This window comes from Pristiophorus japonicus, chromosome 27, assembly GCF_044704955.1.
Source record: "Pristiophorus japonicus isolate sPriJap1 chromosome 27, sPriJap1.hap1, whole genome shotgun sequence".
Taxonomy (NCBI): Eukaryota; Metazoa; Chordata; class Chondrichthyes; family Pristiophoridae; genus Pristiophorus; species Pristiophorus japonicus.
The window spans coordinates 7,821,378-7,892,200 of NC_092003.1; the positions used below are offsets into that span (position 1 = coordinate 7,821,378).

The 70,823-nt window shown below is 55.0% G+C and overlaps 2 protein-coding genes across 2 annotated transcripts; one reads left to right on the plus strand and one right to left on the minus strand.

The window, feature by feature from the left end:
• Positions 1 to 8,206: 8,206 nt before the first annotated feature.
• On the minus strand, positions 8,207 to 31,532 carry fibpa (fibroblast growth factor (acidic) intracellular binding protein a). Its single transcript, XM_070867964.1, has 10 exons — positions 31,227 to 31,532; positions 29,521 to 29,719; positions 27,628 to 27,754; positions 22,275 to 22,375; positions 20,489 to 20,622; positions 14,795 to 14,903; positions 13,591 to 13,654; positions 13,349 to 13,435; positions 10,163 to 10,260; positions 8,207 to 8,585 (listed from the first exon to the last, which is right to left on the minus strand). Exons 1-10 carry the CDS (start codon positions 31,309 to 31,311, stop codon positions 8,516 to 8,518), a joined length of 1,074 nt encoding a protein of 357 aa, XP_070724065.1. The 5' UTR covers positions 31,312 to 31,532; the 3' UTR covers positions 8,207 to 8,515.
• Positions 31,533 to 40,208: 8,676 nt separating this feature from the next.
• Positions 40,209 to 40,895, plus strand: ccdc85b (coiled-coil domain containing 85B). Its single transcript, XM_070867965.1, has one exon. The coding sequence runs from the start codon at positions 40,245 to 40,247 to the stop codon at positions 40,893 to 40,895; it is 651 nt and encodes a 216-aa protein (XP_070724066.1). The 5' UTR covers positions 40,209 to 40,244.
• The last annotated feature ends 29,928 nt before the right edge of the window (positions 40,896 to 70,823 follow it).

Consider the following 70,823-nt stretch of genomic DNA (forward strand, 5'->3'; position numbering starts at 1 on the left):
CGGAATCAACCGAGTGAACCTTCTCTGAACTGCCTCCAAAGCAAGTGTATCCTTTCGTAAATATTTAGGACTGAGATGAGGAGGAATTTCTTCACTCAGAGGGGGGTGAATCTTTGGAATTCTCTGCCCCAGAGGGCCGTGGAGGCCCAGTCTCTGAGTATATTCACGGCTGACATCGATAAGATTATTGGAGTCTCGGGTCATCGAGGGATACGGGCGGGAAGGTGGGGTTGAGGTCGAAGGTCGGCCATGATCTTAGTGAATGGCGGAGCAGGCTCGAGGGGCCGAATGGCCTACTCCTGCTCCTGTATCTTATCTTCTTGTCTTGGCACTCTTGGATTAAGGCTGCAACTGCGCGCGTGGCATCTTCCCCGCCCCTCCCGTTCGGACGGCTTGCACCAACGAGTGGGCTGGGGGTGTCCGGGCTATACTTAGGTGATGCCAAGGAAGAAACACAAAGCTGTAACCGGCGGGGGTATTGCAGGCTCGGTCTGCCCTCAACCGTAACCCTTCCAACAGCCGACAGTCACAGAACTTAACTGAGAAAGGACTCTCAGTCACTGCAGCTCGGGTCGGGGCAGTGCCCAGATTGAATGCAAGGCTTGAAAGGCTTGCATTTATATAGCGCCTTTCACGACCACCGCACGCCCCAAAGCGCTTTGCAGCCAACGAAGTACTTTTTTTGGAGCGCGCTCGCTGTTGTAACGTGGGAAACGCCAATTGGCGCACAGCAAGCTCCCACACACAGCAATGTGATAATGACCCGGATCGTCTGTTTCAGTGATGTTGGTTGAGGGATAAATATTGGCCCCAGGACACCGGGGAGAACTCCCCCTGCTCTTCTTCCAATACTGGCCGTGGGACCTTTTACATCCGCTTGAGGGGGCAGATGGGGCCTCGGTTTAACGTCTCATCTGAAAGACGGCACCTCCGACAGTGCGGCGCTCCCTCAGTACTGCCCCTCCGACAGTGCGGCGCTCCCTCAGTACTGCCCCTCCGACAGTGCGGCGCTCCCTCAGTACCGCCCTTCCGACAGTGCGGCGCTCCCTCAGTACTGCCCCTCCGACAGTGCGGTGCTCCCTCAGTACCGCCCTTCCGACAGTGCGCCGCTCCCTCAGTACTGCCCCTCCGACAGTGCGGTGCTCCCTCAGTACCGCCCCTCCGACAGTGCGGCACTCCCTCAGCACCGCCCCTCCGACAGTGCGGCGCTCCCTCAGTACTGCCCCTCCGACAGTGCGGCGCTCCCTCAGTACTGCACTTGGAGTGTCAGCCTGGAATTTTGTGTTGAGGGGTCGGGATTGTGCAGTGATGTTTGATGGTGCAGTGCCACACGGTCCATAGAAACATAGACAATAGGTGCAGGAGTGGGCCATTCGGCCCTTCTAGCCTGCTCCACCATTCGATATGATCATGGCTGATCATTCAACTTCAGTACCCCATTCCTGCTTTCTCTCCATACCCACTGATCCCTTTAGCCGTAAGGGCCACATCTAACTCCCTTTTGAATATATCTAACGAACTGGCCTCAACAACTTTCTGTGGTAGACAATTCTCTGGGTGAAGAAGTTTCTCCTCATCTCGGTCCTAAATGGCTTACCCCTTATCCTTAGACTGTGTCCCCTGGTTATGGACTTCCCCAACATTGGGAACATTCTTCCTGCATCTAACCTGTCCAATCCCGTCAGAATTTTATATGTTTCTATGAGATCCCCTCTCATTCTTCTGAATTCCAGTGAATATAAGCCTAGTCGGTCCAGTCTTTCCTCATATGTCAGTCCTGCCATCCCGGGAATCAGTCTGGTGAACCTTCGCTGCACTCCCTCAATAGCAAGAACATCCTTCCTCAGATTAGGAGACCAAAACTGAACACAAAGGGCCCAAGTTTCCACATGATTTGCGCCTGATTTTTAGGAGCAACTGGTGGAGAACGGACTATCTTAGAAATCGCAATTCTCCACATTTTTTTTTCTGCAGTTCTAGTCAGGTAGATCAGTTCTAGTTTAGAACAGAATTTTTTCTTCAAAAGGGGGCGTGTCCGGCCACTGACGCCTGATTTGAAAGTTTCCACAGTGAAAACGTACTCCAAACTAAAGTAGAATGGAGCCAGTGAAGATTTTTGTAGAACTGAAAAAACCTGTTCTACACATTAAAAAATCAGGCGCAGGTTACAAATTAGGCGTCCAGAACGAGGTGGGGGGGAGGGGGAGGGAACTCATTAAATTCGACAATAAATCCTTATTTATACTTCTACAAATATTATACAAATAAATCCAACCTGAATAAACATTTATAAGCAAAGAAAAGATTAAATAAACCATCTTCCTACCTGTGTGAAAGTTCTTCAGCCAGGGAGAATTGTGCAGCCGTTCGTGTCGCTGAGCGCGAGGGGGAGAGAGAGAGAGGGAGGGAGGGGGAGGGAGGGAGAGAGGGGGAAGGGAGGGAGAAAGGGGAGGGAGGGAGAGAGAGGGGGGGAGGGAGGGGGAGAGAGAGAGAGAGAAAGAGAGGGAGGGAGAGAAAGGGGGGGAGGGAGGGAGAGAGAGGGGGGCGAGGGAGGGAGAGGGGGGGGAGGGAGGGAGAGAGAGAGAGGGAGGGAGGGAGAGAGAGAGAGGGAGGGAGAGAGAGAGAGGGGGGGAGGGAGGGAGAGAGGGGGGGAGGGAGGGAGAGAGGGGAGGGAGGGAGAGAGAGGGGGGGAGGGAGGGGGAGAGAGAGAGAAAGAGAGGGAGGGAGAGAGAGAGAAGGGGGGAGGGAGGGAGAGAGGGGGGGAGGGAGAGAGAGGGGGGGAGAGAGAGAGAGAGAGAGAGAGAGAGAGGGAGGGAGGGAGAGAGTGAGAGGGGGAGGGAGGGAGAGAGAGAGAGAGAGAGAGAGAGAGAGAGGAAGGGAGGGAGAGAGTGAGAGGGGGAGGGAGGGAGAGAGAGAGAGCGGGGGTGGGAGCGGGTGTCAGGTCTTGTCGGGGGCGGGGAGCAGGAGCTGGCCGTGGGAGGAGCCTCATTCACGCAGCCCCAGTGAGGCCATTGGGCCAGGGCTAGGGGCTGCGTGCTTCGGGCCCCTCCCACACAGTTCGGTGCCTGGAGCTACTGCACTTGCGTGCCGACTGTAGCGCGCATGTGCAGAGGTCCCGGCACTGTTTTCAGCGCAGGGACCTGGCTCCGCCCCCCCACAGCTCGTGCCGGCTGCGCCGAGTGCCACAGGACCTGTAAGTCGGTGGAGAATACCGAGGATTTTTTTAGGCGCCGTTTTAGGCGCGAAAAACGGGCGCCCAGCTCGGAGGGGCGCCTGTTTTTTTTCTTGTGGAAACTTGGGTCCATAATTCCAGGTGAGGCCTCACCAAGGCCCTGTACAACTGCAGTAAGACCTCCCTGCTCCTATACTCAAATCCCTTCGCTCTGAAGGCCAACATGCCATTTGCCTTCTTCACCGCCTGCTGTACCTGCATGCCAACTTTCAATGACTGATGTACCATGACACCCAGCTCTCGTTGCACCTCCCCTTTTCCTAATCTGCCGCCATTCAGATAATATTCTGCCTTCCTGTTTTTGCCACCAAAGTGGATAACCTCACATTTATCCACATTATACTGCATCTGCCATGCATTTGCGCACTCACCTAACCTGTCCAAGTCACCCTGCAGCCTCTTAGCGTCCTCCAGTAGTCGGTCCCAGACCAAATTCACAAGCAGGTCCGAAATGGGTGTTGGCCCTGATTTGCATCTTGCCAATTCAGAGTGCCCTTTGACCTATCTGACGGGCATCGTAACTCCGGCGTGGAGTGAGTGTGCACGCCTCGCCAGTGCTATTGAACCCTGCCACGATCATTTCATCACACAGGTAGTCAAAAAGCTAGACCCCGCTCTCATAGAATCAGAGAAACTTACAGCAGGGAAGGAAGCCATTTCGGCCCATCGTGTCCGCGGCGGCCGACATAAGAGCTATCCAGCCTCACTCCACTTTCCAGCTCTTGGTCCGTAGCCCTGTCGGTTACGGCCCTTCATGTGTGTAGTGTATGCACCGGTGAGAAAGCTCACAGGTTTGCAGAGCTGTTGAAAGGGAGCCATCAGCCGGTCCAGGCAGCGGGCGGTCGAGGGGGTCGTTCAGCCCGACTGCCTGCCTCTCTTCCGCGGTTACATCCGAGCCCAGGTGTCCCTGGAGATGGAGCACGCGGTGTCCACCGGTACGCTCGCGGCCTTCCGCGAGAGATGGGCGCCGGAAGGACTGGAGTGCATCATCACCCCCGGTAAACAAATTTTAATTTGATTTGTTTACTGTCAAAAGTTTAATTTCTCAGTTTTAGTGCCCCTTTAATAAGGGGGCACTTGAATTATAGTTTTACCAAAATAGTTGTAGAGCTGTTGAGTTGGGAGGGGCTTAGCCAGTCACGTGATGTTCACAAGCCTCAATAAAACCCCGGCCAGTTGGGTTCGGGGGAATCCACGATGGGGCAGGTGGTTGTGAGCCTGGTGGATGAACCGGTAATGTGTAGTGTGATTGTTAAAACCTTTGTTAATAAACCAATTAGTTCTTAATAGCAACATGTTGCTATGAATTCTTAAGCAAAGAACCCATGAAGGAAATACATTGCAAGTGCACATCCAGGTACTTTTTAAATGTGGTGAGGGTTTCTGCCTCTACCACCCTTTCAGGCCGTGAGTTCTACCCCAGACCCCCACCACCCTCTGGGTGAAGACATTTCCCCTCAAATCCCCTCTAAACCTCCCCCCAATTACTTTAAATCTGTGCCCCCTGGTTGTTGACCCCTCTGCCAAGGGAAACAGGTCCGTCCTATCCACTCTATCCAGGCCTCTCATCATTTTATACACCTCAATCAGGTCTCCCCTCAGCCTCCTCTGTTGCAATTAAAACCACCCCAGTCTATCCAATCTTTCCTCATCGCTAAAGTTCTCCAGTCCTGGCAACATCCTCGTAAATCTCCTCTGTACCCTCCTCCAGTGCAATCACATCCTTCCTGTAATGCGGTGACCAGAACTGCACGCAGTACTCCAGCTGTGGCCTAACCACTGTTTTGTACAGTTCAAGGATAACCTCCCCTGCTCTTGTATTCCATGCCTCGACTAATAAAGGCAAGCATCCTGTAGGCCTTCTTAACCCCCTTATCGAGCTCGCCCACTACCTTCTGGGATCTGTGGACCTGCACTCCAAGGTCCCTCTGTTCCTCTACACTTCTCAGTGTCCTACTGTTTATCGTGTGTTCCCTTGGCTTATCAGCCCTCCCCAAATGCACTCTCAGTTGCAATTGCTTCGATTTTTGAACGATAGGGGAGTCGAGGGTTATGAGGAGCGGGCGGGGAAGTGGAGCTGGGGCCAAGATCAGATCAGCCGCGATCTTATTGAATGGCGGAGCAGGCTTGAGGGGCCGAATGGCCGAGTCCTGCTCCTGTTTCTTATGATCTTGGAACGTGGGACAGTCCAGCTCCCTCCCCCTCCGCCGGTGGCTCGTTTCGGACACAGGGCTTCCGGCCTGCACATCTGCAGAGGCCTGACTCAAGAGCCGGGTCCCCAAATAGGTTGCGGCAGCGCCCGTAATCATAGCCTGGACTAATCGCCGCCTTCCCTTCGCCTTGCTGTGCTCCTAAACACTGGGCGGAGACCACAAGGAGGGCGGGCGGCTGGAATTAAACAGAGCATCACCTCGCTCGGACATTGGCGTACGTGCATTCTGCCACACACCACTTGTATCTATATAGCGCCTGGGATTAGAGGGCTGTCCTATGAGGAGAGATTGTGTAGAATGGGCCCATACTCTGGTGTTTAGAAGAATGGGAGGTGCTCTCATTGAAGCATACAAGATACTGAGGGGGTATTGAAAGGGTAGATGAGAGGCTATTTCCCAAACACCACAGTAGCCAGGTATGATATTTTTTTTTAAACTAAAAGCATGTTTTTTTTTGACGATCAGGAGACCACAAGAAGAACAAAGGAGCAGGAGTCGGCCATTCGGCCCCTCGAGCCTGCTCCGCCATTCAATACGATCATGGCTGATCCGATCATGGGCTCAGCTCCACTTCCCCGCCCGCTCCCCATAACCCTTCACTCCCTTATCGCTCAAAAATCTATCTCCGCCTTAAATATATTCCATGTCCCAGCCTCCACAGCTCTCTGGGGCAGAGAATTCCACAGATTTACAACCCTCTGAGAGAAGAAATTCCTCCTCATCTCAGTTTTAAATGGGCGGCCCCTAATTCTGAAACTATGCCCCCTCGTTCTAGATTCCCCCATGAGGGGAAACACCCTCTCTGTATCTACCCTGTTGAGCCCCCTCATAATCTTATACGTTTCAATAAGATCACCCATCATTCTTCTAAACTCCAATGTGTTTCAGCCCAAACTGCTTAATCTTTCTTCATAAGTCAACCCCTTCATCTCTGGAATCAACCTCGTCATTATAGGCGGTCCCACGAGCGAGGATGACTTGTTTCCACGAGTTCACAGATGTTTCAATGAAGGACCCGATGTTCCAGGTCCTGAACTCGTGTTGAGGGAGTGGGAGATGCCTGTGGGTGGATCTTTTTAACGTGGGGTGACCGTTGCACACCAGCCACCACACGGGGCTTGACAGAGCGAGGTCTTGGTCCAGGGGCAAGGGTTAACCAGGACGACTGGAGACCAGCTCTGCTGCACGGACCCAGTGCGCGCACATATCGCACACAGTGTGGGGCTGGGCCCGTGCTGCCCCCTGGGCCCTCGCCTCTCCTGGGCCCCTGAACTCACGCCTCTCTGGGTCCCGTACCCTCATCTGTCGCACCTCCGCCACGATCCCTCGCCGCTCCTCCGCCCCGACCTTCCCACTCCTCTGCAGCTGGGCCCTGCCGATGTTCCTGCCCGCGCTCCAAAACTGCCACCAGGGTTTTGATGACGCCACCCAGTCTCCCATCTCAAAATCGTCACACACTTGGAGCAGCTCGCGATCCAGCTCTTTTATAGCCCGACCTGCGGAGTTGTTCTCTCCCAGGTGGGGGGGGGGGGGGGGAACACCTAGTGAACCTTCTCTGAACAGCCTCCAATGCAAGTATAAGTCGAAACCTTTCACCAGTTGCTGTTCTATGACTGTAGCAGTGACACCCCCATTTTTCTGCACTGGTTTTGTCCCCTTGTGTGGTGACCATTTGCGTGTGGTTGACATTAGCCTTTCACTCATTGGCTCTCCCTTAAGTCTCCTCCATAACGAGCAGGGTGGATAAAGAGGGAACCAATGGATGTGGTGTATTTGGATTTCCAGAAGGCATTCGATACGGTGCCACATAAGCCATTCGGAGGGAGCAGCATGCGACGGTATACCAGTGCAGGGAGCAGCGTGTACTGCTGCAGGAGGGCAATGGCTACGAAGCCAGGTCGCTGATTGCAGTGCGGGCAGGAGGGGCGGAGGAGCGGCAAGGGATCGTAGAGGGACGTGACCGGGTCCCAGGGGAGGTGTGGGTTCGGGGCCTGGGGCCCGGGCCCTGGGGCAGCACGGGCCCAGCCCACACTGTGCGATATGTGCGCGCACTGAGTCCGTGCAGCAGAGCTGGTCTCCGGTCGTCCTGGTTAACCCTTGCCCCTGGACCAAGACCTCGCTCTGTCAAGCCCCGTGTGGTGGCTGGTGTGCAACGGTCACCCCACGTTAAAAAAAAACACCCACAGGCATCTTCCACCCTTCAGGATGTAGTTCGGGATCCGGAATATTAGGTCCTTCATTGGAACACCTGTGAACTCGTCCCTTTTTGGCCTGGAAGCAAGTCATCCTCGCTTCGAGGGACTGCCTATGATGATCCTTCCTTAAATACGGGGACCAAAACTGCACGCAGTACTCCAGGTGTGGCCTCACCAATACCCTGTACAGTTGTGGCAGGACTTCCCTGCTTTTATTCTCCATCCCCCTTGCAATAAAGGCCAACATTCCAATTGCCTTCCTGATTATTTGCCGGAGCTGCACACTAACTTTTTTGTGTTTCATGTACACGGCCCCCAGATCCCTCTGTGCCGCAGCCTTCTATAGTCTCCATTTAAACAATAATTTGCTTTTTTACGCTTCAGGCCAAAGTCATATCTTCCCACGTTATACTCCAGCTGCCAGGGGAGAGGAGAGAAAAACACTTTGCATTTCTAGGACACTGTTCAAAACCTCAGGATGTTTCAAAGCGTTTCACAGCCAATGAACTACTTTTGAAGTGTGAGACACAAAATGATTCAACTCTCGTCGTCCAGAAGCGACAATATTCAGGTGGATTGAAAAGAAAAACATTGAAATATTTACTGAATATTTTGGCCGGCAACAACGTGGCCCCTTGAACAATGCCGGAGAAGATGATGCCTGGGGAGGAGTTACTGTCCGCAGTGCCCTGGAAACAACGGCGTGTTGTTGGAGGGGGGGGGGGGGGGCGAGGGTAAGGAGCTGGGGGAGCATCGTAGTCTGCCGTCGGGAGGGCCGATGAGAGGTCTCTCTGTATCCGAAACACGTGACGCTGGGCCGGGCCGGGGCGGGGCGGGAACGGGTGACTGCTCTCAACGGGAGGCGTCCCAAGTCTTCAGTCGTGATACATCTTCAGGATGCAACTTTTCACGGTGCCCATGTACCGCTCCCACAGGCACTGGTGTCTAGACAAACGGAATGCGACAGTAATCGATACTTGGTTAAAAAATGGACCCGGCCCCCCCGGAGGTTTGAACGCCAATTCTGTCCACAACCCCCTCTCCCGGTTAGGCTTCCGATTGCCAGTAACGCCCCCGGTTGGTGTACTGATAGCAACCGCCCCCCCCACACCCCCCCCTTAACAATGTTCCCACGGCCACGCAGACATCTGCATGGTCCGCGGGACACCCAGACCCCGCGTTAAAATGTGAATGGGCCGCGTGTTGGGGCGGGGCGCGCAGGAGGCAGTGTAGCTTCCTGGGGGGGGGGGGGGGGGGGGCGGTGTGGGGAGTCGCCCCTCATGTTTTTAAGTCGCAAATGGCCGTAACTCGATTAAAAACATTTGGCTGCAGTTCCACACTCTGGCCACCGGCTGGCACTGTCAAGCACATTCATTGAAACCCTTTGTCAGCCATTGTTTTTTTTTTCAGTAACTGAAATTTCTAATGTCTAAAGTATTTTTTTTAAATTACGTATTTACAGCAAACATTTTTTTTTAAATGATCAATTGAATTGCTGCCTACAGTCTGTGTCTGTTTGATATGTAAAAAAAAAATGAAAATGATGCATTGTTTTAGATAAAAACAATTTTTCTTCATTTAAAAAAAAAAACTTTTTTCAAATTTAAAAAATAAATATGACTTTTTAAAAAGTACTTGGATGTGCTCTTGAAGTGCTGTGACCTACAAGGCTACAGTCCAAAAGCTGGAAAGTGGGATTAGGCTGGGTAACTCTTTTTGGGTCGGCACAGACACGATGGGCCGAATAGCCTCCTTCTGTGCCGTAAATTTTTATGATTTTTTATTTATGATTCTACATAACAGTGACTACACTTCGAAAATTACTTAATTGGCTGTAAAGGCCTTTTGTGCGTCCCGAGGTTGTGAAGGGCGCTAGACAAACGCAAATTCCTCTTTCTTTTAATGCCTTCGCTAAAGTTTCTATTTGAAGGCCCCTGCCCGTCTCAAAAGCCAGGGACCGTGCCAGATCGGGCAATGGGGGCGATCGCCAGGACGGATGAGTCTGGGGTACATCCCCTGCTCTTCCAAGCCCCGCAGGAAGGTGTTTTTTTTTAATAAGTTGCTGGTCACGGGGGCCGCGGAAGAATCCCGACGCCCCCCCCCACCCCGGCCTCGCTCGTCGGGGACATGTTCTGCAGAGGGCTTCGTCACCTGACGTTAGGGCTCCCCCTCGCTCACATAGTTCGATCCGGAGGGCAGTGCGCCGATTGACACCGGTGGAGGGGGTGGGATGGGCTTCCGATACTCAGCGAAGCGCTCGCCTACAAGTAGCCCCGTGTGATTCCCCGTGGGATAAGGCAGGCCGCAACTCCCCACCCATTCACCGGACAGGAGTCACTCCTTGAAGAGGGAGAGAGGGGGAACGTTGCCCCCACGTCTTTAACTTGATTAAAACGTTTGGCTGCAGTTCCAAGCTCTGGCCACCGGCTGGCAGTGTCGAGCACATCCATTGCCAATCTTTTCGCCCGCCATTGCTTTTCTTCAGTAACTGAAATTTCTAATGTCCAAAATATCGTACTTACTTAAAGGCGTCGAGAGCCCGGGCAGTGTTGGTGTACTGCGTAAGGAAAAGGCAGACGTCGTTGATGTTCCACCGGTCAGATTTACACGGCTCGATAAACTGCCCGAGACACAAGAGAGGGAGGAGAGTTAGTGGCGGCGAGCCTACAAGTCTGGAATCGGGTATGGCAGCAAGAGGGTAGAGTGTGCGGGGGGGGGGGGGTCACGTAGGGTACGTGGGAGGGCGGGGGTCCGCGTAGCGGCTTCCTGCAGTAGGGAACCCCTTGCGACTAGCCCCTCAGGCTGCCCTGTTTAGAAATGTTTCCGAAGCAACAAGAGAACGTAAGAACGAGGGGCAGGAGGCCATTCGGCCCCTCGGGCCTGCTCCGCCATTCAATAAGATCATGGCTGACCTTCGACCTCAACTCCACTTTCCCGCCCGATCTCCATATCCCTGGAGACCCTTAATATCCAAAAATCTATTGATCCCAGCCTTGAATATACTCAGAGACTCAGCCTCCACAGCCCTCTGGGGCAGAGAATTCCAAAGATTCACCACCCTCTGAGTGAAGAAATTCCTCCTCATCTCAGTCCTAAATGGCCGACCCCTTATCCTGAGACTGTGTGACCCCTGGTTCTAGACTCCCCAGCCCGGGGGGAAACACCCTCCCTGCATCTACCCTGTCAAGCCCTGTAAGAATTGTGTAGGTTTCAATGAGATCACCTCTCATTCTTCTAAACTCTACAGAATATCGGCCCAGTCTGCTCAATCTCTCCTCATAGGACAATACCCACATCCCGGGAATCAGTCTGGTGAACCTTCGCTGCACTCCCTCTATGGCAAGTATATCCTTCCTTAGGGAAGGAGACCCGAACTGTACACAATACTCCAGGTGTGGTCTCACCAGGGCCCTGTATAATTGTAGTAAGACGTCTTTACTCTTATTCTCAAATCCTCCTGTAATAAAGGCCAACATACCATTTGCTTTCCTAACTGCTTGCTGTACCTGCAGGTTAACTTTCAGTGATTGGTGTACAAGGACCCCCAGGTCCCTCTGAACACCGACACTTCCCAATCTCGCACCGTTTATACAATACTCTGCTTTTCTATTTTTTCTCCCAAAGTGGATCACTTCACAATTCTCTACATCATATTCCATTTGCCACGTTCTTGTCCACTCACTTAGCCAGTGTCTAGATCCCCCTTTACATCCTCCTCACAACTTACATTCCCACCGAGCTTTGTATCATCAGCAAACTTGGGATATATTACACTCGGTCCCCTCATCCAAATCACTGATGAAACACAAAAAGGGTTTCGGGGTTTGCATCGAATTCGCTGCTTTTTAAAAAAATCTTTAGGAAAATTTAAATGGTTTGCACTGAAAAAAAAAATTGGCTGTCGCTTTTCCAACATTACAACAGGGACTACACTTCAAAAGGACTTAATTGGCTGTAAAGCGCTTTGGGACGTCCTGAGAGAGTTCTTGTTCTCAGATCAGACATTCTGGAGATTAAATACAGGTGTTCCTGGGTACTCATTAAATAAAACACTGAGCTTGCATTTATATAGCTCCTTGCATGACCTTAGGACGTGACTCACGACCAATGAAGTACTCTTGAAGTGTCGTCACAGTTCTAACATAGGATGCTTGGGGTTTGCAATGTGTTGAGGCTGATCTCTTCACTCTCCCCTCCCTCAGAAAGTACCCCCCCCCCCCCTTCTTACATAGAAACATAGAAATAGGTGCAGGAGTAGGCCATTCGGCCCCTCGAGCCTGCTCCACCATTCAATACGATCATGGCTAATCAGGCAACTTCAGTACCCCATTCCTGCTTTCTCTCCATACCCCTTGATCCCTTTAGCCGTAAGGGCCACATCTAACTCCCTTTAGAATATATCTAACGAACTGGCCTCAACAACTTTCTGTGGTAGAGAATTCCACAGGTTCACAATTCTCTGAGTGAAGAAGTTTCTCCTCATCTCGGTCCTGAATGGCTTACCCCTTATCCTTAGACTGTGTGACCCCTGGTTCTGGACTTCCCCAACATCGGGAACATTCTTCCTGCATCTAATCTGTCCAGTCCCGTCAGAATGTTATATGTTTCTATGAGATCCCCTCTCATCCTTCTAAATTCCAGTGAATATAAGCCTAGTCGATCCAGTCTCTCCTCATATGTCAGTCCTGCCATCCCGGGAATCAGTCTGGTGAACCTTCGCTGCACTCCCTCAATAGCAAGAATGTCCTTCCTCAGATTAGGAGACCAAAACTGAACACAATATTCCAGGTGTGGCCTCACCAAGGCCCTGTACAGCTGCAGCAAGACCTCCCTGCTCCTATACTCAAATCCCCTCGCTCTAAAGGCCAACATGCCATTTGCTTTCTTAACTGCCTCCCCCCATGATTGCAAGTCACTCTCGGTCAACATAACAGTGAGTGGGCAGAAATTTGGCACCTGGTGTATATAATGTGGGAAAATGTGAAGTTATCCACTTTGGTCAGAAAAATAAAAAAGCAAATTATAACTTAAATGGAGGGAAATTGCAAAGTGCCGCAGTACAGGCCACACCTGGAGTACTGCGTGCAGTTTTGGTCTCCTTATTTAAGGAGGGATATACTTGCATTGGAGGCAGTTCAGAGAAGGTTCACCAGGTTGATTCCTGAGATGAAGGGATTGTCTTATGAAGAAAGGTTGAGCAGGTTGGGGCCTGTACTCATTGGAGTTTAGAAGAATGAGAGGTGATCTTATTGAAACATGTAAGATACTGAGGGGGCTGGACAGGGTAGATGCAGAGAGGATGTTTCCCCTCGTGGGGGAGACTAGAACTAGGGGGCATAATCTTAGAATAAGGGGCCGCCCATTTAAAACTGAGATGAGGAGAAATTTCTTCTCTCAGAGGGTTGTAAATCTGTGGAATTCGCTGCCTCAGAGAGCTGTGGAAGCTGGGACATTGAATATATTTAAGACAGAAATAGACAGTTTCTTAAATGATAAGGGAATAAGGGAGCGGGCAGGGAAGTGGAGCTGAGTCCTTGATCGAGTCAGTCACGGTCTTATTGAATGGCGGAGCAGGCTCGAGGGGCCGTATGGCCGACTCCTGCTCCTATTTCTTATGTTCTTAAACTGCGTGGACGCACTCGCGAGAGAATTCCTCAATCCCGGCGGAAGGATTCCCCCCCCCTCCCCAGATTGAACAGCGGACACACCTTCTCCACCAGGTCAACGAAGAGATCACGAACGTCCTTCGTGTGGATGAGCTTGGTGGCAATGTTGATCAGACCCCGAGACAGATTCTGGAAAGGACAGTTACAATCAGAGCAGGGGAAGAGAGTTTCAAGAAGGCATTTTGCCCCCATCTCAACTCACATACAATAACTTTGTTGCAATTGTCTTTGGAGGATTGAATGTGTGAAACTTAACACACTCGGAAATAAACCTTTGGCTTTACCTTAAAGCTTGATTCCATTTCGGTGAAGATGGTGACCTTGCCCCTCAGTGCTGTGCACACCAGGCTATGTGAAGACACACACATGGGAGCACAATCAGAACCTTCTTTTGCTCACTTAAATGTAGTTAAAGGTCTAAACGACAATAACAACCGAGTGTAATGTAACCAAATTTACTGATGATACAAAGATGGGTGGGAAAGCAAATTGTGAGGAGGACACAAAAAATCTGCAAAGGGATATAGACAGGCTAAGTGAGTGGGTAAAAATTTGTGAGGTGGAGTATAATGTGGGAAAATGTGAGGTTATCCACTTAGGCAGAAAAAAATAGAAAAGCAAATTATAATTCAAATGGAGAAAAATTGCAAAGTGCCGCAGTACAGCGGGACCTGGGGGTACTTGTGCATGAAACACAAAAGGATAGTATGCAGGTACAGCAAGTGATCAGGAAGGCCAATGGTATCTTGGCCTTTATTGCAAAGGGGATGGAGTATAAAAGCAGGGAAGTCTTGCTACAGCATGCTGTACCTGCCCTGGGAGTGTTTGATGGGACAGTGTAGAGGGAGCTTTACTCTGTATCTAACCCCGTGCTGTACCTGCCCTGGGAGTGTTTGATGGGACAGTGTAGAGGGAGCTTTACTCTGTATCTAACCCCGTGCTGTACCTGCCCTGGGAGTGTTTGATGGGACAGTGTAGAGGGAGCTTTACTCTGTATCTAACACCCTGTACCTACCCTGGGAGTGTTTGATGGGACACTGTAGAGAGAGCTCTAACCCCGTGCTGTACCTGCCCTGGGAGTGTTTGATGGGACAGTGTAGAGGGAGCTTTACTCTGTATCTAACCCTGTGCTGTACCTGCCCTGGGAGTGTTTGATGGGGACAGTGTAGAGGGAGCTTTACTCTGTATCTAACCCCGTGCTGTACCTGCCCTGGGAGTGTTTGATGGGACAGTGTAGAGGGAGCTTTACTCTGTATCTAACCCCGTGCTGTACCTGCCCTGGGAGTGTTTGATGGGACAGTGTAGAGGGAGCTTTACTCTGTATCTAACCCCGTGCTGTACCTGCCCTGGGAGTGTTTGATGGGACAGTGTAGAGGGAGCTTTACTCTGTATCTAACCCCGTGCTGTACCTGCCCAGGGAGTGTGTGATGGGACAGTGTGGAGGGAGTGTTGTCCTGTTGTGTGTGTGTAGACCGACAGCTCCTCTACCTTTTGTGCTGATCTAGTAGATCCTTGTCAGTGATCAGCACTTTGAGATCTTTCAGATCCTGCAAGAATTCTCGGTCCAGGTCTACATCCATGTCGTCCGCCATGGAATCTGTAAGAGACGACATTGGCATCGGTGAGTGTCTGCTCCATCAGGGGACCACTCCACTCTGAGTCGGGGTGGGGGGGGGGGATTGGAACCGACCATCCACAAGGGGGGGGGGGGGAGGGGGTAGATCTGGGAATATTAACTTGAAAATCTGGACTGGACACGGACTTTGGTTTCCGAGGTTCATTTTCTTGGTGATCGATATAACTCAAAGTGAACATTTAAGCCCACTGCAGCTGTGTCATCGGGATGTGTTGGCTAATTTATTCCAAGGCACTGCGCTGACGGACGTGGAACACCGCTACAAAGCCCTGCTATTGTGTTATTTCAACGTACATCCCTGTCTGGCGTAAAAATATTACAGGAAAGGTGGCTCAACCGTGGCTAACAAGGGAAATTAGGGATAGTGTTAAATCCAAGGAAGAGGCATATAAATTGGCCAGAAAAAAGCAGCAAACCTGAGGACTGGGAGAAATTTAGAATTCAGCAGAGGAGGACAAAGGGTTTAATTAGGAGGGGGAAATAGAGTATGAGAGGAAGCTTGCCGGGAACATAAAAACTGACTGCAAAAGCTTCTATAGATATGTGAAGAGAAAAAGATAATGAAGACAAACGTAGGTCCCTTGCAGTCAGAATCAGGCGAATTTATAATGGGGAACAAAGAAACGGCGGACCAGTTAAACAAATACTTTGGTTCTGTCTTCACTAAGTAAGACACAAATAACCTTCCGGAAATACTAGGGAACCGAGGGTCTAGTGAGAAGGAGGAACTGAAGGAAATCCTTATTAATCAGCAAACTGTGTTCGGGAAATTGATGGGATTGAAGGCTGATAAATCCCCAGGGCCTGATAGTCTGCATCCCAGAGTACTTAAGGAAGTGGCCCTAGAAATAGTGGATGCATTGGTGGTCATTTTCCAACATACTATAGACTCTGGATCAGTTCCTATGGACTGGAGGGTAGCTAATGTAACTCCACTTTAAAAAAAAATGAGGGAGAGAGAAAACAGGGAATTATAGACCGGTTAGCCTGACATCGGTGGTGGGGAAAATGTTGGAATCAATTATTAAAGATGTAATAGCAGCGCATTTGGAAAGCAGTGACAGGATCGGTCCAAGTCAGCATGGAGTTATGAAAGGGAAATCATGCTTGACAAATCTTATTGAATTTTTGAGGATGTAACAAGTAGAGTGGACAAGGGAGAACCAGTGGATGTGGTGTATTTAGATTTTCAAAAGGCTTTTGACAAGGTCCCACACAAGAGATTAGTGTGCAAAATTAAAGCACATGGTATTGGGGGTAATGTACTGATGTGGATAGAGAACTGGTTGGCAGACAGGAAGCAAAAAGTAGGAATAAACGGGTCCTTTTCAGAATGGCAGGCAGTGACTAGTGGGGTGCCACAGGGTTCAGTGCTGGGACCCCAGCTATTTACAATATACATTAATGATTTGGATGAAGGAATTGATTGTAATGTCTCCAAGTTTGCAGATGACACTAAGCTGGGTGGCGGTGTGAGCTGTGAGGGGGATGCTAAGAGGCTGCAGGGTGACTTGGACAGGTTAGGTGAGTGGGCAAATACATGGCAGATGAAGGATAAATGTGAGGTTATCCACTTTGGTGGTAAAAACAGGAAGGCAGATTATCTGAATGGTGACAGATTAGTAAAAGGGGAGGTGCAACGAGACCTGGGTGTCATGGTACATCAGTCACTGAAAGTTGGCATGCAGGTACAGCAGGCGGTGAAGAAGGCAAATGGCATGTTGGCCTTCATAGCTAGGAGATTTGAGTATAGGAGGAGGGAGGTCTTACTACAGCTGTACTACAGTGAGGTCACACCTTGAATATTGTGTACAGTTTTGTTCTCCTAATCTGAAGAAGGATGCTCTTGCTATTGAGGGGGTGCAGCGAAGGTTCACCAGACTGATTCCCGGGATGGCAGGACTGACATATGAAGAACGACTGGATCGACTGGGCTTATATTCTCTGGAATTTATAAGAATGAGAGGGGATCTCATAGAAACATATAAAATTCTGATGGGATTGGACAGGTTAGATGCAGGAAGAATGTTCCCGATGTTGGGGAAGTCCAGAACCAGGGGTCACAGTCTAAGGATAAGAGGTAAGCCATTTAGGACCGAGATGAGGAGATACTTCTTCACCCAGAGAGTGGTGAACCTGTGGAATTCTCTACCACAGAAAGTTGTTGAGGCCAGTTCGTTAGATATATTCAAAGGGGAGTTAGATGTGGCCCTTACGGCTAAAGGGATCAATGGGTACGGAGAGAAAGCAGGAATGGGGTACTGAAGTTGCATGATCAGCCATGATCATATTGAATGGTGGTGCAGGCTCGAAGGGCCTGTTTCTATGTATGTGTTGACTTTACTCTGTATCTAACCCCCTGTACCTGCCCTGGGAGTGTTTGATGGGACAGTGTAGAGGGAGCTTTACTCTGTATCTAACCCCGTGCTGTACTTGTGCTGTAGATTACCACCGTCACCTGGGCAAGCAGCACAACCTGACCCAGCAGATGAGGAATCGAATACAAGACCTGCGGCTGATGATTGATCGGAAGGGCATCCTCGACGAGGAGGCCAAAGGTCGCTGTCACCGCATCGTCGAGTTCTTCCGCCAATTCCTGGGAGCCACTTAGACCCCGTCCCCTCCCCTCCCCCCCCCACCCCCAGACCCCCCCCACTCCCAGACCCCCCCCACCCCCAGACCCCTCCTCCACTCCCAGACCCCCCCTCCACTCCCAGACCCCCCCCCACCCCTCCCCCTCCCCCAGGCCCCCCCTCCACTCCCAGACCCTCCCCACCCCCAGACCCCCCCCACCCCCAGACCCCTCCTCCACTCCCAGACCCCCCCCACCCCCAGACCCCTCCTCCACTCCCAGACCCCCCCTCCACTCCCAGACCCCCCCTCCACTCCCAGACCCCCCCTCCACTCCCAGACCCCCCCTCCACTCCCAGACCCCCCCCCACCCCCAGACCTCCCCCTTCCCCAGACCCCCCCTCCACTCCCAGACCTCCCCCTCCCCCAGACCCCCCCTCCACTCCCAGACCCCCCCCACCCCCAGACCCCCCCCTCCCCCAGACCTCCCCCCCCCCCAAAACTCCCCCTCCCCCAGACCTCCCCCTCCCCCAGACTGAGTCCCGCTCACCCATCGCCCCCTGTGCTCGCCTCTCTCTCATTTAAGACGCTCCTTAAAACCTACCGAGATTCTCTAGAAATTAGGTGATCTCATTGAAACAGACACAATTCTTACAGGGCTTGACAGGGTAGATGCAGGGAGGGTGTTTTCCCCCCCCCGGGCTGGGGAGTCTAGAACCAGGGGTCACACAGTCTCAGGATAAGGGGTCGGCCATTTAGGACTGAGATGAGGAGGAATTTCTTCACTCAGAGGGGGGGTGAATCTTTCGCATTCTCTGCCCCAGAGGGCCGTGGAGGGTTATTAGGCATACAACCCAACTGTTAAAATCCTGTGGAGTTTAAAAAATATATATATTTGTTCCTGGGATGTGGGCGTCGCTGGCAGGGCCCAGCATTTATCGCCCGTCCCTAATCGCCCCTCGAGGAGGTGGTGGTGAGCCGCCTTCTTGAACCGCTGCAGTCCGTGTGGTGAAGGTGCTCCCACACAGTGCTGTTAGGGAGGGAGTTCCAGGATTGTGACCCAGCGACGATGGAGGAACGGCCGATATATTCCCAAGTCGGGATGGTGTGTGTGTGTGACTGGGAGGGGAACGTGGAGGTGGTGGTGTTCCCATGCGCCTGCTGCCCTTGTCCTTCTAGGCGGGTAGAGGTCGCGGGTTTGGGAAGTGCCTTCGAATCAGTGGCCTGTGATAGCTTAAAAGGTTTCAGGTGTGTTACGCGAAACCTGCATGGAACCTGGGTCAGACCGCACTTGGAGCACTGCGCACAGTTCTGGTCGCCGTATTATAGAAAGGGTATCGAGGCACTGGAGAGGGCGCAGAGAAGATTTACAAGGACGATACCAGAAATGCGAGGGGATACCTATCGGGGAAAGGATGAACAGGCTCTTGAAAGAAGGCAGCTGAGGGGGTGGCCTAATAGAGGTCTTTAAAATGATGAAAGGTTTTGATAGAGTGGATACAAAAAGAGTGCTTCCACTTGTGGGGAAGGGCATAACTAGGGGCCATCGCTATAAGATAGTCACCCAGAAATCCAATGGGGAATTCAGAAGAAACTTCTTTACCCAGAGAGGGGTGAGAATGTGGGATTTGAGGTGGACGATCGGCCATGATCTCATTGAATAGCGGAACCGCATTGTCCGCATGCCCCCGACACGAGACTCCCAAAGCAAGCGCTCTACTCGGAACTCCTTCACGGCAAACAAGCCAGAGGCGGGCAGAGGAAACGTTACAAGGGACCACCCTCAAAGCCTCCCTGATAAAGTGCAACATTCCCCACCGACACCTGGGAGTCCCTGGCCAAAGACCAGTCCGCCCTGAGTGGAGGAAGTGCATCCGGGAGGGCGCTGGGCACCTCGAGTCTCGTCGCCGAGAGCGTGCAGAGACCAAGCGCAGGCAGCGGAAGGAGCGTGCGGCAAACCAGTCCCCACCCTCCCCTTCCCTCAACCACTGTCTGTCCCCCCTGTGACAGGGACTGTGGCTCCCGTATTGGACTGTTCAGCTACCTAAGGACTCACTTTTAGAGTGGAAGCAAGTCTTCCTCGATTCCGAGGGACTGCCTGTGATGATGATGGTGATGATGAATGGCAGAGCAGGCTCGAGGGGCCAAATGGCCTACTCCTGCTCTTAATTCTTATGTTAACACACTACCGCATGAGTGGATACTGAGAAAATGTTTCTGTTACACTCATAATAAACGGCCAGACTGAGTACAGTGTGCAATGAGCAAGTGTGACCTTAGCTGCTTTATTAAGATTCCAGCGTGCAGGTACCTCGTGGATGGCCTGCTTATATACTGTGCTCCCAAGGGATGCTGGGATCCCTTGGGAGGCCCTCTGGTGGTCAGGTGTGATGCCGGTTACACGGGGTTAAATACCCAACAGTGGCCCCTTGTGGGGAAGGGCATAACTGGAGGCCATCAATCTGAGACAGTCACCCAGAAACCCAAGGGGGGAATTCAGGAGAAACTTCTTCACCCAGGGAGGGGTGAGAATGTGGAGCTCGCTGCCACAGGGAGGGCTCGAGGCTCTCCACTGTTGGTGGGTGGCGAGCTTTGCTGGGAAACGGCCGCCTTGCCTTTACGTGCCGCAACGCTGCCTCCTGGTGGCGGAGTGCAGTCGCACGGCACATTTAAGGGGAGGCTGGACAAACACATGAGGGAGAAGGGGACGGAGGGCAACGCTGACAGATTTAGGCGAGGAAAGACGAGAGGAGGCTCGAGTGGAGCATAAACGCCGGCACGGGCTGGTTGGGGCCCAATGGCCTGTTTCTGTGCCGTGTGTAATCCGACATACGCCCCAAGGGTTTGCCCATCTCCACGCTGCATTCGCGGACAGATCCCAACAGGCTGCACCCAGAATCTGACAGCGGGCAGCTCCCCGCTGACCATACCCCCACTCCCCCGGGCCGCAGACACCCCGCCCCCCCCTCGCTTACCCACAGCTCCCAGCGTCCAGTTCTGAATCAGCTGTTCCGCACAGCAGGCAAAGTCCTCGAAGGTCAGGTATTGCAGCTTCTTCTTGCCGGTCTCGAACCGACTGTTGGCGAAGAACACCACGGCTGCGTAATCACTGCAGGGGGGGGGGGGGCGGGCACCGGCAGAGAGAGGGCACAAGAGAGAATTATACTGCCCGCCGGCACCTTACCAACCCCTCCCACCCCCCGCTGCTCCTCGTCCAATAGTGGCCGTGGGATTTCGCTCCCTCAGTACTGCCCCTCCGACAGTGCGGCGCTCCCTCAGTACTGCCCCTCCGACAGCGCGGTGCTCCCTCAGTACTGCCCCTCCGACAGCGTGGCACTCCCTCAGTACTGCCCCTCCGACAGTGCGGCGCTCCCTCAGTACTACCCCTCCGACAGTGCGGTGCTCCCTCAGTACTGCCCCTCCGACAGTGCGGCGCTCCCTCAGTACCGCCCCTCCGACAGTGCGGTGCTCCCTCAGTACTGCCCCTCCGACAGTGCGGTGCTCCCTCAGTACTGCCCCTCCGACAGTGCGGGGCTCCCTCAGTACTGCCCCTCCGACAGCGCAGTGCGGCGCTCCCTCAGTACCGCCCCTCCGACAGTGCGGTGCTCCCTCAGTACTGCCCCTCCGACAGTGCGGTGCTCCCTCAGTACTGCCCCTCCGACAGTGCGGTGCTCCCTCAGTACTACCCCTCCGACAGTGCGGCGCTCCCTCAGTACCGCCCCATGTGGTGCTCCCTCAGTACCGCCCCTCCGACAGTGCGGTGCTCCCTCAGTACTGCCCCGACAGTGCGGCGCTCCCACGGGGGAGGGGATTTTTGGGCAGTTTCGGCGGAGCGACATTGCCACATCTGGCAAGGGACGGCTGGAGCAGCTGCACGCCAGAGCTGCCCTCCGACTCGAGGGAGCAAAGGTGGGACGAGGGTGACTAATCGCGCTGACAAGTAATGACCATGCTTTTATAGGCACCACATTGCCAATGGTGCGGAAACACAGTCCTGCTCTCCACTGTTGGTGGGTGGCGAGCTTTGCTGGGAAACGGCCGTCTGGCTTTACGTGATGTAACGCTGCCTCCTGGTGGCGGAGTGCAGTCGCACAACACACACTGCAACAAAGCACTGTGCCACTGGAGGTGGGCCACTCGGGCACCGTCATAACTGGACCGCGCTCAGTCCCCCGGCACGAACCGGTCTCCTTACACACGGCCTAGAAAATGATTTCAATTATGAGGGTCGGGATGGAAGGGAGGGTGAGAGAGAGGGGGTGAGGGTGAGAGAGAGGGGGTGAGGGTGAGAGAGAGGGGGTGAGGGTGAGAGAGCGAGGGAGGTAGAGAGGTGAGGGAGCGAGGGAGGTAGAGAGGTGAGGGAGCGAGGGAGAGCGGGGAGGGAAGGAAGGAGAGAGCAGGAGGGGTGGGATTGAGGGGAGGGACGGGGAGGGGGATTGAGGTGAGGGGACGGGGAGGGGGATTGAGGGGAGCAGATGGGGGGGATTGAGGGGAGGAGACGGGGGGGGGATTGAGGGGAGGAGACGGGGAGGGGGATTGAGGGGAGCAGACGGGGGGGGATTGAGGGGAGCAGACGGGGGGTGATTGAGGGGAGCAGACGGGGGGGGATTGAGGGGAGCAGACGGGGGGGGATTGAGGTGAGGGGACGGGGAGGGGGATTGAGGGGAGGAGACGGGGGGGGGGATTGAGGGGAGGGGAGGGAGGATTGAGGGGAGGGTATAGGGGGGGTTGAGGGGAGGATTGAGGGGGAAGGGTATTTACCCAGCCAGCCGGTCAGAAAGCAGGAAGTTCTGTTGAATGTTCTCCACCAGAGGTCCCTTCATCTCCTCGACCACCTTAAACACTCGCTTGAAGTTGTCAAACTGGAGAGAGATTCACAGATGGGCAGCGTTAGACGGCCGGGGTCCTAAAGCAGGCTTCAACAGGCTGCGGATCTGCCCTGCCCCACCCACAGCTCCTCCCTACCCACGGAGAGTGGGGGGAGACATCGGTCGGTGTGATGAGCGCTGACCGTAGCAATGGCCCACGCCCGTCAGTTAGAGGGGAGCGGGGGGGCGTGGGAGGGGCGTAGGGGCCGCTGCGAACTCTGTAGCCATATTAGTGGCAGCCACTGGGAGAGTTTCGGCCAGGCCAGTGGCCCGGTACCCAAGAGGGGGTGCCAGGCTGCCCCACCAAACCCGGGGAGGCGGGGGGCACGTAACTGTCGGGCTCACCTTGGAGTCGGGCCGACAATTAAAATACAATGGCGACCACGGCAGGGCGCACTCCCCTTTGCGGACGAACACGAACCACACACACACAGCGTCCCGCCCAGACACACACACACACACACACACACACACACACAGCGCCCCGCCCAGACACACACACACACACACACACAGCGCCCCGCCCAGACACACACAGCGCCCCGCCCAGACACACACAGCGCCCCGCCCAGACACACACACACACACACACACACACACACACAGCGCCCCGCCCAGACACACACAGCGCCCCGCCCAGACACACACACACACACACACACACACACACAGCGCCCCGCCCAGACACACACACACACACACACACACACACAGCGCCCCGCCCAGACACACACACACACACACACACACAGCGCCCCGCCCAGACACACACACACACACAGCGCCCCGCCCAGACACACACACACACACACACACAGCGCCCCGCCCAGACACACACACACACACAGCGCCCCGCCCAGACACACACACACACACAGCGCCCCGCCCAGACACACACACACACACACACACAGCGCCCCGCCCAGACACACACACACACACACACACAGTGCCCCGCCCAGACACACACACACACACACACACACACACAGCGTCCCGCCCAGACACACACACACACACAGCGTCCTGCCCAGACACACACACACAGCGTCCTGCCCAGACACACACACACACACAGCGTCCTGCCCAGACACACACACACACACAGCGTCCTGCCCAGACACACACACACACACAGCGTCCTGCCCAGACACACACACACACACAGCGTCCTGCCCAGACACACACACACAGCGTCCCGCCCAGACACACACACACACACACACACACAGCGTCCCGCCCAGACACACACACACACACACAGCGCCCCGCCCAGACACACACACACACACACAGCGTCCCACCCAGACAGACACACACACACACACACACACAGCGCCCCGCCCAGACACACACACACAGCGCCCCGCCCAGACACACACACACACACACACACACACAGCGTCCCACCCAGACACACACACACAGCGTCCCACCCAGACACACACACACACACACACACACAGCGTCCCGCCCAGACACACACACACACACAGCGCCCCGCCCAGACACACACACACACACACACACACAGCGTCCCGCCCAGACACACACACACACACACACACACACACACACACAGCGCCCCGCCCAGACACACACACACACACACACAGCGTCCCACCCAGACAGACACACACACACACACAGCGCCCCGCCCAGACACACACACACACACACAGCGCCCCGCCCAGACACACACACACACACACACAGCGTCCCACCCAGACACACACACACACAGCGTCCCACCCAGACAGACACACACACACACACACAGCGCCCCGCCCAGACACACACACACACACACACACACAGCGCCCCGCCCAGACACACACACACACACACACACACACAGCGTCCCACCCAGACAGACACACACACACACACACAGCGTCCTGCCCAGACACACACACACACACACACAGCGCCCCGCCCAGACACACACACACACACACAGCGTCCCACCCAGACAGACACAAACACACACACAGCGTCCTGCCCAGACACACACACACACACACACACACAGCGCCCCGCCCAGACAGACACACACACACAGCGTCCCACCCAGACACACACACACACACAGCGTCCCACCCAGACACACACACACACACACACAGCGTCCCGCCCAGACACACACACACACACACAGCGTCCTGCCCAGACACACACACACACACACACACAGCGCCCCGCCCAGACACACACACACACACAGCGCCCCACCCAGACAGACACACACACAAAGGGGGGTCGACAAATGAGGGCAATGCCGCGATGGTCAGCGATCCTGCGCCCCACCGAGCGGCAAGTGCTTCCCCCACCATCGCCGCCTCGGTTAACGGCTCACCGCACAGGGGGAAATTTCGGCCCCCCTTCAGAACTCTGCACAATTTGTGCCAAGTACAAAATGACGCCAATTTAAAAAAAAAAAGGGTTATAAACAGCCTTGTCTTTCTCTTCGGGGGATCGCTGTCGGTGTTTCTCAGCACTGGGGCAGGAGTGACGTGCACATTCCGTTGCCGAGGTTACGACTGCACCATAGCTGACCCATATTCCCAGTAACTTTGTCTCCCGTCTCCCGCTGATCACGTCGAGGTGAGTGCGTCCGACTGGAACTGGCTGGCTGAAGGTGAAGTCATTCACCTTGTTGCTCGCACGTGGATCCCGGAGACGATTGGTCGGTGACAACTGGGTCAGGTTACCGGACTTGCCAATTGGTGTCAGCCGTGGCTTAGGGGGGGCAGCCAGCTCACACACACTGTGTGCGATATGTGCGCGCACTGGGCCCGTGCGGCAGAGCTGGTCTCCAGTCGTCCTGGTTAACCCTTGCCCCTGGACCAAGACCTCGCTCTGTCAAGCCCCGTGTGGTGGCTGGTGTGCAACGGTCACCCCACGTTAAAACAATCCACCCACAGGCATCTTCCACCCTTCAGGTAGTTCGGGTCTTTCATTGAAACACCTGGGAACTCGTCCTTTATTGATGTGGAAGCAAGTCATCCTCGATACGAGGGGCCGCCTAAGAGAGAGTGGGCAGCACTCTCACCTCGGAGTCAGAAGGTTGTGGGTTCAAGTCCCACTCCAGAGACTTGAGCACAAAAAATCCAGGCCGACACTCGCAGTGCAGTACTGAGGGAGCGCCGCACTGTCGGAGGGGCAGTACTGAGGGAGTGCCGCACAGTTGGAGGGGCGGTGCTGAGGGAGCGCCGCACTGTCGGAGGGGCGGTACTGAGGGAGCGCCGCACTGTCGGAGGGGCGGTGCTGAGGGAGCGCCGCACTGTCGGAGGGGCGGTGCTGAGGGAGCGCCGCACTGTCGGAGGGGCGGTGCTGAGGGAGCGCCGCACTGTCGGAGGGGCGGTGCTGAGGGAGCGCCGCACTGTCGGAGGGGCGGTGCTGAGGGAGCGCCGCACTGTCGGAGGGGCGGTGCTGAGGGAGCGCCGCACTGTCGGAGGGGCGGTTCTGAGGGAGCGCCGCACTGTCGGAGGGGCGGTACTGAGGGAGCCCCGCACTGTCGGAGGGGCGGTGCTGAGGGAGCGCCGCACTGTCGGAGGGACGGTACTGAGGGAGCCCCGCACTGTCGGAGGGGCGGTACTGAGGGAGCCCCGCACTGTCGGAGGGGCGGTACTGAGGGAGTGCCGCAATGTGTTTATCCAACCTCCCCTTAAATGCATTGATACTATTCGCCTCAACCCCTCCTTGTGGCAGCGAGTTCCACATTCTCACCACCCTCTGGGTAAAGAAGTTTCTCCTGAATTCCCCATTGGATTTATTGGTGACTATCTTATATTGATGGCCACGAGTTCTGGTCTGCCCTACAAGTAGAAACACTTTCTCTACATCTACCCTATTGAACACCTTCATAATCTTGAAGAACTCTTAGTGGGGCTCACTGGGCCACCAGGGAGGGTTTCGGCCGGGCCAGAGGCCTGATAGGCAAGAGGGACACAAGGACCCGGGGACATAACTGTTGGGCTGACTTCGCAGTCGGCCAACTATTAAAATAAAATGGCGGCCGCAGCAGTGCACCCTCCCCTTTAAGGGAGAAGGCGTCGCCCAGCCAGGGGAAGGTTGTCAGTAGCACCGACCGTCGGCCAATCCACTCCCACGGGGCAATTTCCCTCGCGGGGCGGAAAGGGGTCTTTGAGGCAGTAACAGGCTCTGAAAAAAAAAGGGTCAATTTCGGCCCCCAGAATGGTGCACAGTGCTCCAAGTGTGGTCTAGCCAAGGATTATGGAGACCAGAACTGTGCACGGTGCTCCAAGTGTGGTCTAACCCAGGTATACAGAGACCAGAACTGTGCACGGTGCTCCAAGTGTGGTCTAACCAAGGTATACAGAGACCAGAACTGTGCACGGTGCTCCAAGTGTGGTCTAACCAAGGTATACAGAGACCAGAACTGTGCACGGTGCTCCAAGTGTGGTCTAACCAAGGTATACAGAGACCAGAACTGTGCACGGTGCTCCAAGTGTGGTCTAGCCAAGGATTATGGAGACCAGAACTGTGCACAGTGCTCCAAGTGTGGTCTAGCCAAGGATTATGGAGACCAGAACTGTGCACGGTGCTCCAAGTGTGGTCTAACCAAGGTATACAGAGACCAGAACTGTGCACGGTGCTCCAAGTGTGGTCTAACCAAGGTATACAGAGACCAGAACTGTGCACGGTGCTCCAAGTGTGGTCTAACCAAGGTATACAGAGACCAGAACTGTGCACGGTGCTCCAAGTGTGGTCTAACCAAGGATTATGGAGACCAGAACTGTGCACGGTGCTCCAAGTGTGGTCTAACCAAGGTATATGGAGACCAGAACTGTGCACGGTGCTCCAAGTGTGGTCTAACCAAGGTATATGGAGACCAGAACTGTGCACGGTGCTCCAAGTGTGGTCTAACCCAGGTATATGGAGACCAGAACTGTGCACGGTGCTCCAAGTGTGGTCTAACCAAGGTATATGGAGACCAGAACTGTGCACGGTGCTCCAAGTGTGGTCTAACCAAGGCTCAACATAGAAAAATCCTTACTCTTCTTCAAATAGTGGCTCGGGATCTTTAGCATCACCTAAACATTCAGGCAAGAGAGAAACCAACGGCACCCAGAGGAGAATTTAATTTTGCGTTTGCAGGACGGAATTAAATCTTCCAACGTTAAAAATAGGCCTTTCTTTCGAGTGTTCCTCACAAATCATTGCAAATTGTCAATGATTTAGACGCAGCCCTGGTCCGGTTCGTGAGCGAGCCTGGTCCCTACCTGCCTGCGGCAGCTCTTCAGCGTGATGGCTGTCTTAGTGCTGACATCATCGAGGTCTTTCTTGGTGCCTTTCGACAGCTTCTTCCCCAGAACCTCCCGCACAAACGGCTCTTCAAAGGTGTAATATCTGCCGGAGGGAAAGCCCTTATCATCATCTCTCCGCCCTGATAATTTTATACTGGTACAGCACGGGGTTAGATACAGAGTAAAGCTCCCTCTACACTGTCCCATCAAACACTCCCAGGGCAGGTACAGCACGGGGTTAGATACAGAGTAAAGCTCCCTCTACACTGTCCCCATCAAACACTCCCAGGGCAGGTACAGGGGGTTAGATACAGAGTAAAGCTCCCTCTACACTGTCCCATCAAACACTCCCAGGGCAGGTACAGGGGGTTAGATACAGAGTAAAGCTCCCTCTACACTGTCCCATCAAACACTCCCAGGGCAGGTACAGCACGGGGTTAGATACAGAGTAACGCTCCCTCTACACTGTCCCATCACACACTCCCAGGGCAGGTACAGCACGGGGTTAGATACAGAGTAACGCTCCCTCTACACTGTCCCATCAAACACTCCCAGGGCAGGTAAAGCACGGGGTTAGATACAGAGTAAAGCTCCCTCTACACTGTCCCATCAAACACTCCCAGGGCAGGTACAGCATGGGGTTAGATACAGAGTAAAGCTCCCTCTACACTGTCCCATCAAACACTCCCAGGGTAGGTACAGCATGGGGTTAGATACAGAGTAAAGCTCCCTCTACACTGTCCCATCACACAGTCCCAGGGCAGGTACAGGGGGTTAGATACAGAGTAAAGCTCCCTCTACACTGTCCCATCAAACACTCCCAGGGCAGGTACAGCACGGGGTTAGATACAGAGTAACGCTCCCTCTACACTGTCCCATCAAACACTCCCAGGGCAGGTACAGGGGGTTAGATACAGAGTAACGCTCCCTCTACACTGTCCCATCACACACTCCCAGGGCAGGTACAGCACGGGTTAGATACAGAGTAAAGCTCCCTCTACACTGTCCCGTCAAACACTCCCAGGGCAGGTACAGCACGGGGTTAGATACAGAGTAACGCTCCCTCTACACTGTCCCATCAAACACTCGCAGGGCAGGTACAGCACGGGGTTAGATACAGAGTAACGCTCCCTCTACACTGTCCCATCACACACTCCCGGGGCAGGTACAGCACGGGGTTAGATACAGAGTAAAGCTCCCTCTGCACTGTCCCATCAAACACTCCCAGGGCAGGTACAGCATGGGGTTAGATACAGAGTAAAGCTCCCTCTACACTGTCCCATCAAACACTCCCAGGGCAGGTATAGCACGGGGTTAGATACAGAGTAAAGCTCCCTCTACTCTGTCCCGTCAAGACCAGACCGGGTAAGGGCAGCAGATTTCCTTCCTGCAAGGGCACAAGTGAACCAGTTGTTGGTAGTCATTTCCATTGCAAGGAGAGAACGGTAGCACAGTGGTAATGTCACTGGACCAGTAATCCTGACCCTGGACCAGATGATCTGGAGACACCAGTTCAAATCCCACCACGGCAGCTGGGGAACTTAAATTTAGCAAATTAAATAAATCTGGAATTAAAGGCGCGTGTTGGTAACGGTGAATGTGGAACTATAGGATTGTAAAAACACATCAGGTTCACTAATGTCGTTGTGGGAAGGAAATCGACCGCCCTTAACCCGGCCTGGCCGACATGTGACTCTAGACCCTTAACTAACCCTGTGGAATGGCCTAGCGAGACAATTAAGGATGGGCACTAAATGCTAGCCTTGCCAATGAATAAAAATCTTGCCTGAACGAATGGAAAAGATTCCAGGGCTCCTAAGAAGCCCCCACAATTTTTTTTCCAATGCAATTTGGACTAGTTTTGCTTACTTCTCGATCAGCATGGCCTGCATGGGTGGGGGGATCTGGAAGAGGAGCTGGTTGATGAGCTTGGGAGGACTGTGCAGCAGCCTCTCCAACATCTGGAAGGCGCGGTAATGGTCCATCGTGTCGCTCTCCAGGACGTCCGGGGTGGTGCCGGCCTGCTCCAATATCCCGCTCTGCACCCGGATTGCCACGGCATCGTTGACTGTGGAAGGAAGACACGGCAAACGGTGAGAGGCAGCCGAGAGAATTCCACCGCCTGATAATCGGCCGCGAGACTATCTCCTCCCCAAACAAGCCGTCGGCTGGTCAGGGATTACAACTGCTGAGTGTCTCCCAATCAAATCTAGCAGTGGGGAATGTTACCTCGGGGCAGGATGTGCGAGCGACAAGATTCTGTCCAGGTTACGTTTCCATTGTGTGTTATCATGATCCTCGGAAACATCTAAAAGCTCTACCCAGTGCGTTATGTAGGGCCTCCAGTTACATAGATGCTACTACCGTAACATCGCCCGTCTCCGCCCCTGCCTCAGCTCATCCATTGCGGAAGACCTCATCTATTCCTTTCTTACCTCTGTACTTGACTATTCCAGCGCACTCCTGGCCGGCCTCCCACACCTGTACCCCACGTAAACTAGAGGTGATCCAAAACTCGGCTGCCCCCGTGTCCTAACTCGCACCAAGTCCCGCTCACCCATCACCCCCTGTGCTCGCTGACCCCGTGTCCTAACTCGCACCGAGTCCCGCTCACCCATCGCCCCCTGAGCTCGCTGCCCCCGTGTCCTAACTCGCACCGAGTCCCGCTCACCCATCACCCACTGCACCATGTCCTAACTCGCACCGAGTCCCGCTCACCCATCACCCCATGTGCTCACTGACCTACATTGGCTCCCGGTCCGGCAACGCATCAATTTCAAAATTCCCATCCTTGTTTACAAATCCCTCCATGGCCCCTCCCTATCTCTGTAATCTCCTCAAGTTCCACACAACACCACCCCCCCCCCCCCCCCCCCCCCCCGAGATCTCTGCGCTCCTCTAATTCTGCCCTCCTGACCATCCCTGATTATAATCGCTCCACCATCGGTGGCCGTGCCTTCAGCTGCCTGGGCCCCAAGCTCTGGAACTCCCTCCCTAAACCTCTCTATCTCTCTCCCTCTCTTTCTTCAAGACACTCCTTAAAACCTCCTTCTTTGACCAAGCTTTCTGTGCTGTACACTCGATGTTAAGTGAGCGGGAGACAGATAGAGGTTAAGTTATGACCTTTCTCAGGCAGGTTAAAGGTTAACACTCCGGGTACAGGTTAAAGGTTAACACTCCGGGTACAGGTTAAAGATTAGCACTCCTGCCGCAGGTTAAAGGTTAGCACTCCTGCCGCAGGTTAAAGGTGAACACTCCTGCCGCAGGTTAAAGGTGAACACTCCGGGTACAGGTTAAAGGTTAACACTCCGGGTACAGGTTAAAGGTTAACACTCCTGCCGCAGGTTAAAGGTTAACACTCCGGGTACAGGTTAAAGGTTAACACTCCTGCCGCAGGTTAAAGGTTAACACTCCTGCCGCAGGTTAAAGGTGAGCACTCCGGGTACAGGTTATAGGTGAACACTCCTGCCGCAGGTTAAAAAAGATGAACATCGAAGACACGTTTCACCGTGCGGGCCCACGCGGACCGGATCACGGCTCGGTCAGCAAACGGCGGCCGTGCCTCAGCCCTTTACCTGAATAGCCATCGAGCCAGAGCTGATACACGTCCTTGTCGATCAGCGTCGTGTTCCCCACAAACACGTCCAGCTCCACCGCCATGGCCCAGCCTCTCTGGTCGTCCGTCACCGGGTCACCGCCCGCTGCGGCTGGGAATAAACTCCCTGCCTCACCCCTCACCCCCCGGGTCACCGCCCGCTGCGGCTCGCACACACTACCGCGGCCCACCGCCAATACTGCCGGCTAATGACCCACTTCGCCCCTGTTGCTATGGGATTTTCCCCCCAGCTCCTGTTGCTATGGGAACAGCCCCCCAGCTCCTGTTGCTATGGGAACAGCCCCCCCCAGCTCCTGTTGCTATGGGATTTTCCCCCCAGCCCCTGTTGCTATGGGATTTTCCCCCCAGCTCCTGTTGTTATGGGAACAGCCCCCCCCAGCTCCTGTTGCTATGGGAAAGCCCCCCCCCAGCTCCTGTTGCTATGGGAACAGCCCCCCAGATCCTGTTGCTATGGGAACAGCCCCCCAGCTCCTGTTGCTATGGGAACAGTCCCCCCCCAGCTCCTGTTGCTATGGGAACAGCCCCCCAGCCCCTGTTGCTATGGGAACAGCCCCCCAGCTCCTGTTGCTATGCGAACAGCCCCCCCCAGCTCCTGTTGCTATGGGAACAGCCCCCCAGCTCCTGTTGCTATGCGAACAGCCCCCCCAGCTCCTGTTGCTATGGGAACAGCCCCCCCTCAGCTCCTGTTGCTATGGGAACCCTCTGTGCCGGGCTCCCGGGCCACAATCCTCCCCCTGGAGCCTGTGTGAATCTGAAAAACACCACAACAACCGGGAGTCCGTCCGGGTCAAAGCCGCCCGCCAATCAGAGAGGCGAATGTCGGGTGACCTCGCGCACTTTGCGTCAGTGGGCGGGACCTTCCGGTGAGGGCGACCCAATAACAACGCAGCGGCCCAGGCGCGTCACCGCGCATGCTCCGTCCCGCCTGAGGGAGCGGGACACGCCCCTAGCAACTGGACCCAGCCCCTAGCAACTGGGACACGCCCCTAGCAACTGGACACAGCCCCTATCAACTGGACACGCCCCTAGCAACTGGACTCATGCCCCTAGCAACTGGACCCAGCCCCTAACAACTGGACCCAGCCCCTAGCAACTGGGACACGCACCTAGCAACTGGATCCAGCCCCTAGCAACTGGGACACGCACCTAGCAACTGTCTAGCAACTGGACCCAACTCCATGCAACGGGGTCCAACCCTTAGCAACGGGACCAGTCCCTAGCAACGGGAGAAACTTCCTTGCTTGCTGGCCCAACGATTAAGGGGAAGGAAGCCGGCGGCCCCCGACTCAGGGCGATACAACAGGAACCGAAACAAAGACTTGGCGGGAAACGTTATCAAATCAAACCCGCACCCTGCCGCCCTCCAGCCCTTCCGCCAGCTCCGTCCCCGGGGACACGGAGCCCCGGGTGGGCCTGTTGGCATCATGCGGCCCAGCGGGCCTGTGCCGGCCCTGTGAACGGGCGATCCCGTCAGTCCCACACTCCCTTTGGGCCCAGGGACTCCCAGGTGTCGGTGGGGGATGTTGCACTTTATCAGGGAGGCTTTGAGGGTGGTCCCTTGTAACGTTCCCTCTGCCCACCTTTGGCTCGTTGGCCCGTGAAGGAGTTCCGAGTAGAGCGCTCGCTTTGGGAGTCTCGTGTCTGGGGGACATGCGGACAATGTGGCCCTGCCCAGCGGAGCTGGTCGAGTGTGTGGTCAGTGCTTCGATGCTGGGGATGTTGGCCTGGTCGAGGACGCTAACGTTGGTGCGTCTGTCCTCCCGGGGGATTTGTAGGATCTTGCGGAGACATCGCTGGTGGTATTTCTCCAGCGTCTTGAGGGGTCTACTGTACATGGTCCATGTACTCTGAGCCATACAGGAGGGCGGGTATCACTATGTAGAAAGGTGATTTTTCCCCGTTGCCTCCCCCCCCACCGCCTCCCCTTTCTAACACACGAGCATCAGAACGTAAGAAATAGGAGCAGGAGTCGGCCATTTAGCCCCTCGAGCCTGCTCCGCCATTCAATAAGCTCATGGCTGATCTGTATTCACTGAAGTATATGAAATCATGGACCTTACAATAAACATCCGTAAGACAAAGGTCCTCCACCAGCCTGTCCTCGCCATACAGCACTGACCCCTCCCCCAGTCATCAAGATCCACGGTGCGGCCCTGGACAATGTGGACCATTTCCCATACCTCGGGAGCCTTCTGTCAACAAGGGCTGACATTGACGACGAGATCCAACACCGCCTCCAGTGCGCCAGTGCAGCCTTCGGCCGCCTGAGGAAAAGAGTGTTTGAAGACCAGGCCCTCAAACCCACCACCAGGCTCATGGTCTACAGGAAGAATGAGAGGTGATCTTATCGAAACGTATAAGATTATGAGGGGGCTTGACAAGGTGGATGCAGAGAGGATGTTTCCACTGATGGGGGAGACTAGAACTAGGGGGCACGATCTTAGAATAAGGGGCCGCCCATTTAAAACTGAAATGAGGAGGAATTTCTTCTCTCAGAGGGTTGTAAATCTGTGGAATTCGCTGCCTCAGAGAGCTGTGGACGCCGGGACATTGAATAAATTTAAGTTGGAGATTGATTTTTGAGCAATAAGGGGATAAGGGGTTATGGGGAGCGGGCGGGGAAGTGGAGCTGAGTCCATGATCGGAGCTGCCATGATCGTATTGAATGGCGGAGCAGGCTCGAGGGGTTGTATGGCCTACTCCTGCTCCTATTTCTTGTGTTCTTATGACGAGCGGGCATCAGGTAAAGATTAGAGCCAGACCTTTCAGGAGTGAAGTTGGGAAACATTTTTACACACAAAGAGGTTTGGAACTCTCTTCCGCAAACGGCCATTGGCGCTGGGGGTCAATTGTTAATTGTAAATCGGAGTTAAATCTTGTTAGCCGAAGGTATTAAGGGATATGGGGTGATATATGGAGTTCCGGGGACGAGGGACTGCAGTTACGTGGAGAGACTGGAGAAGCTAGGCTTGTTCTCCTCGGAGCAGAGAAGGCTGAGAGGAGATTTGGTCGAGGTGTTCAAAACCACGAGGGATCTGAGAGTAGAGAGAGAGAAGCTGTTCCCAAGTGGGGGAAGGGTCGAGGACCAGAGGGACACACGGATTTAAGGTGATATGGGGCAAAGGCGGGTGGATGGAGTTAGGCCACAGATCAGCCGTGGTCTGCTTGAGTGACGGAGCAGGCTTGAGGGGGGCTCCTGCTCCTGTGCATCAGGGCGTCACTGCCAATGCTGCCAGAGCGGGCGTCTGCCTGGCCAATCGGTCACCGCCGGCCGTGGTGGGTTCCTGCAAACTGCTCCGGCCTCCAGCCCCTCCAATCCAACAAATGAAATGGTCCACTCCACATCGTAACCGCGTCCCCTCCCCCCAGCCCCTGGGGCGGCCCCACCCGAGAATAAGCCCTCACCAATATGCGCACAACTCTTCCAAGTGACCCGCGCTGAAATTTCCCAATTGCAGAAAGAAAGAAAGACTTGCATTGATATAGCGCCTATCGCGGCCTCAAGATGGCCCCAAAGCGCTTCACAGGCCAGCTACAACAACAACAACAACCTGTATTTATATAGCGCCTTTAACGTGGCGAAACGCCCCAAGGCGCTTCACAGGAGTGTTATTGTTTAGCCGTGAATAAAGCGTCAGACTAGATACTGCAAGCCCCACGTAAGGTGTGACCGTAGTCCCTTTATTACAGGTCTCAGAGTGCCTCTCCAGCCTATGAGGCCTCCTTATATACAGGTGCTCCCAAGGGATTGTGGGATCCCATGGGACTCCAGGGGAAGAGCCCTCTGGTGGTTAGACATGGTATTTACAGGTTTACATACATAACAACACTCCCCACCCCCCCCCAAAAGTCAATAGTGTAACTATTTACAACGCGAGTCGATCTGGGGCCTTCCTTTCCCTGGTTGATCATCTCGGTGCAAATGCTGGTGTTGGTGAGTCGTTTGTTGGGCCCTCGCTGGGCTGCTGCGCAGTTGGCCTTGCTGGGCTGCTGGGGGTGGAGTCCTGCTGGGCTGCTGCGGGTGATGGGTTCTGCTTCGTGGTCAACCGCTGGGTCGGTTGCCACTTGTGTGTGTGTTGGAGGGTCGAAAAAGGTAGAGTCTATTGTGGGTTGTTCTGGATAGTCCGTAAATCTGAGTTGGGTTTGGTCCAAGTGTTTCCTGCAGGTGAGCCCATTTGAGAGTTTGACCACAAACATCCTACTCCCCTCTTTGGCCAAAACAGTGCCAGGAAGCCACTTGGGGCCTCGTCCATAGTTCAACACAAATACAGGATCATTTGTTACAATTTTGCGTGACACATTTGCGCGATCATGATATGTATTCTGTTGAAGCCGCCTGCTCTCTACCTGTTCGTGTAGATCAGGGTGGAATAACGAGAGCCTTGTCTTAAGTGCCCTTTTCATGAGGAAGGAACCCCAGTGAGGGAGTGGGGTCTTGTGCGGTAACTAAGCAGGACTCGGGATAAGCGAGTCTGCAGTGAGCCTTCAGCTACTCTTTTAAAACTCTGCTTGATTGTTTGAACTGCTCATTCTGCCTGACCGTTGGACGCTGGTTTAAACGGGGCAGACATGACATGTTTGATCCCATTGCGGGTCATGAACTCCTTGAACTCGGCACTGGTAAAGCACAGCCCATTGTCACTCACAAGGACATCAGGCAGGCCGCGCGTGGCAAACATGGCCCGTAGGCTTTAAATGGTGGCAGCGGACGTGCTTGCCGGCATTATCTCACATTCAATCCATTTGGAGTACGCATCTACAAACACTAAGAACATTTTTCCCAAGAACGGGCCTGCATAGTCGACATGGACCCTAGACCACGGTTTGGAGGGCCAGGACCATAAACTTAGTGGCGCCTCCCTGGGTGCATTGCTTAACTGGGAACATGTATTACATTTGTGCATGTAGGACTCTAAGTCTGCATCGATACTGGGCCACCACACGTGGAATCTGGCTATCGCTTTCATCATTACGATGCCTGGGTGGGTGCTGTGGAGATCAGAGCTTGGGGCCCTGGCAGCTGAAGGCACGGCCACCGATGGTGGAGCGATTATAATCAGGGATGTTCAAGAGGGCAGAATTGGAGGAGCGTAAATATCCCAGGGGGTTGTGGGGCTGGAGGAGATTACAGAGATAGGGAGGGGCGAGGGCCATGGAGGGATTTGTAAACAAGGATGAGAATTTTGAAATCGAGGCGTTGCTTAACCGGGAGCGAGCGCGGGGGGGTGATGGGTGAGTGGGACTTGGTGCGAGTTAGGACACGGGGCAGTGAGCACAGGGAGTGATGGGTGAGCGGGACTTGGTGTGAGTTAGGACACGGGGCAGCGAGCACAGGGGGTGATGGGTGAGCGGGACTCGGTGCGAGTTAGGACACGGAGCAGTGAGCACAGGGGGTGATGGGTGAGCGGGACTCGGTGCGAGTTAGACACAGGGGCAGCGAGCACAGGGGGTGATGGGTGAGCGGGACTCGGTGCGAGTTAGGACAAGGGGCAGCGAGCACAGGGGGTGATGGGTGAGCGGGACTCGGTGCGAGTTAGGACACTGGGGCAGTGAGCACAGGGGTTGATGGATGAGCAGGACTCGGTGCGAGTTAGGACACGGGGCAGTGAGCACAGGGGGTGATGGGTGAACGGGACTCGGTGCGAGTTAGGACACGGGGGCAGCGAGCACAGGGGGTGATGGGTGAGCGGGACTTGGTGCGAGTTAGGACACGGGGGGCAGCTGAGTTTTGGATCACCTCTAGTTTACGTGGAGTAGAATGTGGGAGGCCGGCCAGGAGTGCGTTGGAATAGTCAAGTCTGGAGGTAACAAAGGCACGGATGAGGGCTTCAGCAGCGGATGAGCTGAGGCAGGGGGCGGAGACGGGCGAGGTTACGGAGGTGGAAATAGGCGGGTTTAGTTATGCTGCGGATATGTGGCTATAATTTCTACTTATGTGGCTCAGTGTTAAATGTTTATCGCATAACGCTCCTGTGAAGCATCGTGGGACGTTTTGCCACATTGAAGGCGCTATATAAATACAGGTTGTTGTATTTCACCCAGGGGACTTATTTCAGTGATGGGGGGTGGGTTAGGATTTTCTGCCAATTCCAGGCTGACTAGCAAGGGTGCCTTTGTAATCCATGTCTGGTGCTCACCTCAAATAAGAAAGAAAGACTTGAATTTGTATAGCGCCTTTCACGACCAAAGCGCTTTGCAGCCAACGACGTACTTTCTCGAAGTGCGGTCGCTGTTGTAACGTGGGAAACGCGGCAGACAATTTGCGCACAGCAAGCTCCCACAAACGGCAATGTGATAATGACCCAGATCATCTGTGTGTGTGTGTGTGGGGGGGGGGGAGGGGGGGTTCATAGTCAGTCCCTCGAACAAGGATCACAGTCTAAGGATAAGGGGTAAGCCATTTCAGGACCGAGATGAGGAGAAACTTCTTCACTCAGAGAGTGGTGAACCTGTGGAATTCTCGACCGCAGAGAGTTGTTGAGGCCAGTTCGTTGGATATATTCAAAAGGGAGTTAGATGTGGCCCTTACGGCTGAAAGGATCAAGGGGTATGGCGAGAAAGCAGGAAAAGGGGTACTGAAGTTGCCATGATCAGCCATGATCGTATTGAACGGTGGTGCAGGCTCGAAGGGCCGAATGGCCTGCTCCTGCACCTATTGTCTATACGTTCAGAGATGTTTTACCGAGGTTGCAGTCCTGAACTCCAATTGAAGGGGTTGGAAGATGGATTTTTTTAATGTGCGGCAGGGGGTTGGTTAATGTTATGTTGATTGAGGGATTAAATATTTGGCCTCAGGACACCGGGCAGAACTCCCCCCAGCCTGCATCCTTGATCTTCCAAATCGTGGCCATGTGATCTTTTACATCCACCGGTGGAAAGATATAACTAGAGAGAGGAGAGAGAGCAGTGTTGGACTGATTTCTGGGCGTCACAGTCCCTCCCCACCTCTCCAGTGCTGTGTTGCCTTGTGAAAGAGCGCTGAGGGGGACAAGAGGCTTTCATGGCTGAGATGAGAGCAGGAAGGATGTGCAGTATTGTTCTAGCGGGGGATCAGCAGTTGACGTAAGGTCTATTTTTTTTCTCCCCCCCTCTCTCTCTCGCTCTCTCTCTCGCTCTTCATTGAAACAGAAGCGAGCTGCAAAGCCGGAGAGAGAATTACAGCTGCCTTGGCAGCGCCTGGCTAACCCTTTTGATTCAGGCTTCAATCCCCTCCCCACCCCTCCAGCCAAGAGGACCTCCAAGATTTCTCTGCCCGCTTGCTGCGGATGCCCGAGATGATTGCAGCCCCTGTGAGACGTTGGAATTAAAAACTCTTTTTGTATTTTTGCGAGAGGAAAGATTGTTCAAGAAAAAGCAAGAGGAATTGTGCCAGCGGGAGAGAGAGAGAGAGAAAGACCGTTGTTTTTGGCAGTCTGCGTGCAGAGATAAGGCAGCCGAGGAGGTCTGCAGGAGGAGTTCGGACGGAGCGAGGTGTCTGGGGAGAGGAGAGAGGGTCTCTGTCTCTCTCTCTGGGAGAAAAGGCAGCCGAGGAGATCTGCAGGAGGAGTTCGGACGGAGCGAGGTGTCGGGGGAGAGGAGGAGGCGGGGGTCTCTCGCTCTCTCATCAGAACATAAGAATTGGGAGCAGGTCATCGAGCCCCTCCAGCCCGCTCCGCCACTCAACAAGATCGCGGCTGATCCGGCCGTGGACTCAGCTCCGCTTACCCGCCCGCTCCCCGTAATTAACCTTATTGGTTCAAAATCGATCGGATCTGTGACTCGAACGCATTCAATGAGCTAGCCTCGACTGCGTCCCTTGGGCAGAGAATTCCACAGATCCGCAACCCGCTGGGAGACTCTCTGGGAGAAAAGGCAGCAGCCGAGGAGAGATCTGCGGGAGGAGTTTGGACGGGGCGAGGTGTCGGGGGAGAGAGGAGGAGAGAGGAGGAGGGGGATAGAGGAGGAGGAGGAGGAGGAGGGGGATAGAGGAGGAGGAGGGGGATAGAGGAGGAGGAGGAGGGGGATAGAGGAGGGGGAGAGAGGAGGAGGAGAGAGGAGGGGGGATAGAGGAGGAGGAGGAGGAGGGGGATAGAGGAGGAGGAGGAGGAGGAGGAGGAGGAGGGGGATAGAGGAGGAGGAGGAGGAGGGGGATAGAGGAGGAGGAGGAGGAGGGGGATAGAGGAGGAGGAGAGAGGAGAGGAGGCGGAGGAGGAGGGAGGAGGAGGAGTGGGAGAGAGGAGGAGGAGGGAGGAGAGAGGAGGGGGACAGGAACAGGAGGGGGAGAGAGGAGGGGGACAGGAACAGGAGGGGGAGAGAGGAGGGGGACAGGAACAGGAGGAGGAGGGAGGAGAGAGGAGGAGGGGAGAGAGGAGGAGGGGAGAGAGGAGGAGGAGGGAGGGAGGAGAGAGGAGGAGGGGGAGAGAGGAGGAGGGAGGAGGAGGAGAGGAGGAGGAGGAGGAGGAGGAGGAGGAGGGGGACAGGAACAGGAGGGGAGGGAGGAGAGAGGAGGGGGAGGGAGGAGAGAGGAGGGGGAGGGAGGAGAGGAGGGGGACAGGAACAGGAGGAGGGGGAGAGAGGAGGAGGAGGAGGAGGAGGAGGGGGAGAGAGGAGGAGGGGGAGAGAGGGGGAGAGAGGAGGAGGAGGGAGGAGAGAGGAGGAGGAGGGAGGAGAGAGGAGGAGGGGGGAGGGAGGAGAGAGAGGGGGAGGAGAGAGGAGGGGGAGGGGGAGGGAGGAGAGAGGAGGGGGAGGGGGGAGAGGGGAGGAGGGGAGGGGGGAGGGAGGAGAGAGGAGGGGGAGGGGGGAGGGAGGAGAGAGGAGGGGGAGGGGGGAGAGGAGAGGAGGGGAGGGGGGAGAGGGGAGGGGGGAGAGAGGAGGGGGACAGGAACAGGAGGAGGAGGGGGAAGGGGGAGGGGGGAGAGAGGAGGGGGACAGGAGGAGGGAGGAGGAGGGAGGAGGAGGAGGAGGGGGTCTCTCGCTCTCTCTGGGGGGCAGGCGGACGATGAGCACGGGAGACCTCTCGCTCTCTGGGACGACGGGCGCAGCAGACGGTGAGACGCTGCCGCCGGACCTGGGCCGGGTGGCCCAGGAGGAGCTGCTGAGCTGGGGCAAAGTGCAGCTGGTGCAGCAGCTCCGCCGCGCCGAGGCGGACAAGGTGGCGGCGCTGGTGCAGCGGGGCCGGCTGATCCAGGAGGTGAACCGGCAGCTTGAGGGCCACCTGCTGGAGGTGCGCCAACTCAAGGCCGCCAACCAGCGCCTGCGGGACGAGAACCAGGAGCTGCGGCACCTCTGCTGCTTCCTGGACGAGGAGCGGCTGAAGGCGCGGCGCCTGGCCCGCCAGTGGCAGGGCTTCGGGCGCCACGCTGCGCGGGTGATGCGGGAGGACGTGGGCGGCTACCTGCGCAAGCTGGCCGAGCTGGAGCAGCTGCAGGGGGCCCTGGCCCAGGACAACCGGGACCTGCAGGAGCTGTGCCTCCTGGCGCTGGACGCGGCCGCCCAGGGGAACCCCGGCCAGGGCCCCGGCGCCAGCCCGGCCGGCTCGTCCGACCTCAACCTCCCCTGCGGGCCCCGGGACCTGGGCGACGGCAGCTCCAGCGCCGGCAGCGTGGGCAGCCCCGACCCACTGCAGCTGGCCTGCTCACCCGAGGATTAGACGCTGCCCCCTCCTCCTCCTCCTCCTCCTCCGGGGGTATATGTGACACTGCGTGACACCGGGGGGGTATATGTGACACTGCGTGACACCGGGGGGTATATGGGACTCTGTGTGGCCCAGTGGGTATATGTGACACTGCGTGACACCGGGGGGGTATATGGGACACTGTGTGGCCCAGTGGGTATATGTGACACTGCGTGACACCGGGGGGTATATGGGACTCTGTGTGGCCCAGTGGGTATATGTGACACTGCGTGACACCGGGGGGTATATGGGACTCTGTGTGGCCCAGGGTATATAGAAACATAGAAACATAGAAAATAGGTGCAGGAGTAGGCCATTCGGCCCTTCGAGCCTGCACCGCCATTCAATGAGTTCATGGCTGAACATTCAACTTCAGTACCCCATTCCTGCTTTCTCGCCATACCCCTTGATCCCCCGAGTAGTAAGGACTTCATCTAACTCCTTTTTGAATATATTTAGTGAATTGGCCTCAACAACTTTCTGTGGTAGAGAATTCCACAGGTTCACCACTCTCTGGGTGAAGAAGTTCCTCCGCATCTCGGTCCTAAATGGCTTACCCCTTATCCTTAGACTGTGTGACCCCTGGTTCTGGACTTCCCCAACATTGGGAACATTCTTCCTGCATCTAACCTGTCTAACCCCGTCAGAATTTTAAATGTTTCTATGAGGTCCCCTCTCATTCTTCTGAACTCCAGTGAATACAAGCCCAGTTGATCCAGTCTTTCTTGATAGGTCAGTCCCGCCATCCCGGGAATCAGTCTGGTGTACCTTCGCTGCACTCCCTCAATAGCAAGAATGTCCTTCCTCAGGTTAGGAGACCAAAACTGTACACAATACTCCAGGTGTGGCCTCACCAAGGCCCTGTACAACTGTAGCAACACCTCCCTGCCCCTGTACTCAAATCCCCTCGCTATGAAGGCCAACATGCCATTTGCTTTCTTAACCACCTGCTGCACCTGCATGCCAACCTTCAATGACTGATGTACCATGACACCCAGGTCTCTTTGCACCTCCCCTTTTCCTAATCTGTCACCATTCAGATAATAGTCTGTCTCTCTGTTTTTACCACCCAGGGGGTATATGTGACACTGTGTGACCCCGGGAGTATATGGGACTCATTGTGGCCCAGGGTATATGTGATTTAATGTGACCCACGTTATATGTGACTCACTGTGTGGTCTAGGGTATATGTGACGGGTTCTGGCCCAGGGTATATGTGACACTCTCTGGCCCAGGGGTATATGTAACAGACTGTGTGTCCAGGGTATATGTGATTCACTGTGACCCAGGGTATATGTGACATACTGTGGCCCAGGGTATATGTGACACTGTGTGACCCCGGGGGTATATGTGACACTGTGTGACCCAGGGTATACGTGACACTGTGTGGCCCAGGGTATATGTGACACACTGTGACCCAGGGTATATGTGATTCACTGAGACCCAAGGTATATGTGACACACTGTGGCCCAGGGTATATGTGATTCACTGTGACCCAAGGTACATGTGACAGACTGTGTGGCCCAGGGTATATTTGACAGAATCTGGTCCAGAGTATATGTGATTCATTGTGACCCAGAGTATATGTGACACACTGTGGCCCAGGGTATATGTGACACACTGTGACCCAGGGTATATGTGACACACTGTGACCCAGGGTATATGTGACACACTGTGGCTCTGGGTATTTGTGATTCACTGTGGCCCAGGGTATATGTGACAGACTGTGATCCATGGTATATGTGATGCACTGTGATTCAGGGTATATGTGATGCACTGTGGCCCAGGGTATAGGTGACTCACTGCGGCTCAGGGTATATGTGATGCACTGTGACCCAGGGTATATGTGACTCACTGTGGCCCAGGGTATATGCGATGCACTGTGGCCCAGGGTATATGTGATGCACTGTGGCCCAGGGTATATGTGATGCACTGTGGCCCAGGGTATATGTGATGCACTGTGGCCCAGGGTATATGTGATGCACTGTGACCCAGGGTATATGTGACTCACTGTGGCCCAGGGTATATGTGATGCACTGTGGCCCAGGGTATATGTGATGCACTGTGGTCCAGGGTATATGTGATGCACTGTGGCCCAGGGTATATGTGAAGCACTGTGGCCCAGGGTATATGTGACTCACTGTGGCCCAGGGTATATGTGACTCACTGTGGCACAGGGTATATGTGATGCACTGTGGCACAGGTTATATGTGATGCACTGTGGCCCAGGGTATATGTGATGCACTGTGGCCCAGGGTATATGTGACAGACTGTGACCCATGGTATATGTGATGCACTGTGGCCCAGGGTATATGTGATGCACTGTGGTCCAGGGTATATGTGATGCACTGTGGCCCAGGGTATATGTGACGGACTGTGACCCATGGTATATGTGATGCACTGTGGCCCAGGGTATATGTGATGCACTGTGGTCCAGGGTATATGTGATGCACTGTGGCCCAGGGTATATGAGACTCACTGTGGCTCAGGGTATATGAGACTCACTGTGGCTCAGGGCATGTGATGCACTGTGGCCCAGGGTATATGTGATGCACTGTGACCCAGGGTATATGTGATGCACTGTGACCCAGGGTATATGTGACTCACTGTGGCCCAGGGTATATGTGACTCACTGCGGCTCAGGGTATATCATTGAACCATACAATCACAGAAACTTACAGCACGGAAGGAGGCCATTCCGGCCCATTGTGTCCGCGCCGGCCGACCAAGAGCCACCCGGCCTAATCCCACTTCCCAGCTCTCGGTCTGTAGCCCTGTAGGTTACAAGCGCACATCCAAGTACTTTTTAAATGTGGTGAGGGTTTCTGCCTCTACCACCCTTTCAGGCAGTGAGTTCCGCCCCAGACCCTCTGGGTGAAGACATTTCCCCTCAAATGCCCTCTAAACCTCCCCCCAATTACTTTAAATCTATGCCCCCTGTTGAACCCTCTGCTCAGGGGAAACAGGTCTGTCCTATCCACTCTATCCAGGCCCCATATAATTTTATACACCACTATCAGGTCTCCCCTCAGCCTCCTCTGTTCCAAAGAAAACGACCCCAGCCTATCCAATCTTTCCTCGTCGCCAAAATTCTCCAGTCCCGGCAACATCCTGGTAAATCTCCTCTGTACCCTCCTCCTGTGCAATCACATCCTTCCTGCAATGTGGTGACCACAACTGCACACATATACAACTGTATACGGGGCAGGTTCCAGGCCTGGGTATATGTGCATCAGTTTACAAGCAGAATCGCACGTACTGTATAATAAGTTTAAACACTGCTCAGCGAATTATTGAGTGTTATGAAATTTCCTGGGTCACTGCGCCACAAATGCCCGCCGTGATTGGTCGAGGGTGCTGAGAATCCGATGTAAAGTGGGACATTGAGAAATTCTTTGACCGTCCTCGTGAACTAATTTTCTGCTCGGCGACAGAGAACTGCACTGCCTCAAGCTCACTCCCGGGACAAATATCGACACACCTGAGCTCCTGGACCCCTTCTGACGGGTAAAGAAACTTGCGGAATGCACACACCTCGTCACCGAAAGACGGTTCTGGTTTTCTGAGGTGAGGGAGGGTCGAGCGGGGAGCACTGAACAATCTGCGGGCCAATCACCATGTTTAATGCACTGACGATCATTTCTGGGAATAAGCTCACCATTGAATGGAACCCATGTCAACCCACAACTGGCACAAGAAGCAATCTCTTTTATTATGAAAGCACTGAGGGAGTGCCGCACTGCGCTGTCGGAGGGGTAGTACTGAGGGAGCGCCGTACTGCACTGTCGGAAGGGCAGTGCTGAGGGAGCGCCGCACTGCGCTGTCGGAGGGGCAGTGCTGAGGGAGTGCCGCACTGTCGGAGGGGCGGTACTGAGGGAGCGCCGCACTGTCGGAGGGGCAGTACTGAGGGAGCGGCGCACTGTCGGAGGGGCAGTACTGAGAGAGCGCCGCACTGCGCTGTCGGAGGGGTAGTACTGAGGGAGCGCCGTCCTGTCGGAGGGGCATTGCTGAGGGAACGCCACACTGTCAGAGGGGCAGTACTGAGGAAGCACCGCACTGTCAGAGAGGCAGCACTGAGGGGGCGCCGCACTGTCGGAGGGGCAGTACTGAGGGAGTGCCGCATTGTCAGAGGGGCAGTACCGAGGGAGCGCCGCACTGTCGGAGGGGCAGTACTGAGGTAGCATCGTACCGCGCTGTCGGAGGGGTAGTACTGAGGGAGCGCCGTACTGCGCTGTCGGAGGGGCAACGCTGAGGGAGCGCCGTACCGCGCTGTCAGAGGGGTATTACTGAGGGAGCGCCGTACTGTCGGAGGGGCATTGCTGAGGGAACGCCACACTGTCGGAGGAGCTGTACTGAGGAAGCACCGCACTGTCGGAGGGGCAGTACTGAGGGAGCGCCGCACTGTCGGAGGGGCAGTGCTGAGGGAGCGCCGCACTGTCGGAGGGGCAGTACTGAGGGAACGCCGCACTGTCGGAGGGGCAGTACTGAGGGAGCGCCGCACTGTCGGAGGGGCAGTACTGAGGGAGGGCCGCACTGTCGGAGGGGCAGTACTGAGGGAACGCCGCACTGTCGGAGGGGCAGTACTGAGGGAGCGCCGCACTGTCGGAGGGGCAGTACTGAGGGAACGCCGCACTGTCGGAGGGGCATTACTGAGGGAGCGCCGCACTGTCGGAGGGGCAGTACTGAGGGAGGGCCGCACTGTCGGAGGGGCAGTACTGAGGGAACGCCGCACTGTCGGAAGGGCAGTACTGAGGGAGCGCCGCACTGTCGGAGGGGCAGTACTGAGGGAGGGCCGCACTGTCGGAGGGGCAGTACTGAGGGAGGGCCGCACTGTCGGAGGGGCAGTACTGAGGGAACGCCGCACTGTCGGAGGGGCAGTACTGAGGGAGCGCCGCACTGTCGGAGGGGCAGTACTGAGGGAACGCCGCACTGTCGGAGGGGCATTACTGAGGGAGCGCCGCACTGTCGGAGGGGCAGTACTGAGGGAACGCCGCACTGTCGGAGGGGCATTACTGAGGGAGCGCCGCACTGAGGGAGGGCCGCACTGTCGGAGGGGCAGTACTGAGGGAACGCCGCACTGTCGGAGGGGCAGTACTGAGGGAGCGCCGCACTGTCGGAGGGGCAGTACTGAGGGAACGCCGCACTGTCGGAGGAGCTGTACTGAGGAAGCACCGCACTGTCGGAGGGGCAGTACTGAGGGAGCGCCGCACTATCGGAGGGGCAGCACTGAGGGAGCGCCGCACTATTGGAGGGGCAGCACTGAGGGAGCGCCGCACTGTCAGAGGGGCAGCACTGAGGGAGCGCCGCACTGTCGGAGCGGCAGTACTGAGGGAACGCCGCACTGTCGGAAGGGCAGTACTGAGGGAGCGCCGCACTGTCGGAGGGGCAGTACTGAGGGAGGGCCGCACTGTCGGAGGGGCAGTACTGAGGGAACGCCGCACTGTCGGAGGGGCAGTACTGAGGGAGCGCCGCACTGTCGGAGGGGCAGTACTGAGGGAACGCCGCACTGTCGGAGGGGCATTACTGAGGGAGCGCCGCACTGTCGGAGGGGCAGTACTGAGGGAGGGCCGCACTGTCGGAGGGGCAGTACTGAGGGAACGCCGCACTGTCGGAGGGGCAGTACTGAGGGAGCGCCGCACTGTCGGAGGGGCAGTACTGAGGGAGGGCCGCACTGTCGGAGGGGCAGTACTGAGGGAGGGCCGCACTGTCGGAGGGGCAGTACTGAGGGAACGCCGCACTGTCGGAGGGGCAGTACTGAGGGAGCGCCGCACTGTCGGAGGGGCAGTACTGAGGGAACGCCGCACTGTCGGAGGGGCATTACTGAGGGAGCGCCGCACTGTCGGAGGGGCAGTACTGAGGGAACGCCGCACTGTCGGAGGGGCATTACTGAGGGAGCGCCGCACTGAGGGAGGGCCGCACTGTCGGAGGGGCAGTACTGAGGGAACGCCGCACTGTCGGAGGGGCAGTACTGAGGGAGCGCCGCACTGTCGGAGGGGCAGTACTGAGGGAGCGCCGCACTGTCGGAGGGGCAGTACTGAGGGAGCGCCGCACTGTCGGAGGGGCAGTACTGAGGTAGCGCCGCACTGTCGGAGGGGCATTACTGAGGGAGCGCCGCACTGTCGGAGGGGCAGTACTGATGGAGGGCCGCACTGTCGGAGGGGCAGTACTGAGGGAAGGCCGCACTGTCGGAGGGGCAGTACTGAGGGAACGCCGCACTGTCGGAGGGGCAGTACTGAGGGAGCGCCGCACTGTCGGAGGGGCAGTACTGAGGGCACGCCGCACTGTCGGAGGGGCATTACTGAGGGAGCGCCGCACTGTCGGAGGGGCAGTACTGAGGGAGGGCTGCACTGTCGGAGGGGCAGTACTGAGGGAACGCCGCACTGTCGGAGGGGCGGTACTGAGGGAGCGCCGCACTGTCGGAGGGGCAGTACTGAGGGAACGCCGCACTGTCGGAGGGGCAGTACTGAGGGCACTGTCGGAGGGGCAGTACTGAGGGAACGCCGCACTGTCGGAGGGGCAGTACTGAGGGCACTGTCGGAGGGGCAGTACTGAGGGAACGCCGCACTATCGGAGGGGCAGTACTGAGGTAGCGCCGCACTTTCGGAGAGGCAGTACTGAGGGAGCGCCGCACTGTCGGAGGGGCAGTACTGAGGGAGCGCCGCACTGTCGGAGGGGCAGTACTGAGGGAGCGCCGCACTGTCGGAGAGGCAGTACTGAGGGAGCGCTGCACTGTCGGAGGGGCAGTACTGAGGGAGCGCCGCACTGTCGGAGGGGCAGTACTGAGGGAGCGCCGCACTGTCGGAGGGTCAGTGCTGAGGGAGCGCCACACGGTCGGAGGGGCCGTACTGAGGGAGCGCCGCACTGTCGGAGGGGCAGTACTGAGGAGCGCCGCACTGTCGGAGGTGCCGTTTTTCAGATGAGACGTTAAACCGAGGCCCCATCTGCTCTCTCAGGTGGACGCAAAAGATCCCATGGCACCATTTCGAAGAAGCGCAGGGGGAGATCTCCCCGGTGTCCTGGGACCAATACTTATTCCTCAGCCACCACTGAAACAGATTATCTGGGTCATTATCACATTGCTGTGTGTGGGATCCTGCTGTGCACAAATCGGCTGCCGCGTTTCCCACATTACAACAGTGACCGCACTTCCAAAAAAAATTACTTCATTGGCTGTAAAGCGCTTTGGGAGGAACCTGGATGGGGAAAAGCAATATATAAAAGTCATGTTTATGAGTGCGCGTGGTTGTCAAGGCAAGGCCTAGTTGAGGAGACATGATGATAAATAAATGGCACTGTTTTCAGACACGTTGTTTGAATTCTGAAATCAGATGCTTCATTTTATTGACCGTCCGAGTGGATGTGCTGTGTCATTGCTGGGAGGGTGTGAATGGAATAATGACGGAGATTTATACTGTGTGACACTCTGTGTATTGTTTGAGAACTGGGCCCGTTTCAATATCAAAGGCCCTCTCCTAGTAGATGCAACCCAACTGCCTGGATGCACAGATCGCTTTATTATAACGGGTGTCCGTATCGTTTCTTAAATGCTCAATCTTGTGTTCAAATCCCTCCATGGCCCTCGCCCCCCCCCCACTCCCTATCTCTGTAACCCCCTCCAGCCCCCACAACCCCCCGAGATCTCTGCGCTCCTCCAATTCTGGTCATCCCACCCCCGCTTTCCATCGCTCCACCATCGGCGGCCGTGCCTTCAGTCGCCTGGGCCCCCAAGCTCTGGAACTCCCTCTCTAAACCTCCTCCGCCCCTCTTTTAAGATGCTCCTTGAAGCCTCCCTAAAGTTCCCACATTACATCAGTCGTTGAAAGTTGGCATGCAGGTATAGCAGGCGGTGAAGAAGGCAAATGGTATGTTGGCCTTCATAGCGAGAGGATTTGAGTATAGGAGCAGGGAGGTCTTACTGCAGTTGTACAGGGCCTTGGTGAGGCCTCACCTGGAATATTGTGTTCAGTTTTGGTCTCCTAATCTGAGGAAGGACATTCTTGCTATTGAGGGAGTGCAGTGAAGGTTCACCAGACTGATTCCGGGATGGCAGGACTGACATATGAAGAAAGACTGGATCGACTCGGCTTATATTCTCTGGAATTTAGAAGGATGAGAGGGGATCTCATGGAAACATATAAAATTCTGACGGGATTGGACAGGTTAGATGCAGGAAGAATGTTCCCGATGTTGGGGATGTCCAGAACCAGGGGTCACAGTCTAAGGATAAGGGGTAAGCCATTTAGGACTGAGATGAGGAGAAACTTCTTCACTCAGAGAATTGTGAACCTGTGGAATTCTCTACTGCAGAGAGTTGTTGAGGCCACTTCATTGGATATATTCAAAAGGGAGTTAGATGCGGCCCTTACGGCTAAAGGGATCAAGGGGTATGGAGAGAAAGCAGGAAAGGGGTACTGAAGTGAATGATCAGCCATGATCTTATTGAATGGTGGTGCAGGCTCGAAGGGCCTAATGACCTACTCCTGCACCTATTTTCTATGTTTCTATGACTACACATCAAAACGTACTTCATTGGCTGTGAAGTGCTTTGAGACGTCCGGTGGTCGTGAAAGGCGATATATAAATACATTTATGTTTTTCTCTCTCTCTCTCTCTCTCTTTCTTTCTTTCTTTCTCTCTCTCTTTCTCTCTCTGTCTGTCTCTCTCTCTCTCTCTTTCTCGCTCTCTCTCTTTTTCTCTTTCTCTCTCTTTCTCTCCCTCTTTCTCTCTCTGTCTCTCTCTCTCTCTTTTTCTTTCTCTCTCTCTCCCTCTCTTTTTCTCTCTGTCTTTCTCTTTCTCTCTCTGTCTCTTTCTTTCTCTCCCTCTGTCTTTCTCTCTCTGTCTCTCTCTTTCTCTCTGTCTCTCTGTCTTTCTCTGTCTTTCTCTTACTCTCTCTCTCTCTTTCTTTTTCTCTCTCTCTCTTTCTCTCTCTGTCTTTCTCTTTCTCCCTCTGTCTTTCTCTCTCTCTGTCTTTCTCTTTCTCTTTCTCTCTCTCTCTGTCTCTCTCCTCTCTCTCTCTTTCCTTCTCTCTCTCTCTATGACCAAGCCTCTTGTCACCTGTCCCGAGCACCTCCTTACAGGGCTCGGCGTTAAATCCTTGTCTGATTTATGCTCCTGCGAAGCGGCTCGGGGCGTTTTACGAACGTTAAAGGCGCCATCTGTTGTGGAGCTGTCTACAATCTGCAGACTGCAGGCAGACGTCCTCTCCAGCCACACAAAGCCCGGGATTCTCTGGGCTTCCTCTGCCTGAGCTTATTTTAGCCTCCCCACTACCCTTTTTCCTGTTGTTCCGAAACTGGGAAGAATATCCACTTCCCCGAGCCCCTCGATAGTCACAGCCAGTCCACCTCTCGTCCTCTTCTGGCCCTTCCGGGAGCTCGAAATCTTTACACATGAGATAATATCTCTGCTCCTTTTACGGGAACATGCTTCGCCTAAAGCACATCAGCGGGGAAGTTGTGTAAAACTTATATCGAGCTTTAGTTAGACCGCACTTGGAGCACGGCGCGCAGTTCTGGTCCCCGGGTTATAATAAGGATATCGAGGCACTGGAGAGGGCGCAGAGAAAGATTTGCTGGAATTATACCAGAAATGCGAGGGTATACATATCAGGAAAGGCTGAACAGGCTGGATCTCTTTCCTCGGGGAAAGAGACGGCTGAGGGGGCGAGCCCGATAGGAGGTCTTTAAGATGATGAAGGGGTTCGATCGGGTAGACGTAGAGAGGATGTTTCCCACTTGTGGGAGAGACCAGAACTCGGGGCCATCAATATCAGACAGTCACTGATAAACCCAATGGGGGAATTCAGGAGAAACCTCTTTACCCAGAGAGGGGTGAGAATGTGGAACTCGCTGCCACAGGGAGGGGTTGAGGCGAATAGTATCGATGCATTTAAGGGGAAGCTGGATAAACACATGAGGGAGAAAGGAATAGAAGGATGGGGTGTTGGGGTGAGATGGAGAGGGGTGGGAGGGGGCTGGTGTGGTGTATAAACCACGGAGCGGTGGGGCCCAATGGCCTGTTTCTGTGTTTATCCAGCCTGCCCTTAAATACATCGATACAATTCGCCTCAACCCCTCCCTGTGACAGCGAGTTCCACATTCTCACCGCTCTCTGGGTAAAGAAGTTTCTCCTGAATTCCCCATTGGATTTATCAGTGACTGTCTTATATTAATGGCCCCCCCACCCCCCCTAGTTCCGATCCACCAACGATGTCTCCGCAAGATCCTGCAAATCCCCCGGGAGGACAGACGCACCAACGTTAGCGTCCTCGACCAGGCCGACATCCCCAGCATCGAAGCACTGACCACACTCGACCAGCTCCGCTGGGCAGGGCCACATTGTCCGCATGCCCCCCAGACACGAGACTCCCAAAGCAAGCGCTCTACTCGCAACTCCTTCACGGCAAACGAGCCCCAGGTGGGCAGAGGAAACGTTACAAGGGACACCCTCAAAGCCTCCCTGATAAAGTGCAACATCCCCACCGACACCTGGGAGCCCCCCTGGCCCAAAGACCAGTCCGCCCTAAGTGGAGGAAGTGCATCCGGGAGGGCGCTGAGCACCTCGAGTCTCGTCGCCGAGAGCGTGCAGAAACCAAGCGCAGGCAGCGGAAGGAGCGTGCGGCAAACCAGTCCCACCCTCCCCTTCCCTCAACCACTGTCTGTCTCACCTGTGACAGGGACTGTGGCTCTCGTATTGGGCTGTTCAGTCACCTAAGGACTCGTGTTTAGTGTGGAAGCAAGTCTTCCTCGATTCCGAGGGACAGCCTATGATGGTGATGATGAGCTAGAAACATAGAAAATAGGTGCAGGAGTAGGCCATTCGGCCCTTCGAGCCTGCACCACCATTCAATATGGTCATGGTTGAACATGCAACTTCAGTACCCCATTCCTGCTTTCTCTCCAAACCCCTTGATCCCTTTAGCCGTAAGGGCCACATCTAACTCCCTTTTGAATTTATCCAATGAACTGGTCTCAACAACTTTCTATGGTAGAGAATTCCACAGGTTCACAATTCTCTGAGTGATGAAGTTTCTCCTCATAACATAAGAATTAGGAACAGGAGTAGGCCATCTAGCCCCTCGAGCCTGCTCCGCCATTCAACAAGATCATGGCTGATCTGGCCGTGGACTCAGCTCCACTTACCCGCCCGCTCCCCATAACCCTTAATTCCCTTATTGGTTAAAAATCTATCTATCTGTGATTTGAATACATTCAATGAGCTAGCCTCAACTGCTTCCCTGGGCAGAGAATTCCACAGATTCACAACCCTCTGGGAGAAGAAATTCCTTCTCAACTCGGTTTTAAATTGGCTCCCCCCGTATTTTGAGGCTGTGCCCCCTAGTACTAGTCTCCCCGACCAGTGGAAACAACCTCTCTGCCTCTATCTTGTCTATCCCTTTCATTATTTTAAATGTTTCTATAAGATCACCCCTCATCCTTCTGAACTCCAACGAGTAAAGACCCAGTCTACTCAATCTATCATCATAAGGTAACCCCCTCATCTCCGGAATCAGCCTAGTGAATCGTCTCTGTACCCCCTCCAAAGCTAGTATATCCTTCCTTAAGTAAGGTGACCAAAACTGCACGCAGTACTCCAGGTGTGGCCTCACCAATACCCTATACAGTTGCAGCAAGACCTCCCTGCTTTTGTACTCCATCCCTCTCGCAATGAAGGCCAACATTCCATTCGCCTTCCTGATTACCTGCTGTACCTGCAAACTAACCTTTTGGGATTCATGCACAAGGACCCCCAGATCCCTCTGCACCACAGCATGTTGTAATTTCTCCCCATTCAAATAATATTCCCTTTTACTGTTTTTTTTCCCCAAGGTGGCTGACCTCACACTTTCCGACATTGTATTCCATCTGCCAAACCTTAGCCCATTCGCTTAACCTATCCAAATCTCCTTGCAGCCTCTCTGTGTCCTCTACACACCCGCTTTCCCACTAATCTTAGTGTCATCTGCAAATTTTGTTACACTACACTCTGTCCCCTCTTCCAGGTCATCTATGTATATTGTAAACAGTTGTGGTCCCAGCACTGATCCCTGTGGCACACCACTAACCACCGATTTCCAACCCGAAAAGGACCCATTTATTCCGACTCTCTGCTTTCTGTTCGCCAGCCAATTCTCGATCCATGCTAATACATTTCCACTGACTCTGCTTACCTTTATCTTCTGCAGTAACCTTTTGTGTGGCACCTTATCGAATGCCTTTTGGAAATCTAAATACACCACATCCATCGGTACACCTCTATCCACCATGCTCGTTATATCCTCAAAGAATTCCAGTAAGTTAGTTAAACATGATTTCCCCTTCATGAATCCATATTGCGTCTGCTTGATTGCACTATTCCTATCTAGATGTCCCGCTATTTCTTCCTTAATAGTTTCAAGCATTTTCCCCACTACAGATGTTAAACTAACCGGCCTATAGTTACCTGCCTTTTGCCTGCCCCCTTTTTTAAACAGAGGCGTTACATTAGCTGCTTTCCAATCCGCTGGTACCTCCCCAGAGTCCAGAGAATTTTGGTAGATTATAACAAATGCATCTACTATAACTTCCGCCATCTCTTTTAATACCCTGGGATGCATTTCATCAGGACCAGGGGACTTGTCTACCTTCAGTCCCATTAGCCTGTCCAGCACTACCCCCCTAGTGATAGTGATTGTCTCAAGGTCCTCCCTTCCCACATTCCTGTGGCCTGCAAATTGTGGCATGGTTTTTGTGTCTTCCACTGTGAAGACGGAAGCAAAATAATTGTTTATGGTCTCAGCCATTTCCACATTTCCCATTATTAAATCCCCCTTTTCATCTTCTAAGGGACCAACATTTACTTTAGTCACTCTTTTCCGTTTTATATATCTGTAAAAGCTTTTACTATGTGTTTTTATGTTTTGCGCAAGTTTACCTTCGTAATCTATCTTCCCTTTCTTTATTGTTTTTTTAGTCATTCTTTGCTGTTGCTTAAAATTTTCCCAATCCTCTAGTTTCCCACTAATCTTGGCCACCTTATACACATTGGTCTTTGATTTGATACTTTCCTTTATTTCCTTGGTTATCCACGGTTATCCTCATCTCGGTCCTAAATGGCTTACCCCTTATCCTTAGACTGTGACCCCTGGTTCTGGACTTCCCCAACATCGGGAACATTCTTCCTGCATCTAACCTGTCCAATCCCGTCAGAATTTTATGTTTCAATGAGATCCCCTCTCATTCTTCTAAATTCCAGTGAATATAAGCCTAGTCGATCCAGTCTTTCTTCATATGTCAGTGCTGCCATCCCGGGAATCAGTCCGGTGAACCTTCGCTGCACTCCCTCAGTAGCAAGAATGTCCTTCCTCAGATTAGGAGACCAAAACTGTACACAATATTCCAGGTGTGGCCTCACCAAGGCCCTGTACAACTGCAGTAAGACCTCCCTGCTCCTATACTCAAATTCCCTTGCTATGAAGGCCAACATACCATTTGCCTTCTTCACCGCCTGCTGTACCTGCATGCCAACTTTCAATGACTGATGTACCATGACACCCAGGTCTCGTTGCACCTCCCCTTTTTCTAATCTGTCACCATTCAGATAATAATCTGCCTACCTGTTTTTACCACCAAAGTGGATAACCTCACATTTATCCACATTATACTGCATCTGCCATGCATTTGCCCACTCACCTAACCTGTCCAAGTCACCCTGCAGCCTCTTAGCATCCTCCTCACAGCTCACACCGCCAACCAGCTTAGTGTCATCTGCAAACTTGGAGATATTACATTCAATTCCTTCATCTAAATCATTAATGTATATTGTAAAGAGCTGGGGTCCCAGCACTGAGCCCTGCGGTACCCCACTAGTCACTGCCTGCCACTCTGAAAAGGACCCCGTTTATCCCGACTCTCTGCTTCCTGTCTGCCAACCAGTTCTCTATCCACATCAGTACATTACCCCCAATACCATGTGCTTTGATTTTGCACACTAATCTCTTGTGTGGGACCTTGTCAAAAGCCTTTTGAAAGTCCAAATACACCACATCCACTGGTTCTCCCTTGTCCACTCTACTAGTTACATCTTCAAAAAATTCTAGAAGATTTGTCAAGTATGATTTCCCTTTCGTAAATCCATGCTGACTTGGACCGATCCTGTCACTGCTTTCCAATTGCGCTGCTATTACATCTTTAATAATTGATTCTAACATTTTCCCCACTACTGATGTCAGGCTAACCGGTCTATAATTACCAGCTTTCTCTCTCCCTCCTTTTTTAAACAGTGGTGTTACATTAGCTACCCTCCAGTCCATAGAAACTGATCCAGAGTCGATGGAATGAGATTAGTTTGGGTCTCCCACACAAGTGGAAATATCTTGTCTGCGTTTACCCTATTGAAAACCCTTCAGGTTTTTAAAGACCTCTATCAGGTCACCCCTCAAGCATCTCTTTTCCAGAGAAAAAGAGCCCCACAGCCTGTGCAGCCTTTCCTGAATGGTGGAATCTCTTAGTTCTGGGATCATACTCTGCAACATTGCTGCAGTGCGCTATTTCGGCCACCAGATGGCGATGCAAGGACAATTAACCCATGTTAAAATGTGAGATAAAATTTATCTGCAGCCCAGCCGTTTGATGTGGACACATATCAGGAGTTGGCCACAGGAGCAGGAGTTGGCCATTCCGCCCCTTTGAGCCTGCTCCGCCATTCAATGAGATCACAGCTGATCTGCGACCTAACTCCATCGACACTAGTGGGACACTGAGAAGTGTAGAGGATCAGAGGGACCTGGGAGTGCAGGTCCACAGATCCCTGAAGGTAGCAGTCCAGGTAGATAAGGTGGTTAAGAAGGCATATAGGATACTTGCCTTTATTGGCACAGAATACAAGAGCAGGGAGGTTGTGCTTGAACTGAATGAAACACGAGTTAGGCCACAGCTGGAGTACTGCGTGCAGTTCTGGTCACCACATTACAGGAAGGATGTGATTGCACTGGAGAACGTACAGAGGAGATTTACCAGGATGTTGCCAGGACTGGAGAATTTTAGCTACAAGGAAAGATTGGATAGGCTGGGGTTGTTTTCTTTGGAACAGAGGAGGCTGAGGGGAGACCTGATTGTATATAAAATTATAAGGGGCCTGGATAGAGTGGATAGGACGGACCTATTTCTCTTAGCGGGGGGGGGTCGACAACCAGGGGGCACAGATTTAAAGTAATTGGGGGGAGGTTTAGAGGGGATTTGAGGGGAAATGTCTTCACCCAGAGGGTGGTGGGGGTCTGGGGCGGAACTCACTGCCTGAAAGGGTGGTAGAGGCAGAAACCCTCACCACATTTAAAAAGTACTTGGATGTGCACTTGTAACCGACAGGGCTACGAACCGAGAGCGGGAAAGTGGGATTTGGCCGGGTGGCTCTTGGTCGGCCGGCGCGGACACGATGGGCCGAAATGGCCTCCCTCCGTGCCGTGAACTTCTCCGATTCTATGGTTCCATCTCCCCACCTCTGGGCCCATGGGCGAGAACCTTCACTTGCTTTGCCTGCTTAACGCCCATTTTACCGCTGAACTGACGTATAACGCCCAGGTATCGCCCATTTTGGCACAAAATGGAAACTGACGAGCATTTTTAGAAAACTTATCACCCAGCGTTACTTTCCCTGTGCGCTTACTGCCCGCACATTTTTTTTTTGGGGGGGAGCCGGAATCAGCAGAATGGGCAAATTCAACGGCCATAATATCGTCCGCACGGAATTATCGCCGAGGTTCAATAATAACGCCCGCCCACTGTTTTTTGTCATAAAGAGCAGAGTTACCCAAACTAGCGGCCAGCGTCAATTTCACACATTCCGCCCACAATATTGCTCACTCAAAAAATCCGCCCACAAAAAGTGGAACTAACCGGAGCGAATCACAGCGTTATGGACAGCATGTTGTAGATCATAGAGACATAGAAAATAGGTGCAGGAGAAGGCCATTCGGCCCTTCGAGCCTGCACCACCATTCAACAAGATCATGGCTGATCATTCACCCCAGCATCTCCCCCCCCCCACATCCCCTCCACCCCCCACCCCCGACCCCCCCAGCCCCAACTCCCTCCCGAACACATCCAATGAACTGGCAACAACAACTCTCCGCAGCACGGATACCCCACAGGCCAACAACTCCCCGAGTGAAGAAGTCTCTCCCAATCTCAACCCCAAACAGCCCACCTCCCCCCCCCCCTCCAATCCCAAGAGCGTGGCCCCTTCCCCTCCCCTCCCACCGGCTCCGGACCCACCCAACACCGGGAACACTCCCCCACCGCACCCAACCCGCCCCGTTCCCGTCAGAATCCTTCCCAATTGCCGAACACCCCCCCGGATGTTGAGCCCCCAGCCCCGGAGCCACGCCCCCCGCGACACCAACACACCACATCCACTAACCGCCATCTGCGCAGTCAACCCCTTCGCCCCCACTCCGAACACTCCCCGCACCGAGGCACAGAGCCCCCAGGTCCACCCCTCCAACACACTTCGCCCCCCCCCCCAGACCTCCGCTGCAATGTGGCCCCTCCTGTCCCCCGCCCTGGGTTTCTCCGCCCCCCCCCCCCACCTCCCCCACTCTCCCCTCCATCCCCCGCCCCCGTCTCCCCTCCACTTCCCTCTGCCTCCCCGCACAGGCTCCCATCCTTGAGGGCGGTAACCTTCTGGGGCCAGGAATTTTAGCCCCACCCCCAGCGTGGAAGTCCTGCTCCCACCGCAGAATTGGCCTTACCACCCCTCAATGGAAGCGGAGTGCAATTTCCCACACTCCACTTCCTTTGGGGGCAGTTACCGGGGCACGACTGGATGCTCCTGTGACAGTGGGAACTGGTGCTCTCCACTCTCTGTCCTGTGACAGTGGGAACTGGTGCTCTCCACTCTCTGTCCTGTGACAGTCTGAACTGGTGCTCTCCACTCTCTGTCCTGTGACAGTGGGAACTGGTGCTCTCCACTCTCTGTCCTGTGACAGTCTGAACTGGTGCTCTCCACTCTCTGTCCTGTGACAGTGGGAACTGGTACTCTCCACTCTCTGTCCTGTGACAGTGGGAACTGGTGCTCTCCACTCTCTGTCCTGTGACAGTCTGAACTGGTGCTCTCCACTCTCTGTCCTGTGACAGTCTGAACTGGTGCTCTCCACTCTCTGTCCTGTGACAGTGGGAACTGGTGCTTTCCACTCTCCCGTCCTGTGACAGTGGGAACTGGTGCTGTCCACTCTCTGTCCTGTGACAGTGGGAACTGGTGCTCTCCACTCTCCCGTCCTGTGACAGTGGGAACTCGTGCTCTCCACTCTCTGTCCTGTGACAGTGGGAACTGGTGCTCTCCACTCTGTCCTGTGACAGTGGGAACTGGTGCTCTCCACTCTCTGTCCTGTGACAGTGGGAACTGGTGCTCTCCACTCTCTGTCCTGTGACAGTGGGAACTGGTGCTCTCCACTCTCTGTCCTGTGACAGTGGGAACTGGTGCTCTCCACTCTCTGTCCTGTGACAGTGGGAACTGGTGCTCTCCACTCTCTGTCCTGTGACAGTGGGAACTGGTGCTCTCCACTCTCTGTCCTGTGACAGTGGGAACTGGTGCTCTCCACTCTCCCGTACTGTGACAGTGGGAACTGGTGCTCTCCACTCTCCCGTCCTGTGACAGTGGGAACTGGTGCTCTCCACTCTCTGTCCTGTGACAGTGGGAACTGGTGCTCTCCACTCTGTCCTGTGACAGTGGGAACTGGTGCTCTCCACTCTCCCGTCCTGTGACAGTGGGAACTGGTGCTCTCCACTTTCTGTCCTGTGACATTGGGAACTGGTGCTCTCCACTCTCTGTCCTTCGACAGTGGGAACTGGTGCGCTCCACTCTCTGTCCTGAGACAGTGGGAACTGGTGCTCTCCACTCTCCCGTCCTGTGACAGTGGGAACTGGTGCTCTCCACTCTCTGTCCTGTGACAGTGGGAACTGGTGCTCTCCACTCTCTGTCCTGTGACAGTGGGAACTGGTTCTCTCCACTCTCCCGTCCTGTGACAGTCTGAACTGGTGCTCTCCACTCTCCCGTCCTGTGACAGTCTGAACGGTGCTCTCCACTCTCCCGTCCTGTGACAGTGGGAACTGGTGCTCTCCACTCTCTGTCCTGTGACATTGGGAACTGGTGCTCTCCACTCTCTGTCCTGCGACAGTGGGAACTGGTGCGCTCCACTCTCTGTCCTGAGACAGTGGGAACTGGTGCTCTCCACTCTCCCGTCCTGTGACAGTGGGAACTGGTGCTCTCCACTCTCTGTCCTGTGACAGTGGGAACAGGTGCTCTCCACTCTCCCGTCCTGTGACAGTGGGAACTGGTGCTCTCCACTTTCTGTCCTGTGACAGTGGGAACTGGTGCTCTCCACTCTGTCCTGTGACAGTGGGAACTGGTGCTCTCCACTCTCTGTCCTGAGACAGTGGGAACTGGTGCTCTCCACTCTCTGTCCTGTGACAGTGGGAACTGGTGCTCTCCACTCTCCCATCCTGTGACAGTGGGAACTGGTGCTCTCCACTCTCTGTCCTGTGACATTGGGAACTGGTGCTCTCCACTCTCTGTCCTGCGACAGTGGGAACTGGTGCTCTCCACTCTCTGTCCTGTGACAGTGGGAACTGGTGCTCTCCGCTCTCTCTCCTGCGACAGTGGGAACTGGTGCTCTCCACTCTCTCACCTGTGACAGTGGGAACTGGTGCTCTCCACTCTCTGTCCTGTGACAGTGGGAACTGGTGCTCTCCACTCTGCCGTCCTGTGACAGTTGGAACTTGTGCTCTCCGCTCTCTGTCCTGTGACAGTGGGAACTGGTGCTCTCCACTCTCTGTCCTGTGACAGTGGGAACTGGTGCTCTCCAATCTCTGTCCTGTGACAGTGGGAACTGGTGCTCTCCACTCTCCCATTCTGTGACAGTGGGAACTGGTGCTCTCCGCTCTCTGTCCTGTGACAGTGGGAACTGGTGCTCTCCACTCTCTGTCCTGTGACAGTGGGAACTGTTGCTCTCCACTCTCCCGTCCTGTGACAATTTGAACTGGTGCTCTCCACTCTCTGTCCTGTGACTGTGGGAACTGGTGCTCTCCACTCTCTGTCCTGTGACAGTGGGAACTGGTGCTCTCCACTCTCTGTCCTGTGATAGTGGGAACTGGTGCGCTCCACTCTCTGTCCTGTGACAGTGGGAACTGGTGCTCTCCACTCTCTGTCCTGTGACAGTGGGAACTGGTGCTCTCCACTCTCTGTCCTGTGACAGTGGGAACTGGTGCTCTCCACTCTCTCTCATGTGACAGTGGGAACTGGTGCTCTCCACTCTCTGTCCTGTGACAGTCTGAACTGGTGCTCTCCACTCTCTGTCCTGTGACAGTGGGAACTGGTGCTCTCCACTCTCTGTCCTGTGACAGTCTGAACTGGTGCTCTCCACTCTCTGTCCTGTGACAGTGGGAACTGGTACTCTCCACTCTCTGTCCTGTGACAGTGGGAACTGGTGCTCTCCACTCTCTGTCCTGTGACAGTCTGAACTGGTGCTCTCCACTCTCTGTCCTGTGACAGTCTGAACTGGTGCTCTCCACTCTCTGTCCTGTGACAGTGGGAACTGGTGCTTTCCACTCTCCCGTCCTGTGACAGTGGGAACTGGTGCTGTCCACTCTCTGTCCTGTGACAGTGGGAACTGGTGCTCTCCACTCTCCCGTCCTGTGACAGTGGGAACTCGTGCTCTCCACTCTCTGTCCTGTGACAGTGGGAACTGGTGCTCTCCACTCTGTCCTGTGACAGTGGGAACTGGTGCTCTCCACTCTCTGTCCTGTGACAGTGGGAACTGGTGCTCTGCACTCTCTGTCCTGTGACAGTGGGAACTGGTGCTCTCCACTCTCTGTCCTGTGACAGTGGGAACTGGTGCTCTCCACTCTCTGTCCTGTGACAGTGGGAACTGGTGCTCTCCACTCTCTGTCCTGTGACAGTGGGAACTGGTGCTCTCCACTCTCTGTCCTGTGACAGTGGGAACTGGTGCTCTCCACTCTCCCGTACTGTGACAGTGGGAACTGGTGCACTCCACTCTCCCGTCCTGTGACAGTGGGAACTGGTGCTCTCCACTCTCCCGTCCTGTGACAGTCTGAACTGGTGCTCTCCACTCTCCCGTCCTGTGACAGTGGGAACTGGTGCTCTCCACTCTCTGTCCTGTGACAGTGGGAACTGGTGCTCTCCACTCTGTCCTGTGACAGTGGGAACTGGTGCTCTCCACTCTCCCGTCCTGTGACAGTGGGAACTGGTGCTCTCCACTTTCTGTCCTGTGACATTGGGAACTGGTGCTCTCCACTCTCTGTCCTTCGACAGTGGGAACTGGTGCGCTCCACTCTCTGTCCTGAGACAGTGGGAACTGGTGCTCTCCACTCTCCCGTCCTGTGACAGTGGGAACTGGTGCTCTCCACTCTCTGTCCTGTGACAGTGGGAACTGGTGCTCTCCACTCTCTGTCCTGTGACAGTGGGAACTGGTTCTCTCCACTCTCCCGTCCTGTGACAGTCTGAACTGGTGCTCTCCACTCTCCCGTCCTGTGACAGTCTGAACTGGTGCTCTCCACTCTCCCGTCCTGTGACAGTGGGAACTGGTGCTCTCCACTCTCTGTCCTGTGACATTGGGAACTGGTGCTCTCCACTCTCTGTCCTGCGACAGTGGGAACTGGTGCGCTCCACTCTCTGTCCTGAGACACTGGGAACTGGTGCTCTCCACTCTCCCGTCCTGTGACAGTGGGAACTGGTGCTCTCCACTCTCTGTCCTGTGACAGTGGGAACAGGTGCTCTCCACTCTCCCGTCCTGTGACAGTGGGAACTGGTGCTCTCCACTTTCTGTCCTGTGACAGTGGGAACTGGTGCTCTCCACTCTGTCCTGTGACAGTGGGAACTGGTGCTCTCCACTCTCTGTCCTGAGACAGTGGGAACTGGTGCTCTCCACTCTCTGTCCTGTGACAGTGGGAACTGGTGCTCTCCACTCTCCCGTCCTGTGACAGTGGGAACTGGTGCTCTCCACTCTCTGTCCTGTGACATTGGGAACTGGTGCTCTCCACTCTCTGTCCTGCGACAGTGGGAACTGGTGCTCTCCACTCTCTGTCCTGTGACAGTGGGAACTGGTGCTCTCCGCTCTCTCTCCTGCGACAGTGGGAACTGGTGCTCTCCACTCTCTCACCTGTGACAGTGGGAACTGGTGCTCTCCACTCTCTGTCCTGTGACAGTGGGAACTGGTGCTCTCCACTCTGCCGTCCTGTGACAGTTGGAACTTGTGCTCTCCGCTCTCTGTCCTGTGACAGTGGGAACTGGTGCTCTCCACTCTCTGTCCTGTGACAGTGGGAACTGGTGCTCTCCAATCTCTGTCCTGTGACAGTGGGAACTGGTGCTCTCCACTCTCCCATTCTGTGACAGTGGGAACTGGTGCTCTCCGCTCTCTGTCCTGTGACAGTGGGAACTGGTGCTCTCCACTCTCTGTCCTGTGACAGTGGGAACTGTTGCTCTCCACTCTCCCGTCCTGTGACAGTGGGAACTGGTGCTCTCCACTCTCTGTCCTGTGACTGTGGGAACTGGTGCTCTCCACTCTCTGTCCTGTGACAGTGGGAACTGGTGCTCTCCACTCTCTGTCCTGTGATAGTGGGAACTGGTGCGCTCCACTCTCTGTCCTGTGACAGTGGGAACTGGTGCTCTCCACTCTCTGTCCTGTGACAGTGGGAACTGGTGCTCTCCACTCTCTGTCCTGTGACAGTGGGAACTGGTGCTCTCCACTCTCTCTCATGTGACAGTGGGAACTGGTGCTCTCCACTCTCTGTCCTGTGACAGTGGGAACTGGTGCTCTCCACTCTCCCGTCCTGTGACAGTGGGAACTGGTGCTCTCCACTCTCTGTCCTGTGACAGTGGGAACTGGTGCTCTCCACTCTCTGTCCTGTGACAGTCTGAACTGGTGCTCTCCACTCTCTGTCCTGTGACAGTGGGAACTGGTGCTCTCCACTCTCTGTCCTGTGACAGTCTGAACTGGTGCTCTCCACTCTCTGTCCTGTGACAGTGGGAACTGGTACTCTCCACTCTCTGTCCTGTGACAGTGGGAACTGGTGCTCTCCACTCTCTGTCCTGTGACAGTCTGAACTGGTGCTCTCCACTCTCTGTCCTGTGACAGTCTGAACTGGTGCTCTCCACTCTCTGTCCTGTGACAGTGGGAACTGGTGCTCTCCACTCTCCCGTCCTGTCACAGTGGGAACTGGTGCTGTCCACTCTCTGTCCTGTGACAGTGGGAACTGGTGCTCTCCACTCTCCCGTCCTGTGACAGTGGGAACTCGTGCTCTCCACTCTCTGTCCTGTGACAGTGGGAACTGGTGCTCTCCACTCTGTCCTGTGACAGTGGGAACTGGTGCTCTCCACTCTCTGTCCTGTGACAGTGGGAACTGGTGCTCTCCACTCTCTGTCCTGTGACAGTGGGAACTGGTGCTCTCCACTCTCTGTCCTGTGACAGTGGGAACTGGTGCTCTCCACTCTCTGTCCTGTGACAGTGGGAACTGGTGCTCTCCACTCTCTGTCCTGTGACAGTGGGAACTGGTGCTCTCCACTCTCTGTCCTGTGACAGTGGGAACTGGTGCTCTCCACTCTCCCGTCCTGTGACAGTGGGAACTGGTGCACTCCACTCTCTGTCCTGTGACAGTGGGAACTGGTGCTCTCCACTCTCCCGTCCTGTGACAGTCTGAACTGGTGCTCTCCACTCTCCCGTCCTGTGACAGTGGGAACTGGTGCTCTCCACTCTCTGTCCTGTGACAGTGGGAACTGGTGCTCTCCACTCTGTCCTGTGACAGTGGGAACTGGTGCTCTCCACTCTCCCGTCCTGTGACAGTGGGAACTGGTGCTCTCCACTTTCTGTCCTGTGACATTGGGAACTGGTGCTCTCCACTCTCTGTCCTTCGACAGTGGGAACTGGTGCGCTCCACTCTCTGTCCTGTCACAGTGGGAACTGGTGCTCTCCACTCTCCCGTCCTGTGACAGTGGGAACTGGTGCTCTCCACTCTCTGTCCTGTGACAGTGGGAACTGGTGCTCTCCACTCTCTGTCCTGTGACAGTGGGAACTGGTTCTCTCCACTCTCCCGTCCTGTGACAGTCTGAACTGGTGCTCTCCACTCTCCCGTCCTGTGACAGTCTGAACTGGTGCTCTCCACTCTCCCGTCCTGTGACAGTGGGAACTGGTGCTCTCCACTCTCTGTCCTGTGACATTGGGAACTGGTGCTCTCCACTCTCTGTCCTGCGACAGTGGGAACTGGTGCGCTCCACTCTCTGTCCTGAGACAGTGGGAACTGGTGCTCTCCACTCTCCCGTCCTGTGACAGTGGGAACTGGTGCTCTCCACTCTCTGTCCTGTGACAGTGGGAACAGGTGCTCTCCACTCTCCCGTCCTGTGACAGTGGGAACTGGTGCTCTCCACTTTCTGTCCTGTGACAGTGGGAACTGGTGCTCTCCACTCTGTCCTGTGACAGTGGGAACTGGTGCTCTCCACTCTCTGTCCTGAGACAGTGGGAACTGGTGCTCTCCACTCTCTGTCCTGTGACAGTGGGAACTGGTGCTCTCCACTCTCCCGTCCTGTGACAGTGGGAACTGGTGCTCTCCACTCTCTGTCCTGTGACATTGGGAACTGGTGCTCTCCACTCTCTGTCCTGCGACAGTGGGAACTGGTGCTCTCCACTCTCTGTCCTGTGACAGTGGGAACTGGTGCTCTCCGCTCTCTCTCCTGCGACAGTGGGAACTGGTGCTCTCCACTCTCTCACCTGTGACAGTGGGAACTGGTGCTCTCCACTCTCAGTCCTGTGACAGTGGGAACTGGTGCTCTCCACTCTGCCGTCCTGTGACAGTTCGAACTTGTGCTCTCCGCTCTCTGTCCTGTGACAGTGGGAACTGGTGCTCTCCACTCTCTGTCCTGTGACAGTGGGAACTGGTGCTCTCCAATCTCTGTCCTGTGACAGTGGGAACTGGTGCTCTCCACTCTCCCATTCTGTGACAGTGGGAACTGGTGCTCTCCGCTCTCTGTCCTGTGACAGTGGGAACTGTTGCTCTCCACTCTCCCGTCCTGTGACAATTTGAACTGGTGCTCTCCACTCTCTGTCCTGTGACTGTGGGAACTGGTGCTCTCCACTCTCTGTCCTGTGACAGTGGGAACTGGTGATCTCCACTCTCTGTCCTGTGATAGTGGGAACTGGTGCGCTCCACTCTCTGTCCTGTGACAGTGGCAACTGGTGCTCTCCACTCTCTGTCCTGTGACAGTGGGAACTGGTGCTCTCCACTCTCTGTCCTGTGACAGTGGGAACAGGTGCTCTCCACTCTCTGTCCTGTGACAGCGGGAACTGGTGCTCTCCACTCTCTGTCCTGTGACAGTGGGAACTGGTGCTATCCACTCTCCCGTCCTGTGACAGTTTGAACTGGTGCTCTCCACTCTCTCTTCTGTGACAGTGGGAACTGGTGCTCTCCACTCTCTGTCCTGTGACAGTGGGAACTGGTGCTCTCCACTCTCTGTCCTGTGACAGTGGGAACTGGTGCTCTCCACTCTCTGTCCTGTCACAGTGGGAACTGGTACTCTCCACTCTCCCATCCTGTGACAGTGGGAACTGGTGCTCTCCGCTCTCTGTCCTATGACAGTGGGAACTGGTACTCTCCACTCTCCCGTCCTCCACTCTCTGTCCTGTGACAGTGGAAATTGGTGCTCTCACTCTCCCATCCTGTGACAGTGGGAACTGGTACTCTCCGCTCTCTCTCCTGCGACAGTGGGAACTAGTGTTCTCCACTCTCTGTCCTGTGACAGTGGGAACTGGTGCTCTCCACTCTCTGTCCTGTGACAGTGGGAACTGGTGCTCTCCACTCTCCCATCCTGTGACAGTGGGAACTGGTGCTTTCCACTCTCTGTCCTGTGACAGTTGGAACTGCTGTTCTCCACTCTCCCACCCTGTGACAGTTTGAACTGGTGCTCTCCACTCTCTGTCCTGTGACAGTGGGAACTGGTGCTCTCCACTCTCTGTCCTGTGACAGTGGGAACTGGTGCCCTCCACTCTCCTGTCCTGTGACAGTGGGAACTGGTGCTCTCCACTCTCTGTCCTGTGACAGTGGGAACTGGTGCTCTCCACTCTCTGTCCTGACAGTGGAAACTGGTGCTCTCACTCTCCCATCCTGTGACAGTGGGAACTGGTGCTCTCCGCTCTCTGTCCTGTGACCGTGGGAACTGGTGCTCTCCACTCTCTCTCCTGCGACAGTGGGAACTAGTGTTCTCCACTCTCTGTCCTGTGACAGTGGGAACTGGTGCTCTCCACTCTCTGTCCTGTGACAGTGGGAACTGGTGCTCTCCACTCTCTGTCCTGTGACAGTGGGAACTGGTGCTCTCCACTCTCTGTCCTGTGACAGTGGGAACTGGTGCTCTCCACTCTCCCGTCCTGTGACAGTGGGAACTGGTGCTCTCCACTCTCCCGTCCTGTGACAGTGGGAACTGGTGCTCTCCACTCTCTGTCCTGTGACAGTGGGAACTGGTGCTCTCCACTCTCCCGTCCTGTGACAGTGGGAACTGGTGCTCTCCACTCTCTGTCCTGTGATAGTGGGAACTGGTGCTCTCCACTCTCTGTCCTGTGACAGTGGGAACTGGTGCTCTCCACTCTCTGTCCTGTGACAGTGGGAACTGGTGCTCTCCACTCTCCCGTCCTGTGACAGTGGGAACTGGTGCTCTCCACTCTCTGTCCTGTGACAGTGGGAACTGGTGCTCTCCACTCTCTGTCCTGTGACAGTGGGAACTGGTGCTTTCCACTCTCTGTGCTGCGACAGTGGGAACTGGTGCTCTCCACTCTCTGTCCTGTGACAGTGGGAACTGGTGCTCTCCACTCTCCCGTCCTGTGACAGTGGGAACTGGTGCTCTCCACTCTCCCGTCCTGTGACAGTGGGAACTGGTGCTCTCCACACTCCCGTCCTGTGACAGTGGGAACTGGTGCTCTCCACTCTCCCGTCCTGTGACAGTGGGAACTGGTGCTCTCCACTCTGTGTCCTGTGACAGTGGGAACTGGTGCTCTCCACTCTCTGTCCTGACAGTGGAAACTGGTGCTCTCACTCTCCCATCCTGTGACAGTGGGAGCTGGTGCTCTCCACTCTCTGTCCTGTGACAGTGGGAACTGGTGCTCTCCACTCTCCCGTCCTGTGACAGTGGGAACTGGTGCTCCCCACTCTCCCGTCCTGTTTCAGTGGGAACTGGTGCTCTCCACTCTGTGTCCTGTGACAGTGGGAACTGGTGCTCTCCACTCTCTGTCCTGTGACAGTGGGAACCGGTGCTCTCCACTCTCTGTCCTGTGACAGTGGGAACTGGTGCTCTCCACTCTCTGTCCTGTGACAGTGGGAACTGGTGCTCTCCACTCTCTGTCCTGTGACAGTGGGAACTGGTGCTTTCCACTCTCTGTCCTGTGACAGTGGGAACTGGTGCTCTCCACTCTCCCGTCCTGTGACAGTGGGAACTGGTGCTCTCCACACTCCCGTCCTGTGACAGTGGGAACTGGTGCTCTCCACTCTCCCGTCCTGTGACAGTGGGAAATGGTGCTCTCCACTCTCTGTCCTGTGACAGTGGGAACTGGTGCTCTCCACTCTCTGTCCTGTGACAGTGGGAACTGGTGCTCTCCACTCTCTGTCCTGTGACAGTGGGAACTGGTGCTCTCCACTCTCTGTCCTGTGACAGTGGGAACTGGTGCTCCCCGCTCTCTCTCCTGCGACAGTGGGAACTGGTGCTCTCCACTCTCTCTCCTGTGACAGTGGGAACTGGTGCTCTCCACTCTCCCGTCCTGTGACAGTTTGAACTGGTGCTCGCCACTCTCTGTCCTGTGACAGTGGGAACTGGTGCTCTCCACTCTCTGTCCTGTGACAGTGGGAACTGGTGCTCTCCACTCTCTGTCCTGTGACAGTGGGAACTGGTACTCTCCACTCTCCCGTCCTGTGACAGTTTGAACTGGTGCTCTCCACTCTCCCGTCCTGTGACAGTTTGAACTGGTGCTCTGCACTCTCTGTCCTGTGACAATGGTAACTGGTGCTCTCCACTCTCCCGTCCTGTGACAGTGGGAACTGGTGCTCTCCACTCTCTCTCCTGTGACAGTGGGAACTGTTGCTCTCCACTCTCCCGTCCTGTGACAATTTGAACTGGTGCTCTCCACTCTCTGTCCTGTGACAGTGGGAACTGGTGCTCTCCACTCTCTCTCCTGTGACAGTGGGAACTGTTGCTCTCCACTCTCCCGTCCTGTGACAGTGGGAACTGGTGCTCTCCACTCTCTCTTCTGTGACAGTGGGAACTGGTGCTCTCCACTCTCTGTCCTGTGACAGTGGGAACTGGTGCTCTCCACTCTCTGTCCTCTGACAGTGGGAACTGGTGCTCTCCACTCTCCCGTCCTGTGACAGTGGGAACTGGTGCTCTCCACTCTCTGTCCTGTGACAGTGGGAACTGGTGCTCTCCACTCTCCCGTCCTATGACAGTGGGAACTGGTGCTCTCCACTCTCTATCCTGTGACAGTGGGAACTGGTACTCTCCACTCTCTGTCCTGTGACAGTGGGAGCTGGTACTCTCCACTCTCTGTCCTGTGACAGTGGGAACTGGAGCTCTCCACTCTCTGTCCTGTGACAGTGGGAACTGGTGCTCTCCACTCTCCCATCCTGTGACAGTGGGAACTGGTGCTCTCCACTCTCCCGTCCTGTGACATTGGGAACTGGTGCTCTCTACTCTCCCGTCCTGTGACAGTGGGAACTGGTGCTCTCCACTCGCTGTCCTGTGACAGTGGGAACTGGTGCACTCCACTCTCTCTCATGTGACAGTGGGAACTGGTGCTCTCCACTCTCTCTTCTGTGACAGTGGGAACTGGTGCTCTCCACTCTCTGTCCTGTGACAGTGGGAACTGGTGCTCTCCACTCTCTGTCCTGTGACAGTGGGAACTGGTGCTCTCCACTCTCTCTTCTGTGACACTGGGAACTGGTGCTCTCCACTCTGTGTCCTGTGACAGTGGGAACTGGTGCTCTCCACTCTCCCGTCCTGTGACAGTGTGAACTGGTGCTCTCCACTCTGTGTCCTGTGACAGTTGGAACTGGTGCTCTCCACTCTCCCATCCTGTGACAGTGGGAACTGGTGCTCTCCGCTCTCTGTCCTGTGACCGTGGGAACTGGTGCTCTCCACTCTCTCTCCTGTGACAGTGGGAACTGGTGCTCTCCACTCTCTGTCCTGTGACAGTGGGAACTGGTGCTCTCCACTCTCTGTCCTGCGACAGTGGGAACTGGTGCGCTCCACTCTCTGTCCTGTGACAGTGGGAACTGGTGCTCTCCACTCTCTGTCCTGTGACAGTGGGAACTGGTGCTCTCCACTCTCCCGTCCTGTGACAGTGGGAACTGGTGCTCTCCACTCTCCCGTCCTGTGACAGTGGGAACTGGTGCTCTCCACTCTCTCGTCCTGTGACAGTGGGAACTGGTGCTCTCCACTCTCCCGTCCTGTGATAGTGGGAACTGGTGCTCTCCACTCTCTGTCCTGTGACAGTGGGAACTGGTGCTCTCCACTCTCCCGTCCTGTGACAGTGGGAACTGGTGCTCTCCACTCTCCCGTCCTGTGACAGTGGGAACTGGTGCTCTCCACTCTGTGTCCTGTGACAGTGGGAACTGGTGCTCTCCACTCTCTGTCCTGTGACAGTGGGAACTGGTGCTCTCCACTCTCCCGTCCTGTGACAGTGGGAACTGGTGCTCTCCACTCTCTGTCCTGTGATAGTGGGAACTGGTGCTCTCCACTCTCTGTCCTGTGACAGTGGGAACTGGTGCTCTCCACTCTCTGTCCTGTGACAGTGGGAACTGGTGCTCTCCACTCTCTGTCCTGTGACAGTGGGAACTGGTGCTCTCCACTCTCTGTCCTGTGACAGTGGGAACTGGTGCTCTCCACTCTCTGTCCTGTGACAGTGGGAACTGGTGCTCTCCACTCTCTGTCCTGTGACAGTGGGAACTGTTGCTCTCCACTCTCTGTCTTGTGACATTGGGAACTGGTGCTCTCCGCTCTCTCTCCTGCGACAGTGGGAACTGGTGCTCTCCACTCTCTCTCCTGTGACTGTGGGAACTGGTGCTCTCCACTCTCCCGTCCTGTGACAGTTTGAACTGGTGCTCTCCACTCTCTGTCCTGTGACAGTGGGAACTGGTGCTCTCCACTCTCTGTCCTGTGACAGTGGGAACTGGTGCTCTCCACTCTCTGTCCTGTGACAATGGTAACTGGTGCTCTCCACTCTCCCGTCCTGTGACAGTGGGAACTGGTGCTCTCCACTCTCTCTCCTGTGACAGTGGGAACTGGTGCTCTCCACTCTCCCGTCCTGTGACAGTTTGAACTGGTGCTCGCCACTCTCTGTCCTGTGACAGTGGGAACTGGTGCTCTTCACTCTCTGTCCTGTGACAGTGGGAACTGGTGCTCTCCACTCTCTGTCCTGTGACAGTGGGAACTGGTACTCTCCACTCTCCCGTCCTGTGACAGTTTGAACTGGTGCTCTCCACTCTCCCGTCCTGTGACAGTTTGAACTGGTGCTCTGCACTCTCTGTCCTGTGACAATGGTAACTGGTGCTCTCCACTCTCCCGTCCTGTGACAGTGGGAACTGGTGCTCTCCACTCTCTCTCCTGTGACAGTGGGAACTGTTGCTCTCCACTCTCTGTCCTGTGACAGTGGGAACTGGTGCTCTCCACTCTCTGTCCTGTGACAGTGGGAACTGGTGCTCTCCACTCTCCCGTCCTGTGACAGTGGGAACTGGTGCTCTCCACTCTCCCGTCCTGTGACAGTGGGAACTGGTGCTCTCCACTCTCTGTCCTGTGACAGTGGGAACTGGTGCTCTCCACTCTCCCGTCCTGTGACAGTGGGAACTGGTGCTCTCCACTCTCTGTCCTGTGATAGTGGGAACTGGTGCT

Bases quoted from the DNA above. Each gene is read 5' to 3' on its own strand.
- fibpa (XM_070867964.1), bottom strand. From the start codon at position 31,311: ATGGCGGTGGAGCTGGACGTGTTTGTGGGGAACACGACGCTGATCGAC. The intron at 13,436-13,590 runs GTAAAGCCAAAG...TGTCCTTTCCAG, and splicing joins AAATGGAATCAAGCTTTAAG to AATCTGTCTCGGGGTCTGAT. The intron at 8,586-10,162 runs GTAAGTACGATA...CCGTTTGTCTAG, and splicing joins CGGGCTCTCGACGCCTTTAA to ACACCAGTGCCTGTGGGAGC.
- ccdc85b (XM_070867965.1), top strand. From the start codon at position 40,245: ATGAGCACGGGAGACCTCTCGCTCTCTGGGACGACGGGCGCAGCAGAC.